We start from the raw sequence: 72,089 nt of genomic DNA, 5'->3' as shown, positions 1-72,089 counted from the left end.
AGAAGGATTGAGACACAAAAAAATTGTTGTAAATAATTTTAAAGATATTTAAGGACTTATACTGATGACGAATAGCGACACGTAACATGCAAACAACCATCCATCGACTTCCGCTTATCCTTTTCAGGGTCGCGGGGGGCGCTGTAGCCTATCCCAGTTGTCCTAGGGTACACCCAGAACTAACACATAGGCACAGACAACCACTCGCACTCACATTCACAGCTATGGGCAATTTATTGTTTCCAATTAACCTATCCCCACTAACTGCATGGCTTTGGACTGTGGGAGGAAGCCGGAGTACCCAGGGAGAACCCACGCAAACACGGGAAGAACATGATGGTGGAATTGAACTCACGACCTTCTTGCTATGAGGCAACAGTGCTATCCACTGTGCTCAAAGGAGTTTGCAAAGAAAGGCGTCTGGACTTCTTTAAGTTGCTTGAAGACGTTTCACCTCTCATCCGAGAAGAAGGTGAAACGTCTTCAAGCAACTTAAAGAAGTCCAGACGCCTTTCTTTGCAAACTCCTTTGACTACGATGACCTGGATGACTGAGAACCTTCACAGACATATCCACTGTGCTGTTAAAAAAAAATTGCAAACAGTGCCAAATCCTTAAAAAAAAAAAAATTAAGGATTTGGCAGAAATTCATCATTTTTTACTGTTAATTGGTTTTTTTTACTTTTAGAGTCAGGAAAACAAAAGGTAGCCTCTATAAAAAGATAATGCAGGTGTTTTAAAGTCCTTTAGCTCACATAAAGGTTCTCAAGAACCAGGAAACGGGCAGGGAAAATCATCACAGACCCCTCACACCCTGGACACAGACTTTTTGACCTGCTGCCCTCTGGCAGACGGTACAGAAGCCTGCAGACCAGGACCACCCGACACAGGAACAGTTTCTTTCCCCTCACCATCTCCCTCCTAAACAGTTGAACTGTCACACTGCTCCCACTGCCAGACTGCAACTGCACCTTATGTACATTCTGTAGTATTCATTCCACCTCATTTCATTTCTGTATTTTATGTATATAAGTTTAGATTAGTTATTTATAGTTGGTTTACACAGCTTTGTGTATGTATGTGTAATGTATATATAGACGTGTGTGTGTGTGTGTGTGTGTGTGTGTGTGTGTGTGTGTGTGTGTGTGTTTTACATTGCTGTGCTTGAGAGCCTCCATCTACCGGAACCAAATTCCTTGTATTTGTCTGCACATATACTTGGCCAATAAACACGATTCTGATTCTGATTCTGATTCTGAGTCTAATGGGTAACTACATTTGAACTATCACAGCGGGTTTGTTGGTCTTTATTTGGTTTGTTAACCACCATCCATTATGCCAATAGTACCTGTTATAAACTGTCCAGGAAGGTAGGAAGAGGCAGACGTGCGTATGGTGACATATCTGTGCTGCGGGTCCTGAGAGTGAGCACGGATGTGGCCGGGAATTATTTCCTGACAAGAGGCGTGGCTAGCACCACCGGAGAACGATGTGGTGGGCGGGGCCAGTAAGAATAAGACCGCACACACCCCCAAACAGTGTAGGGTGGACAGCATCCCTAAAGGTAAATACAGACCAAAGTTTATAAGGTTCAATCAATTCACCTGGTAGACTGCGAGATCATGGAAACAAGTTTTTTAATCATCAGTAACTGAGCTTGGATACTACTAAATAAAGTTGGAAAAATGCAACAAAAAGCCACCATACAGGGATAAAATAGGGTGTAAATGTAGCAAAAAACAATAAAGAGATAAAGTAAAAAGACAAGTAAAATGTGTATAAACCAATCAACCTATCCGGTCTTTAAGTGATGACGTGATGAATTCTGCTTCCGGGTCCGAACTACTTTGCGTTTAATAAGGCTGTTGTGTTTTTAACAAGTTTAAATGCTTTGTATCTTCTATTTCATCTCAACAAGCCCCTAAAAACAGTCAGTGATCACTGGCGGCCTCTATCGGTTTTTATTACCACTAATCATTTTAAAGCTCAGTTTTTAAAACCTTACGATGTAACTACAGCCCAGCCCATGCAGCAGTATATTAATGACTAACCTCATATTTTGGATGGATTATCTCAGTTGTTCTCTTTACTGAAGTTTGGTCAGTTTACAGCATCCTGCCATGTGATTACATTTGTCCCTAACCATCGGGAAAACCTCACGTAACTTTTATCAAGTGGAAAACAGTTCACTGTTTATATTATGCTAACATAGCTGTGTCGCTAGCAATCACGTAGCACATCATTATATACCAACTAGTCCAACTTCAGTAACCCTACAAACGTCACTGCTGTTTAGTTTTCTGTCTTCATTTATGTTGGAAGTGATAGCAGAGCTGTATGTTTTATTTTTTTCAGAAGTCTCTCAGTCAGAACATGCTATATCATGTTTAGATGGAAACTAGCGAGCTAACTTCCTACTAACTTCTAACTCAGTTAAATTTAATAAATTCTGTTTTCATGGATGCCTGGATGTTAAACTTAATTATTACACCTGGTAAGAGCAGCCACACTGATCTTTGCATTAAAGATAAAAGAATTTAGACAGTTTTTCAACTCTATGTGATGCCACAGTGATCATTTGACTTTGGGACCTGAAGCGGAGTTTGGACCCAGCCACGGCTAATGACGTCAGACTTAAAGACCGGATTATTACACATGAACAAGCATAAAGAGTTCTAAAATTACTGAACATGGCAAATGAGAAGCAAATAAACCAAATTAGAAGCAAAAGAGGCAAACAAAGAAAAAACTACAGAGATAAAAGCTATTGAAACACTTCAGAAACACACAACATGACATGACTTCACATGGAAAACACAAAAGATATAACGGTGAGGCACGAAACAACAACAACAAAAATCTAAAAAACAAAGCAGCCAATCAGAAACAAACCAAACACCACAAATGTAAACATCAAATGAGATACAAAAAAGAGGACAAAGACATGGAAAGTCAACAAAATTAGACACACCAGCTCCATTAAGAAAAGTAACACAACTGTAAAGAGGAGCTGACTACTTAGAGTCCCAGAATTCTTGAAATTAATGCAACCCCCCCCCAAAAAAAAAAATCAATGATGATGTGCAAAAACTTGACAAAGACATGTAAAGCATGAAAAAATATGGCTAATATACCCTTAGCTGTAGCCCTGCAACATACTGTCAGCCTTTCCAGGGTGTACCCTGCCTCTCGCCGTAAGACAACTGGGATAGGTTCCAGCTGTCCTTGAGCATCCTTACCTCAACAGAGCACTAACTTTCAGGATGCCTTTACAATCTCAGCAAGCTCCTGCTTCTTCCTCAGTTTGCACAGATCTTCTTGTCCTGTAAATTCACCTGTTATGGGAAAAGCATTTAAAATGCTTGAGCTCACAGCTGCAGGTTTAAAGTGTTCCTGGAGACTCTGAGGATGAAAGAGTGATCCGGGGCTCCAGGATGTGGAGGCAGAGGGAGGGAGGGGCGTAGATCCAGAACAAGTAGAGCTGCAAACGCTTTGGCTTAACAATCTTTGACGTTTAAATGCAAAAACAGTGCATATGTGAGGCTGTGTACAGTACAGTACATATACATAGTACAGTACTAACACATTTTTGATGATAACCTCAGAGGGGTGTGTGGTTACCTTAAAGCAGGTTTATCTGCATGAGGTGGACCCTGCAAGTGCACAGCATACTGTATATAAACCTTTAAGATATAAATAAGGAAACAAGATTGTCTGTTGTGCGAACAGCGATCACGAATCCAAACAAATTTACATCACTGTGCCGTGTGCAAAGGTCCAAGTACCGTCTGTTTTAAGGATTAATGCATTAATGTGACAATACGTGTACTCAAAAACACATGATCTTAATTTTTATTTATTAACCCTTTCACACATAGTGGTCACTACAGTGGACAGGCTGTTTTCTTGTATTGTGTCAGTGTTAATGCTATACTTGCACATCAACAACTACATTGGACACTGATGTGTCACTCCACTGCCACCCAGTCAAAATGTGTTGTCCACCTAGGTGGACATGTAAAAAACTCTTTGAAAAGTACATGTTTAAAAAATAGAGTTCAAAAATCTTTTTTCATGACTAAAGATGAATAAAAATACTTAAGAAAAAATCCTGATTGAGGTTATCATAATTTATGCATGAAAGGGTTAAAGCATTTATTTACCTTCATTTTAAACATCCACCATGAAATGGTGCAGGAGGAATGCAGACTCCCCTCATATATAATTTCCCACTCGGGGCCAGACCATAACTATTACTATTACTACTATTTTACTATTACACTGTTTCATCAATTATTAAAATGTTGATATATATGAAAGTAACAAACAGCCTGAAATACTTTATGAAAAATATGTCTCAGTTTTTCCACATTATAAAAAAAGAAAAATCAGCTAATTTAACAGAGTTCAGAGTGCAAAGTTCAAGATCATGGGAAAATGTTATTGTTTGAAGGAAGGCTGTAAGGCTGACAGTAATTCAGACAGAAATAAACAGTTCAGGCTCTCATGATGTGATCCATTCTTAAGGTCAAAATACAACAAAAAAATCCCAAATTTAAACCCTTCTACTCGGCAATACTCCACAGCCATCCCTCTGGCTGTATCGGACCCTTTGATGAGACAGTTCTGGACCCCGGGCCATATGTTTGGCAACAACTTTATGGTGGGTTTGAAACACTCGGTCAATGTTTTATGGATACATCAAAGGGGAACACTTAAAATAACGTCTCTCCGCACTTTAACGGCACAGAATTTGATCATTATTACTCTTATTACTCTGCTTTAAGATTTCTTTTCTAGTGGGGCCATTTCTATGGGATTAAGACTTCCCATCACCCCCAACCACACACTACCAGGATGTACACCAGCTGTGGCCGTCTCCTTCCAGGATCTCCCAGATTTCTCCACTGATCTCTTCCTCCTCATCCCTCTGTTCTCATTGTTCTTGTTTTGTTGTCTTTCTTCTGCTTAAACATCAGTGATGTTACTCTTCACTTTGACACATTATTCCGTAGTCACTCTCCACTATCATAACAACATATTATTGTATTATAAGAATAACATCAGCGTTTATTCACGAGTCATTAAACTCAAATTAGAATTTCAAGGTTAGATTTAACATCAGTCTGAAGAAGGAAGAAGTTTATATATAAAAGAAGATTCAACACAAAAACCTTTGGAAAGAAGTTAAAACATTTACGTCAACGTTAAAGCAGAAATAAAGTTGGTCCAACAGTATTCTGAAGGGAAGAAATTTCTAAACTGAGCATCAATGCTGGAGTTCACCGAGCGTTCATTTTCGTGGACAGAGTAAAATCTTGTCTTGCTATTTCTCTACTATTGTCTCTACTTTTTTCTAGTTTTTTTTCATTCCAATCCCTTCTTAGTTAAGTGTAAGTTTGCAAAAACACCAGGTGTGTGTCTTTGACATCTGTTTTCTTCCGAACCGTCACAGCTTCAGATCACACCAGGAGTGTTTCATAAGCATTCTGTCACGATTCGCTGAGGATGCACACGCAGGACTCTGGAGCTTGTGATGAACACAGTGGAATTTATTACATGTTTCACCGGGTGCATGTACAGAGGGTGCAGGAATTGTGCTATATACAGTGGTGACATGGGTATGGGCTCCAGGGGATCCAAGGTGGGGATGACAAGGGGGAAAACACTTGCTGTTTTTGGATCACTCACTGCTCACTGCCAACCACTCTCCAATCACTCACGACAAGGAATCCTCTTAGAGAACACAGGGACGGGTCCAGGGAATCTATATGCATAACATACACATTAGCACAAAGGCACAGAAGTAACAAGAGCTATACACTATACTTTAAGAGCTGGGCTACACTGACGCGAGTCACACAACGATCTAGCAATGAATACCTGCCATCCCCCGGCTTAAATGTTTCCTATTCATGGGTGCGTGGGCTGAGGGCGTGAACCCACAATGACTTCTGCCCCGGCAGTGAGAGACAATAATGCTACTGATCAGCTACCTGCTGATCCACCGGGCTGTGACGCATTCAGCATGCATGAGGTCTTTTGATTTGAAAACTGGCTCCATGGTGAGGAGAAAGGTTTCTGGGATGCTTCTGAAATGTGTCATGGTCTTGACTGGGTCTCTCTGTTATTTTGGCTTTTTAAATGTTCGTATTTTACTTTAGAGGGGACCTTTTTCAAAAATTCACATGTGATAGCACTTTTTGTTTTGTTGTTTTGTTTCACCCGAGCCTGATTCTTCCCACTTCTCTGTCTCATGGAGTCAGCAAATAAGGACTGCAGTCAAATAGTCACAAAACTTACTTTCTACCTCTCCTTTCAAATCACCTGTAGACCCAAAGGACCCAACACGACTCAGATTCTCGCGTTTTCCTTTTGTTTTATCCACAATGTTCTGTTTTGCTTTTCACTGTTGACCCTGCACTTCAGCACTTTGCAGGGCACAATGCTCCACGCTCTGCAGCCAGATCTGCTCCAGCAGCTCTCTCTCCTCTCCGGCCTGGCTGCTACTGAAATGGGAAGGCATGATTAGATGATGCTGCGAAAACTAGCCTTCCCTGACACCACAGCCTGAACCCGCTGCTCTACCTATCCCCTGCAGCCGAGCCGTCAACCACACCCTGCCACATCACCGCTTTAATCAAACTCTAGATCTTGTTTTAACATATGGCATAGAAACACTGTTAAACATTTAACAGTGTTTCCTGAAAACCCTCTCCTGTCTGATCATTTCCTGATAACATTTACATTTACAATAATTGATTACAAAGCAGTGGGGAGTAGACTTTATCAAAGTAGATGTCTTTCTGAAAGTGTAAGTTTTCCTATTCACTACATTTGACACTGGATACTGTAGCCCCTGTGAAAAATAAGGCCTCAAACCAGAAGTACTTGACTCCCTGGCATAATTCTCCAACTTGTAGCTTAAAGCAGTGTGATGGCAAAATTCTAGTTTATTCTCACATTAAGATTTAGGTAGTTAGAAATTCAGTGTAGAATTTTGCATAGCCTTTTTATTTCTTAGGTGAAGGACGTATGGGTCAATATGAACTGGTGTAGCCTGATTAACTATTTCATCTGCTGACTGTATGAAAATTCCCAGGGAGGGCGTGGGCTGTTGCTGGGCAAGCACCTGTTGTAACTGAAAGGATACAGAAAGTTGTGGGTATAAAAGAGGAGCTGAGACATCCCAAGGGGAGAGCACTCCTGACTTTATAACTGTAATGTTTGATGTCTGTTTGAATTTCTGCCTGCAGTAATTAAAAAGCTTGACCACAACGTGCTGCAGACTTTATTAACAGAAAATTCCACCACAGCAGATAACTCATAAGCTGGAGAGGAAATGGTATATCACAAAGTTAGTATATCATCCCTTAGCCTGGAGAAATAGTTTACTGGTGTATAACATAATTAACTTGAATAAAATTTTAACCATTACTCAAACAAATTACTCATCTAACCCCATCTCACAGGTAACACACACCAATTAGTTAAATTGCAGGAATGTCTTAAAGACATAAAGACCTGGATGACCTCTAACTTTCTGCTTCTTAATTCAGATAAAACTGAGGTTATTGTATTCGGCCCTGAAAATCTTAGAAATATGGTATCTAACCAGATTCTTACTCTGGATGGCATTACCTTGGCCTCCAGTAACACTGTTGTGTTGATAGGAGTTATGTGGGTTAGTTCAGCTTCACCACTAGGGGGCTGTCTAAACCAAATTGTGATATATACTGTGTCGTAGAAGCAGCGGCGGGTTATGTTTACGTGCATGGATGTGAGGCACGTTAAAAATAAAGAAGCTTGCTCACTACTACTGATGTTTTATTAAAAACATGACATGGTACCAGGAGTGAACCAGTAAAGCAGGTCATCATGGACAGTGTTAAGCCGCCAGATGCCGTCAACTGGAACGGAAATGTGGACTGTGAGTGGCGAACTTTTAAACAGCGGTTTATGCTATACCTGCAAGCTGTCGGCCTAGATAGTAAGCCTGATACACGGAAGATTGCACTGCTTCTTATCGTAGCAGGTCCACAAGCGGTGGAAGTATATAACACGTTTGTGTTCGCAACTGCACAAGACAAAGAAAAGTTTTACGAAGTAGTGAGAAAGTTTGATGAACACTGTTCGCCCAAAAAGAATGAAACATTTGAGAGGTACGTCTTTCGGTCACGTATACAACAACCTTCAGAGAGTTTTGAAACGTTTCTGACCGACCTCAAGTTAAAGGCAAGAACATGCAATTTTGAACAGCTGCAAGAATCTATGTTAAGAGATCAGAACGTATTTGGAGTAAAAGATAAAAAGATAAGAGAGAGGCTTCTGAGAGAGGCGGCTCTGACTCTAGCAAGTGCTGTGAAAGTATGTCATGCCAGCGAGCTCGCAATACAACATGCAAAAACCTTCGGCGGGTCGCCGAGGGAAACAAACACAGAAAGCACAGCTGTAGCTGCAGTTAATACATGGCAGGCAGGGCGCACGTACCAAAAAAGAACAGAAAGAATCAAAAGACACGTTCTTGTGCAAAAGATGTGGCACAAAACATGGAAGGAAACAATGCCCAACAATGGTAAAAATGCAAAAAATGCAATGGACAAAACCATTTTGCCAAGCAATGTTTTTCAAAGAATGAGCAAAAAGAAAGAGTACACACAGTAGAAGAAACTGCTCTCAGTGACACGTTTTTTGTGGGGATGGTAATGCAACACGATACACCCATGGACCAACCTGCAGTCAGTACAGTGAAGCAGGACAAATGGACAGAGACGTTACCAGTGAATGGAGCCCTGGTAACTTTCAAACTGGACACAGGAGCCAAGGCTAATCTGGTGAATGAGCTGGATGTGAAAGCAATGAAAACGAAACCACACATATTCCAAAATAACAGTTTACTCCAAGCATATAATGGAGAACCAATCAAAACCAAAGGTAAATGCAGGCTCAGGGTACAAGTAAAAGGAAAATATCACAATCTGATGTTTATCATTGTGCCGGAGGGACATGAATCTCTGTTGGGAGATAAAGCATGTGAGAGACTCGGCCTAGTCAGACGGGTATACAGTATAAACAGCTCTGAGCCCAAAAGTGTGAAAGAAATAGTGGATCTGTACCCAGACATATTCAAGGGGTTTGGAGTCTTACCCTTCACCTACAAGATAAAGCTGAAAGAAAGAGCTCAGCCTGTGGTTCATGCACCTCGACGTGTTCCAGCTGCTCTTAAAGACAAGCTTAAAGAGGAGCTAGAGCGGATGGAGGCACTGGAAGTTATAAGAAAAGCTGAAGAACCTACTGAATGGGTTAATTCCATGGTGTGCATTAAAAAAACCAACTGGTGCTCTTAGAGTTTGCATGGATCCGAAAGACTTAAATGCCAACATACAAAGAGAGCATTACCAGATACCTACAAGAGAAGAAATAACAAGTGAAATGGCTGGTGCAAAATTTTTTAGCAAACTAGATGCATCTCAAGGATTTTGGCAACTCAAGCTTCATGAGGACAATACAAAATACTGCACGTTCAACACGCCATTTGGGCGTTACTGCTTCCTTAGAATGCCTTTTGGAATTTCTTCAGCTCCTGAGATATTCCACAGGACCACGGAGCATATGATCGAATGAATCGAGTAAGAGTTTATATGGACGATATCATTTTGTGGGGATCCACACTACAGCAGCACAATGAGAGACTAGCAAAGGTTTTGGAAAGAGTGAAACGTTATGGACTTAAACTGAACAGGGCAAAATGTCAGTTTGGCGTGGGTGACATTACCTTTCTCGGTGACAAGCTGACAGCTGAAGGCATCGAGCCGGACAAGGAAAAACTACGAGCTATACTGGAAATGCCACGTCCTGAAGATAAAAAAGGTGTGTTGAAAATCCTAGGAATGGTTAACTTTATTGGAAAATTCATCCCAAGCCTGGCGGCCAAAACAGTGCACCTGAGACAGCTTCTACACAATAGCTGTGAGTTCAGATAGAATAAAGAACTGGAAAACAAGTGGCAACAACTGAAAAAGACACAACAGAGCCAGTTTTGGCGTATTTTGATCCAAAAAGAAAAACAAAAGTGTCAACAGATGCATCGAAGGCCGGGATCGGCGCGGTGTTGTTGCAGGCTTATGGAGACCACTGGAGGCCAGTGGCATATGCCTCAAGAGCAATGACAGAGACAGAATCTCGCTACGCCCAAATAGAAAAAGAGACATTGGGGCTTGTTTTTGGATTTGAAAAGTTCCACACCTATGTCTATGGTTTGCCAACATTTGTGGCAGAGACTGACCACAAGCCGTTGATAGCCATAATCAAGAAAAACGTAAGTGAAATGTCTCCACGCATTCAAAGATTGATGATGAAGCTACAGCGCTATGATTTCAAGTTGATCTACACACCAGGTAAACACATTGTGTTAGCAGATGCGCTCTCTAGGGCCACAACCCCAAACAAAGAGCAAAGCTCCACAGAGATGGATGTAAATATACATGTAAACCTGGTAGCAGAGTCACTTCCTATGTCAGACAGAAAATCACATCAGATCAAGGCTGAAACACAAAAGGACTCTAGTCTGCAAAGAGTTATAACACTGTTGAATGGGAAATGGCCAAGAGGTGAATGCAAACCATACGACCGTGGCTCAGGGGGTTGGGAAGCGCACCTGTAACTGGAAGGTCGCCGGTTCGATCCCCGGCCTTTCTGTCCTGGTCGTTGTGTCCTTGGGCAAGACACTTTTCCCTACTGGTGTTGGCCAGAGGGGCCGATGGCGCGATATAGCAGCCTCGCCTCTGTCAGTCTGCCCCAGGGCAGCTGTGGCTACAACCGTAGCTTGCCTCCACCAATGTATGAATGTGAGCGTGAATGAATAATGGCATTGTAAAGCGCTTTGGGTGCCTTGAAAAGTGCTATGTAAATCCAATCCATTACTATTATTATTATTACAACATAAGAGTAGAACTAAGTGTTGTGAATGGACTTCTGCTAAGACAAAACAGAGTAGTAATTCCACACTCACTGAGAGGAGACATCCTGAAAAGACTGCATGAGGGACATCTAGGCATAGAGAAATGCAAACGGAAAGCCAGAACAGCAGTCTATTGGCCAGGTATAAATGCAGACATGGGCTGTGTCCCAATTCAGGGTATGCACGCTTGAAGTACGCACACTACACGTACTACGTACGGTGCGTACTACAAGTACGGGAAGTGCGGAAGTGAGAGGCTTGTGAAATGGGACGGTCTAGCCTTCGTTGTGCTGCTCAGGTTGCCTAGCAACCATGATACTAACCGCGAGAAATGTTTCATACAGCTTTGCGTGACAGAAATGAAGGAGAAAGAATGTTTTGTTGTTCATTCATTGTTGTCATGACATCACTTTGATTAGTTGAGACCACAGGACTGTAAAACATGATAGTTGGGCTTCATTTCTGTACTGAACAGTCATTTCAAGATTAGTTAGTAAATAATAATTAGCTAATGTTGTTCATGAGACTAAAGTCATCTCACTGTGGTAATGTTAATATAATATGGACAATATTATATGTATTGTCAGATTATATATATATATATGAGCTTGAACTCTGGGTCAAAGATGCAAGTAGCAGTTATTTATATTTCCTATCACCTTAAATCTTCAGTCAAAGACAAGTATCTCTGACAGTGTATATACAGATGTATTATATATAAGAGACAAACATTGTTCTTTCAATATGTTGGCATTACTAAATTTGGCTCAATGCTTACATATATGTGCAAAAAGAAAATGTACGAGCTGTGATAACTGTTTCTGATAGAATGAAGATCAGACTGATATATGAAATATTCCTTTATTGGGTGAGAAAATCAGACCATGTCATAACTGCTTTAAGTCATACAGAATAGATATCAGAGCCTTAAACAGGCTGACTTCTGCTAAATGGGTCAAACTGGGCAGAAAGTATACAAACACATAACATCCTTATAGAATTAGAATTAGAATTAGAATTCAACTTTATTGTCATTGCACATGTCACAGGTACAGGGCAACGAAATGCAGTTTGCATCCATCCAGAAAGTGCTTTAGTCGTGATATAGATATATTACAATATAAATTAGCAATAATAGAGATGTGTAAGTATATTACAGAAATGGGTCTATTATGGTATGTTATAATGTACACAGTGTGAAGTATGTTATGAATGTTCTATAACTATAAGTATGTACAGGCTGTAGTGAGTACAAGCTATGTACAGGCTATGAACAGGATATAAATATGAAATAAAAACTATACAGAAATCTGAGATATACAGTTATACAGAATGTGAACTATGTAAGTTATAAACAGTTGTGGGATTAAAAATTATCGTATGTACAGAATGATTATCTACACAGAACTATACAGTAGTGGTAAAGTGCTAGTGGTTGTGGGTGTGTGTATGTTCAGTCCATGAGTTTAACGTGGGTCAGATGTCAGGAGGCAGAGTTCAGGAGTCTGACAGCTGTGGGGAAGAAGCTGTTCCGGTACCTGGTGGTCTTAGTCCGGAGGCTCCTGTAGCGCCTCCCAGAGGGCAGGAGGGTAAAGAGTCCATGTGATGGGTGACTGGGGTCTCTGATGATTTTCCCAGCCCTTTTCAGACACCGCTTCCTGTAGATGTCCTTTATGGCAGGAAGTGGTGCTCCGGTGATGCGCTGGGCAGTTTTCACGACCCTCTGCAACGCCTTCCGGTCCGAGGCGGAGCAGTTCCCGTACCAGACTGTTATACAGTTGGTCAGGATGCTCTCGATGGTGCAGCGATAGAAGTTCACCAGGATGTCTGAGGACAGGTGGTTCTTCCTCAGAGTCCTCAAGAAGAAGAGGCGCTGGTGAGCCTTCTTGACCAGCTTGGAGCAGTTGGTCGTCCAGGTGAGATCCTCGGAGATGTGGACTCCCAGGAACTTGAAGCTGCTCACACGCTCCACAGCCGTCCCCTTAATGTAGATGGGTGGATGTGGGTCAGCATTCCTCCTGTAGTCCACGATGAGCTCCTTAGTCTTCTCGGTGTTAAGCAGCAGGTTGTTTGTGTCGCACCACTCAGCCAGACGATCCACCTCCTCCCTGTAGGCGGCCTCGTCGTTGTCACTGATGAGGCCAATCACCGTGGTGTCATCTGCAAACTTAATGATGGTGTTGGAACCATCAGCAGGTCTGCAGTCGTGGGTGAAGAGGGAGTAGAGGAAAGGGCTCATCACACAGCCCTGTGGTACACCGGTGTTCATTGTGATTGTTGATGAGCAGCGGTTATCCAGTCGGACATGTTGGGGGCGGTTGGTCAGGAAGTCCAGTAACCATTTGCAGATGAGGGAACTGATGCCCAGGTCTGTCAGTTTCCTGATGAGTTGTGAGGGGTGGATTGTGTATAGAATATGATGTAACACTATAGATCAACTTACCTCAGAATATATAAAGCATATAAACAATTACAGCAACATGATGCAACAAACACAGCAGGACTACTAATCCAAAATACTCAAAGCTTCATAGAACTGAAACAAACATTTATTTTTAGCTCCATTCTGCTGCTGATACATACTTCAGGTTTCTGAACATTAAACTTGTTGCTGCCTTTCATAGTGTGTAACTTGAAGGCCCTGAGTACTTTCTCCCACACTGAAAACACTGGAATGACCAAATTATTTGAACATTACCTAATAAGACTGATTCAGGACAGACAATTAGTTATGTTAAACTTACCTAGCAGTCCTTCACAAACAGGGAACAGTCTGTCTATTCTCTCCATCTGTCAGCTGCTGCTGGCTCTTCCTCCTCCTCTTCCTCACACACTGCTGAGTTTGTCCTGGTGGATCATCAGGGGTGCAAAGCCTCACAGATGATGTACAGCAGTGGGTCCATCAGTCTGACCTCACTCTGGACACTTGCAGTTGTCACACATGGAAATCAAATGTGTGATAAGCTGCAGGATTCAAACACAAGTGTAACCTATAAATACATGTTCATACTTTTATTCCACAATCAGAGAGAAAGAAACAGAGAGAGAGTGCAGGACAGACAGACAGGTGACAGTCTCAGGTGTACACACTGCTACAAAACAGCACAAGAGAAGGAGGATTTAGTGTTTGTGTTATTACGAGTGCTAAACAAGAAGAGTTCCAGATGGTCCAGTGGACACATGTGTGACTCCTGTGATTAAAGCATCTTTCTTTCAGCTTAACGAGTGAACCGTCAGCTCGTTCAAACACACGTTAAAGTCCGTTTGGCTCGACACCACCGAACAGAGGCAGCAATATAACATAGCTAACATTAACAGTGCAGTGAATCCTGCTTGTGCCGTCATATTCAGGACTGCAAACCGAGCAGCATCACTGACTTTCAGCTTGTTGTGTTTGTGGATATATGACTGACTTTAATTATCCATAAAATCATCACATTCTCTGTAAGATTAAGGTCAACTATATATCTATTTAGAAGTAGAGGCTTTAAAACCAAGTAAACGCTGAAAGTACAAACATCACTAATGTCACATAACCTTGCCGACATGTGGCCAACAGTAATGTTTTAATGTTCTTAAACATTCGCACATAAATAAGTGACATAATATTCAGTACTTACTTTTGACAGTTCACTCTTCGGCCGCTCCCTTCTGCCGTATTTTGCGGCAAAATTATCCACACCCACCGCCGCGCTATGGATTGTGGGACATATGGGGCCATGAAGCGTGCACCGGACAGTGTTGCCAACTTAGCGACTTTGTCGCTATATTTAGCGAGTTTTCAGACCCCCTAGCGACTTTTTTTCTATAAAAAGTCGCTAAAAAAAGACGTGAAAGCGCGTATCGCTTTTACTCTCAACAAGCAGCGGGTGCTGTAACGCAGTCAGTTCTTCTTTTAATCTTTTACTCTTCTGCTGTTTTGTGGATCACAAGGTTTAAAACTACTTATAAACACACACACACAAAGTAACTCCACCAGAGTGCCTATTTCGGGTCACTTTTGCCGGTCCAAGCCCGGGTAAAGGAGCAGGGTTGGAATTGTGACATTAAAAAACAATAATTGCTAAAAGAAATTTAATTTGTAGTTCTAAATAAACTCTAAATGCATTTAGGACGTTTTTTACTCACTTTATGTCTCTTCCACGATGTTATTTCTCTCTCCAACAACATAGGTTACAATTATATTAGCGTGACCAATTATGCAAATTAGGTGATGACGTCATTTAGCGACTTCTAGCGACTTTTAGGACAGCCAATAGCGATTTTCCTTACTGAGGAGTTGGCAACACTGGCACCGGACCACGCTTGATATTTGGGGAAATCGACGGCGCATTTGGAGTATGCATTTGAAGTACACTTTGAATTGGGACAGCCGTCGTCGCGTGGCGGTGACGTAATCGCACTTGAAATGCGTACTTCAAGCGTGCAGACCCTGAATTGGGACACAGCCATTGAGAAAATGGTTTCAACTTGTGATACGTGTATCAAACACCAGGCCAAACAACCAAAAGAGCCTCTGACCATAACAGACATACCGGAGGAACCATGGCAGAAAGTTGGAACAGACATTTTCCACCTTGGAGGAAAAAACTACCTGCTGGTTATTGATTACTTGTCAAACTATCCAGAGATGGCATTATTGTCCAACATGTCAGCTACTTGTGTCATAACGCACATGAAATCAATATTTGCTAGACATGGGATACCACAGATTGTTCATAGTGACAATGGACCTTGCTATAGATGTAGACAATTCCAACTATTTGCTCAGGAATATGACTTTAAACATGTGACCTCAAGCCCCCTGCATCCACAGTCCAATGGGAAAGCAGAGAAAGGTGTGCACATTGTGAAACAGTTACTAAAGAAAGCACAAGATAGTAATGCAGATCCTTATTTGGCACTACTGAGCTACAGAGCATCACCACTGGAGCATGGCAAGTCACCAGCAGAAATATTAATGGGAAGAAAACTACGGACCACTCTTCCTTACACAGCAACCAGGAAACACTAACAAGTGAGAGACAAAATGAAACAGTTGCAGAAGAGACAAAAGGTCAACTTTGACAAGTCCTCAAAAAGTCTAAAACCACTCGCACCCAATGAAGCAGTCAGAGTGGAAGATGCAAACATCTGGACAAAGAGAGCAACTGTACTGGAGGAGGTAAACCCAAGATCATACAATGTGAAAACTGAAGATGGACTGATATTAAGGAGAAATCGGAGGAGTTTACTGTACACTCAAAAGACAATGGGACCATCGGAAGGACAGTGTGATGATATTAAAGCAGATATTACTGTGTCAAAGTTACTGAGACTGGAACACAGAAAAAGTAAGTAGATTTTATTCTCGCCTAATTTTTTTTTGTAATTTTTAGCATATAACCCTTTTAAAAATATGCCTCAGCTCACATTTGGTTCCAGAAATTCAGTAACCAACATATAAGCATCATCTGTGCAAAGATTTATGTTTCTAAAGTAAAACAGTGAAAAACTACAGTCCTGTCAATACATAAATATCCAGACGTTGTACAAAAATGTCCAATTTTGGCACACAATTGGACACCATGCCAGTTTATTTTTTTAGGTATTAAAGAGCAGAAAGTAATAAATTTTATTAACAAGCCTAAACATGCTTTTTTTTAAAATATATTTTGGAAGAATTAACCACACATTTACATGGTAATGGCCCTTTTCTGCAGTGCGCATAGAGCGCTTCATTGGGCTCTGGCCCTTTAAACTCCGAGGGGCTGTAACTTTAGTTTCTTTTGGTCAATTTGCATGATTGACACCTCTTTTTAATCGTTTTAGCCAATAGATTCAAAGTAACGATGCCACGTTCACATCACTTCAACCAATCAGACATTGTAATGCCAAAACCCACGTGTGTCCAAATTTATTGCATGTGGCGTCTGTCCAGTCACGTGTCTGTAGGTGGGTCTAAAATGGAGGTTGTTGACGGAAAACGGCTCTGATGGGGCTAGGTAGGCATGGTAACTATCGGCAATCACGTGGCTACTGGCTACCGGTGAAAATAACGGAGGAAATCGAGACGGTAAGCCAATTTCTGTCTTAGCGCATTTGCGCCGCTGTGTGTTTTTGTGGTCTTCTTTTGCGGCTAATTCAGTGAATTTTGGTCCGATCGTGGTGAAACTTCGTGTGTGGAGTCAGTAATAGCTCTGGAAGCTAACCAGCCTATCTTTAACCGGTTACATGAAGTCTGAAGAATTTCTGGTTCGGTTTTGTTTGTTTAGCGGGCTTCTGCGCATTTACGTAACTGCTCGTTTAATCGCGGCTTGTTTTCGGTGTGTTTGGTGGTTGTGGAAGTGGTTTATATGACATTTTAGCTGAGATCCTGAGGTTTCTGTGGATACCACACATGTCTGGACTTATATTTCTCAACCCGCGTTATAACCGATTAAACGTGATCTCCTCCTTTTTGCCTCCGGTACCGGGGGCGTGGGACTTAAGTGGTTTTAAGCCTGGGTGAATAGAAAGATTTGTAGTCTGCTTTGAATATCTCCACAGTTGTGAGTGAGCTCAGGGGTCCGCTCTTCGTACCTCGCTAAGTAAGTTAGCTGGATTTGATTGTTGACGATTTCGCGTGATCTTGGATCGTTCGGTTCTCCGAAGCTCATCCGGGACTTGCTGTCATAGCAACAGATCCGTAAGGGTAAACCTGCTCGGGAGCAGGCTTACTTTATGTAAACAGGATTAGATCGCGGCCACTCAGGTATGTCCGCTTCATTTATACGAAAGCAACAGCGACATTTCACCACTGTTTTTCCATAAATAAATATTATCAATGTAACTAAAGATAATGCAGTATTTGATTCTTTTATTGATGTCATACAGATACATACAGGTCATTTCCTAAAAAAAGGGAAATGTACTATTAATCATTCTATGTCATGTATTTGATTATTTCAAATGTAATTCATATTTTAGAGTAGTAATAGTAAATTACTTCGTGTAATCAAGATGAGAGACCACGGCTATAAAAGCGATAAATAATTAAATAATTTTAAAAAAGATATATATATATATATATATATATATATATATATATATATATATATCTCCCAACTTACTGTGCATGCTTCAGTCACCCCTTGCATGGGAACAGGTAAAAGTGATGGAGTGTTATGTGAAACTACACACAAAAAAACCCACAATGTCAATAAATGTCACAGTACAAAAAGCATTTTAATTAAGGCAACAACCAAATATTTTACATTGTACAAATAGAATTATGAGCTCATTTACCAGTTATGAAGGTGCTGCTACTGCACCCCGGCTGCTCGTCTAAGGACGAGCTGCCCCCAGGGATGCCCTCAACAATGGGTCTGGTGGCAACCCTAGGGCCAGCTCCTCTGCCGGGGTGTGACGAGGGGGTGCAGGACCACCACCTGTCTTTATTTGCTCTGCCCTTTTCTTGGTTGCTGTTATAAACAAACAAACAGATTATTTCAGGGTCTCTTTTCAAGAGACTAAAAGCAATATAAGTGATAAATATTACCATTCTGTAGAATATTCTTATATTTCACTTTTACTTGTTCCCATGTTCTAGTGGGTCCTGTTGTGGCTCTAATGTGGAAAAGGATATAATGTAATATAATATAATAAATTACTTACGAGTTTAATTTGTCAGCAACTTTCTGCCAGCCCTCTCTCCTTGCTTTTGCAGCCTTTGCAGTGTTCCCTTGCGTTTTAATTAAACTCTGAAACTCCCGATATCCCTCAATCAAGAGTTCTTGCTCTGCTGCCGAAAAATACTGAGCGCGCTCCTTCGACATCTTCGCCGACCAATCAAAGGGTTGCCGATCAATGTTTCTACTATCGATGCGTAGCCCCTTTTAAGCCACCCAGTTATCTCAGATTACTTCATCCAGCTATACTAATCGTCAACAACAGGTGTGTTCGGAGAACCGGAATAGCGAGCTCAAAGTTGGCGCGATGATTTGATCTTGGATGTAGTAAGCGAGGTACGAAGAACGGACCCCTGGTCATTAGGCAGCATAACAGAGGATCAAAGTCAATACAAGCCCTAAAACAGGAGAGAGATCCTTTGTATATCATTTGTGTGTTCTCAGCCTTTGTCACCACAATGAGACAAATATAAAGTTTTGCTTTCTGGTTATAATAAAAAGTTTTACAATTTTAACATTGACCAGGTCACCAGCAACCCATCTATATATGGTTATTTGCTTTGCTATCATCCATCCTTACACTGTCTTTTAATGATTTCTTTGAAATGTTCTTTATTCCAGCGTGGAGCAGCATACACCTTTAAAAACTTTACAAAGCAAACCCAGTTAGGATTTCTATCATTGTTGGGTCTTTATAAAGCGCCTTGGGTCAACTGTTGTTGTGATTTGGCGCAATATAAAAATCTGACGTGAACTGAATCGAACTTTGCCTTGATTTTGATGAAAGATGTAAAGGAAAGATGTGAAGGAGACTTTATAAGGACTACAAAAAGAGAAGAGTTGGTCTCATAGAATACAGTAAAAATAGACAGCTCCTTTCAGTTGCTCCTTTTTTTTGTAAGCGGTCGCTCCAACAAATGGAACCACGTATATAAGTTGGCATGAAACTGCTCATCAGATGACTGTCCAGGTAATTTTGAGCTTCTGAATTACAGACAGATATGTCTGTAATTCGTGAACAGTTAATGATCCTTAAAGGTGAAAGTTTTCAACTCAACATGTTGAATGTTGGATTTAAAATGCATTGTGGTGGTGTACAGGGGCAAAATAATGGTCTCATTAACCATATATCTGTTGAGCTGAAGTGAGCTGTGTGATCTCAGTTAGCAGGAAGTAACCACACCCATCAGCACTCAAATGTAAAAATGCCTGCTGCAGGTCCACTGTCCAACGAGATGAACATTTTTAGCTCAAGGGCTCAAAGCTGGAAGAACCAGGAAGTTGTGCTGTCAGTAAGGGGGCACCTGTAAGAGAGAGTGGAGCTTTGTTATTGGAAAATCTGTCTGTGCTCAGGTAGGTGAGCAACAAGATCTTACTTACGTATAAAGCTTTGCACATATTTTATACCAATTTATGTCACACCATCAGGCTGTTAAAGACAGAAAGCATATTTCAGCAAACTACAAAAAGAGAAGTGTGGTTCTCATAGAATACAGTAAAAATAGAAAGAAAGCTCCTTTCAGTTGCTCCTTTTTTTGTAAGCGGTCACTCCAACAAATGGAACCACGTATATAATTTGGCATGAAACTGCTCATCAGATGACTGTCCAGGTAATTTTGAGCCTCTGAAATTGGGGGACAAATATGTCTGTAATTCGCGAACAGCTAATAATCCTTAAAAGGGAAAAATTTTAACCATTAACCAAATATCTGTTGAGCTGATGTTATCTCAGGGAGCTGTGTGAGCTCAGTTGTCGAGAAGTAACCAAACCCATCATTACGCAGATGTAAAAATGCTAGCTGCATATCCACTGTCCAATGAGTTGAACATTTCAACATCGGTGTCACTTGAGCGTTGACTTGTTTTTTAGCTCAAGAGCTCAAAGCTGGAAGGACCAGGAAGTTGTGCTGTCAGTAAGGGGGCACCTGTAAGAGAGAGTGTCGCTTTGTTATTGGAAAATCTGTCTGTGCTCAGGTAGGTGAGCAACAAGATCTTACTTATGTATAAAACTTTGTACATATTTTATACCAATTTATGTCACACTATCAGGCTGTTAAAGACAGAAAGCATATTTCAGCAAACTACAAAAAGAGAAGTGTGGGTCTCATAGAATACAGTAAAAATAGAAAGAAAGCTCCTTTCAGTTGCTCCTTTTTTTGTAAGCGGTCGCTCCAACAAATGGAACCACGTATATAATTTGGCATGAAACTGCTCATCAGATGACTGTCCAGGTAATTTTGAGCCTCTGAAATTGGGGGACAAATATGTCTGTAATTCGCGAACAGCTAATAATCCTTAAAAGGGAAAAATTTTAACCGTTAACCAAATATCTGTTGAGCTGATGTTATCTCAGGGAGCTGTGTGAGCTCAGTTGTCGAGAAGTAACCACACCCATCATTACGCAGATGTAAAAATGCTAGCTGCAGATCCACTGTCCAATGAGTTGAACATTTCAACATCAGTGTCACTTGAGCGTTGACTTGTTTTTTTAGCTCAAGAGCTCAAAGCTGGAAGGACCAGGAAGTTGGTTGTGCTGTCAGTAAGGGGGCACCTGTAAGAGAGAGTGGAGCTTTGTTATTGGAAGATGTATCTGTGCTTATGTCACACCATCAGGCTGTTAAAGAAAGAAAGCATATTTCAGCAGTTATTGCTGTTGGTCAAGGATAATAAGCACATTTATTTAACTATAAAAACGTAATATAGAAAGAATATTTTCCTGCGTTGACAAAGAGAAACACCCTCTGTGACTGGTATATCCGAGGTTTGTGGCTTAAATCATTTTAACTACTTAATATAAACTTGTTCAGCGTTCTCACTGAACCCTTATCTATTTCATTTGATTACAGGAATGTTCACATTTTCATTTTTAAATGAAACAGTTCAAATTATTTCTGTGATCTGAAGCTGAAACTCAATGCTGAAAGGACAAAATGTGTTGGATTTCATTTATAATAAGTTACCATAAGATACCACCAATTAGACCACTTGGAAAATAAGGGAGCTGTTAAAAGTACCTCTCATTGATTACATAGATTATGTACAAATATTATTTATGATTTCATGTACAGTTCTGTGCAAAAAGGTCTTGAGCCACCTCTAATTTCTTTATGTTTTCCTTCCTAGTTGCAAGACTTTCTTCTAATTTGAAGGTGATTCCTTTCAAATATTTCAAAATATTTTTTTTCGTTTGCTTTTTTGGGTTTCATTTTCATTCATTATGTATCCAGTTCTTGTACCTGACCATTTTTACAGGAATGCTTGGGTTTGTTTTTAGACAATTAACGGTTCATTCAAGCATTACAAACATTTCACTCAAGTTGAAAGCAAGTGGTAAAGCCTTCAAGTCTTTTTGATCATTGCACAGTTTCACTTTGTACTGTAGTAAGAAAACTGGAGTACTATACTATATCAGTCCTCAAAAAGGGCAAACAGTAATCACTAAAAATATAATAACATATGAATAATTTCATACATAATAACATATAAATAATTCATTTGGCACCAATTTTTTCGCCCTTCCCAATCCACCCCGTGGGGATTTGTGCCTCCTCCCAGTCTGCAATTAGGAATGTGTGTTAGGTGACTATTAACCACTAAACTACCAAGTCACCAAAATCAATCAGTCAATTAAACTTTATTTAAATAGCCCTTTCGACACAACTTTGCAGCTCAAACTGTACAGAGCATACACAACAAAGCCCCAGCATAGTCACTGTAATTATAACCACTGCTAAGCCCACCAGGTAGGAAGCTCCTGAATGTTCCAACCACAGATTCAAAACCTGAAGTTGACTGACTGTCGTTCATTAACCTGCTCAAGGAAGTCAGTCTCACTCTGTCAGCATGTTTGGAAATGGGAAATGGATGCAGTGACTTACTGGAACATGTTGAAACGTGCATGGTAATACAATATAAGGCAAACAGAGAGTTTGTACAATTCTACCAAGCTTTAAAGTCAATATTTGGGCAGCCTTTGATTAACCCTTTGCTTTGCCTTATCACAATGGGTCACAACATGGTCAAAAGTCATTTATAAAAACATTCCAGTGTAGGTTTATACTGTATGTGTGTATATATTATCAAATCCGGTTCTTTTAAATTCTTTTACTGACAGAGAAAGACCCCGACTCAGTGTGGTCAAAAATAATTATTCTTTTATTCAAGCATTACTTTCCGGAAAGGGATGTGCACAGGCTAAATCCTGAGCAAATCTAAATTATTACAAGTCAAATGCGTATAATATAGTTCTGTTATATGTCACACATAGTCACACATAGTTTCGATCAAAACAACTCCTGCGCTGCACCCTGCCTAGTTTCACTTCCTGTACTCTGCAGGCCTGCACAAAGAGTGCAGAGTTTCCTGTCTTACACAGTACTCTGTGACCTTTAGCACACATTATAACTCAAAGTGGCGTTTTACTATACTGGCCTCTATAAAACAATATAAACAGAAAATAAGCACTAAGAATATATATTTATTAACAATATGATTATATGGTATTGTACTGATCCTTAAGGTGATTTTATTGGGAGGTGCTCACTATCTCTGTTACAGTGTTACTGTTTTTTAAGAGAGGTGTTTTGGTTGTGCTGCATGAAAAATGTTGAGTGTGTATTGGGTAGGCGGGGGTTAGTTACCAGAGCTGGCGAGTGAGTGAGGTGTTCGGGAGTGAGGTGTCCCTGGTATTAACTGCCCTGTTACTGTACCACCCTAATAAGCCATGGTGAGGGCAAAACGCCTCATGCTTAAGAGTCTGCGTGAAAGTTACAGTATTTATGTTCAGTGCAGATATATAGTGTATATATTAGTGCTGTCAGCGTTAATCTCGTTAAAATGATGTTAACACCATAGGGTTAGCGAGTTAGTGCGGATCGCCCCGTGCATGTGTAACCGGTTTCTGCTTCACCCCGCTGCAACAGTTCGGCCCAAACAGACTCCTCGACTCCGCGTTGTGTTGTGTGTTGGGTCTGTTCCCACAAACCCGCTAATTCTAGAGACTTATTCATCATGAAAGAAAACAAGACAGTCAGCGATCGATCGATTACTTGAGCAAGGGAGGCCTCATCTGTGTCCAGCACGAAAATGACCCCGACGATGGCCTCCTCCTGCTGCCTTTTATTGAGAGACAGTTCACACAGCAAAGCAATGCCCACATGGTTCTAAGACAAGGCTTTGTATGTATATGTGTGAACTTTTATATGTAAGTAGGAATGTGTGTGTGTGTGTGTGTGTGTGTGTGAGACCTCCTGCTGACCAAAGGGTCATAAAAGCAGGAAGCTTACAACACAAGAAACAGATCTTTCAGATAGGATGTATCTACAATAAAACCTCCCCCAACACAAAGTGGTTAGAGGTGCTCAGGATCAAAGGAATGGCTTTGATAATACTGCTTGAACTAAGACTGTACAAATTTAAGAAACACAATGGCAACATTCAACAATTAGACCTAACATTGTGTTTTTAAGAAGACAAGGAGTCTCTGATCGATCATTGCCACTTTATTTCCTGAATGGAAACAACGGTGTTGTATCAGTGCAAAGGGCTCGCCACACACCACTCCGCACAGCACACTACGGCAGAACATCCCATTAGCATTCCGTTTAGCTTACAGTTTTACATAATAATAAACAAATGAAAAGTACATGAAACTGGTGTTGGACATGTGTCCACTAAGCACTTATTACACTCGATCCCCATCAGTTGATCAAACATGTTTCATGTGTCTGTACTACTTAGCTACATTGTGTGTGGAACAATAAAACTCACCTCTCGTATAGCTACGGCAGACTGGCAGCGATTACTGCAGCCAGCCTCACCAAACCAGCCACACCGAGAGGGGGGGCGCTGTTTCCCCATTACACTGACATTTGTGGCAAGTGGAATAATACCAGATAAACACTGTTACACGTGGAGCTGCACGGTGTCAACGCGTTAGCGTGGTTTGCTATTTAATGCACTAACTCCCTAATGGATATCTGCCGCGTTAATGCGGTTATGGCGTTAATGTAATTTTAACGAGATTAACGCTGCCAGCAATAGTATATAGGTATACATGTCATCCACAAAAATAGTAGTGAATGTTGTATATTGTCATGGTCCTGGGACATTTGATGCAGCGTTTTCTGTTTATTATTATGATCTTGTATTCTAGTGTATTCTATGTATTTGGGTTTAGACTTTTTAGTTCTTAGGGTTTTGGCTCCGTGCTTCCTCTGTTTAGTGTCTGCCCGTGTGTTCCCCCCTGTTGCCATGTCTGATGTCTTGTGTTCAGCTAGTGTCTGTGCATAGCTGTGGCTGTAGCTCAGGTGGCAGAGCAGGTCAGCCACTAACCAGAAAGTCGGTGGTTCGATCTCAGGCTGCTCCAGTCTGCATGCCAAATATCCTTGGGCAAGATACTAACCCCACGTTGCTCTCCGATGCATCCATCGGAGTGTGACTGTGTATGAATGTTAGATACTTAAAGAAGTGATTGGGTGAATGAATTAGTTGTATAAAGTGCTTTGAGTGCTCAGATAGAGTAGAAAAGCGCTATATAAGAACAAGTCCATTTACCATAATTCAGTTTTATTTATATAGCGCCCAATCACAACGACAGTCGCCTCAAGGCGCTTTATATTGTATAGTAGATCGTACAATAATAGATACAGAGAAAAACCCAACAATCACATGACCCCCTATGAGCAAGCACTTTGGCGACAGTGGGAAGGAAAAACTCCCTTTTAACAGGAAGAAACCTCCGGCAGAACCAGGCTCAGGGAGGGGCGGGGCCATCTGCTGCGACCGGTTGGGGTGAGAGAAGGAAGACAGGATGAAGGACATGCTGTGGAAGAGAGACAGAGATTAATAACAGGTATGATTCAGTGCAGAGAGGTCTATTAACACATAGTGAGTGAGAAAGGTGACCGGAAAGGAAAAACTCAATGCATCATGGGAATCCCCGGCAGCCTACGTCTATTGCAGCATAACTAAGGGAGGATTCAGGGTCACCTGGTCCAGCCCTAACCATATGCTTTAGCAAAAAGGAAAGTTTTAAGCCTAATCTTGAAAGTAGAGATAGTGTCTGTCTCCCGAATCCAAACTGGAAGCTGGTTCCACAGAAGAGGGGCCTGAAAACTGAAGGCTCTCCCTCCCATTCTACTTTTAAATACCCTAGGAACAAGTAGGCCTGCAGAGCGAGAGCAAAGTGCTCTAATAGGGTGATATGGTACTACAAGGTCATTAAGATAAGATGGGGCCTGATTATTGAAGACCTTGTATGTGAGGAGCAGGATTTTGAATACAATTCTGGATTTAACAGGAAGCCAATGAAGGGAAGCCAAAACAGGAGAAATATGCTCTCTCTTTCTAGTCCCTGTCAGTACTCTTGCTACAGCGTTTTGGATTAACTGAAGGCTTTTCAGGGAGTTTTTCAAGACTTGGAAGAAAGCAGTCCTACATATTTGTTTAATATGTGCATTGAAGGACATATCCTGGTCAAAAATTACTCCAAGGTTCCTCACAGTGTTACTGGAGGCCAAGGTAATGCCATCCAAAGTAAGAATCTGGTTAGATACCATATATGTATTTTATATATATATATGTATATATATATATATATATATAAGATTTTCAGGGCCGAGCAGAATAACCTCAGTTTTATCTGAGTTAAGAAGCAGAAAGTTAGCGGCCATCCAGGTCTTTATGTCTTTAAGACATTCCTGCAGTTTAACTAATTGGTGTGTGTTACCTGGCTTCATAGATAGATAGAGCTGGGTGTCATCAGCATAGCAGTGAAAATGTATGCTATGTCTTCTAATGATACTGCCTAAGGCCGGGGTCGGCAACCTGTGGCTCCGGAGCCGCATGCGGCTCTGTAGTCCTTATACTGCGGCTCCGCCTGGTTTGGGCAAATAAATTAGAAGTATTTAGCTGAAGTGTATTTTATTTATGTTAGTTCTTTTTAACTCGTAGTTCTAAAATGGAAGATTATTGTGATATTGAAATATAAAAATAAAATTATATTCTATTATTTTTTCATCGCTCAAAATAAGAGTCACACTCGCGGAAGCCGGTATTCCCGCCGAAACGCCATGCATTTATCGAGACTTTCAACCCCAGGTAGGCCAATTATGGATCTTCGGATCCACATTATGTCAGCAGCTGTTCTCCACCATGAACTATGTTAAAGACAAACACCGTTCACGCCTGACAGATGACAGCTTACAGTCCTGCGTAAACTGACTTCATATAGCCCCGATTTGCGGACTCTGTGCGCAGAGGTTCAGGAGCAGAAGTCCCATTGTAAACATATCACGACAGACCCGACGATGTTTCCATGAACATGCTTTTGAGCATCTCTTTATTGAGCACTTTTCACACACGGTTGCTGTACGCATACAGCCGGCTGTAGCTTTTCAGCTCACAGCCCGACATACACCACCAACAACACAACAGCACAGATAGCGCAGCGAGGCGTGATTGCGGGTGTCGCTCAGGTGCGTCCGCCTCCCCTGCAGCGGCGCTGCAAACCACGCCCCGCCGCACGCATTAACCAGGTAAAATACATATTTAGGCAGAATTTTGCAAATATCCATTTTTCAGCAGCATAGTGCTTTTTTCCAATTATTTTTTAAGAGTCAGGTCAAGGCTCCAACAGCCCAAAGGTGATATAAGGGTGGCGGCTGACAACAGTTTTTGTTTGCTACATGGATCATTTTAGTTCAGGTTGGTGTCTTTCCTTTTGTTATATTTCTTTAAGAGTTCAAAATGTGTTGATTACATAAATATAATTAAATTTTCTCTGTTGCACTTCATGGATTTCATAAGCAGCACACCTTAGTTGTTCACACAAAGCATAAAGATAAAAAACAATATATACAGTGTTATCTTCATTTTAGATGTCAAAAAGTATTTGCGGCTCCCAGTGTTTTCTTTTGCGTGGAAACGAGGTCCAAATGGCTCTTTGGGTGTAAAAGGTTGCAGACCCCTGGCCTAAGGGAAGCATGTATAATGTAAACAGAATTGGTCCTAGCACTGAACCCTGTGGAATACCATAGGTGACCTTGTGTGTGAAGAGGACTCTCCATTTACATGCACAAATTGGAATCTATTAGATAGATATGATACAAACCACTGCAGCGCAGTACCTGTAATACCTACAGCTTGCTCTAATCCCACTAATAGAATATTATGGTGAACAGTATCGAACGCAGCACTGAGGTCTAGCAGGACAAGCACAGAGACGAGTCCACTGTCAGAGGCCATAAGAAGATCATTTGTAACCTTCACTTAAGCTGTTTCTGTGCTGTGATGAGCTCTGAAACCTGACTGAAACTCTTCAAATAAGCCATTCCTCTGCAGATGATCTGTTAGCTGTTTGACAACTACTCTTTCAAGGATTCAAGGATACCTGTATTTTCCGTTTTACTTTGATAGTCCCTGTCCTTTGTGTAGTGTGTCTGGTTTTGCTTCCCTTGTCTTGTCAGCTCTGATTTCTCCCAGCTGTTTTTCCCTCCTGTCTCCCATTCCCTGATTGCTCCTGTGTGTGTGTATATAAGCCATGTGTTTTCTTCTGCTAGTTGCTGGTCTGTCTGTGTTGTCTCCCTGAGTCTCCCTGTGCTCCTCCATGCTGTTCTCCCTATTTGTCATCCTTCGTGTTACCTCCACTCTCCGTTCCCTCGTATTCAGGTTTGTTGTTTAGTTCTTAGCTTTCCCACTGATGACAGCATTAACATGTTAACGTTGAGAGCCCTAAAACAAACACAAAAACTGAAGACATGATGATACAGACTTATAATTTGCACCAATGTGTTTCCTAAATTCTATCACACACATATACGCGAAAAGTGAGCGCGAGGGCCCTCGGTGCGCCTGCTTGCTGCTGCTGCTTTGCTGAAGTCTCACACACAATCTGTCGAAAGGGGAAGGGGGCGGGCTGCTTCCAAATAGTGCACATTTCATTCATAATGTTGTCAATCCAAGCCCATTATCTGTTAATTATTTTCCATGGGTTGTGTGAAATCCCAGAAAAAAACCCTATACAAGGTGTAGGTCTATTAGTCTATTGGTTTATGTTGTGGGGTTGGGTGTTGATACTAGAGATGGACCGATCCGATATTACGTATCGGTATTGGTCCGATACTGACCTAAATTACTGGATCGGATATCGGCGAGAAATAAAAAATGTAATCCGATCCATTAAATATCAAAAAAACACCTCACAAAACTTGCGACACGGCGTAACTCGGCTCATAACCGTAGCACGTCGGAGCAGTGTGCATCACGTGATTGAGCGGCTGTGTGTATTTGTAGCCTCGCTACCAAACCAGCATTTCATCTCCGAGGAAGTTATCCCAGAGAGAAGTAAAGCAAGTGTGTAAGTTCATCTCTGAATGTTTGTAAAGCATTCCCATGTTAAGCTTAACAACCGATACATGGAGCGACTGCCTCTCTGTCCCTCTCCTGCTGCTACTTCAATCGTAAAACTGCTTAACGATCAGCTGATCGGCTTTTCTGTCGCGAGTCCATCTCTCTTCTTTGTTTTTGGTCCACTTTGCACCAGAAAGAGGAAACCAGCGGCTGAACAACAGCAGCACATTTAAGCTTGATAAGCTGTTGTTAGAATTTATTTAATATTACTTTCTACACCAGGATCCTTTTCTACGTAGCTGACGGCTGGTAACCGTGCAGGGGCGGATCTAGCAAAGTTTAGCCAGGGGGGCCGATAGGGCATGAACAGGGAAAAGGGGGCACAAAGACATACTTTTCTTTCTTATTCTCATTTCAAATGTCTAGCTTTTAATAAATAATTATCTGAATCTTACACCCAAAGTTTTAATCTGATGTAAAATGTATAGAAGTCCATTACTGTATATAGTAACTGTTAAGTCTAATATACCCTAGTAAGCTATAGTACTTTTTCCTTTGGGAAGATAACATCTGTGCAGTCTGCAATTCTGTTGAAGAAAGATGTTGAGTCTATTTAATTATTCTTGAAAAATAATTTATTTCTGTGCATTTTTTTTCACACTGCATCAAATTAAAGTTGATTACATCGATTAAGCATCATGAGGTGGAGGGTGGCAGTGGTTCTCTATTTTTTTTTGCTGGGAGTTTGCAACCCTATTAGTTAGGTTGCTTAATATTTCTGCTAAGTACTCTTTAAAATATCAGAATAGGTAGGATGGAGGAGGTTTAAGTTTATTAGATTGATCAGTGTTGCTGAACTATGAAATATTTTGGGTGCAGTGTATTTTTTACATACAGGTATAACAGAATAGCCTTAGTGTTGTTGTTTACTTAAACTTGAGTATGAACTTATACAAAATGCAGCAAGATATTAAAAAAACAGTTTTATTGATTAAAAAACACACTATATCGGATTCATATCGGTATCGGCAGATATCCAAATTTATGATATCGGTATCGGTATCGGACATAAAAAAGTGGTATCGTGCCATCTCTAGTTGATACTGGAGTGCAAAATTACTGATAGACAAGAAAAGGCCAAAGCCATCAGGTCCTCAGTTTAGAAAAAAAAAGAGAAGAGGAGAAACAAGCAAAAGACACAGGTAAGATGAGATGATGATGAGACGGGATAGGCTTTATTTGTCAGTTGCAGTTGCCCACAACCGAGATGACAGACCTTGCAGACCATACATACAGTACACAAACAGGTCAGGCTAGGTAGCAAAGGAAAAAAAACATCGAAATTTGTAACACAAAAGGATAATCCAGGAATGCACAGATATCAACGCACCATAACACAATAAAACACAGACAAGCAACATGGGAGAATATTCCAGTGTGTACAGCTGGATCTGGGACTGCTGCAATCTTCGATCGCACCTCCAGCTGATCCGCTGTCCACATCGAATGGGAGGTTAGCATGGGAGGAGGCGTTGGATTCGGGGGAGGGAGAGTGATACTGAGGGCGTATCAGTATCAGTGTACATGTGTGCATGCATGTGTGTGTGTGTGTATCCCGTGTTCAGCTGAGAGAGGGTGTCACCACGCCCGGTTAAGCGAAGGTCGACAGTCTCCAGTGGACCCAGGTGACCTTGAAGGAGGGACAAAGAGTTCTGACAACAGTCTGTTATCATGGAAGAATTTTTGTTGTTTGACCCTGGCAGGCCTTCAGCTGTCATATTTTTCGGCTACGAGCACGACATGGAACCCGACGTATTAGCCAGAGGTCCCTTTACTACGGTTCGGAGCTGCCGACCTTCAGTAATAGTAATAAATCACATTCATGTAGTTGTAAATAGCATGATAATATATTAAGTAGTATTGAGAATACGTTACTCTCATTGAGTAACGTAACGGAATACGTTACAAAATCCATTTTGTGGCATGTATTCTGTAATCTGTAGTGGAATACATTTTAAAAGTAACCTTCCCAACACTGAGTGTCTGTACGTTTGCCACCTCTCCACACCACACTTGTAAGAGTTAAATGTAAGTCTGGGTGATCAGAAAGGTTTTGAGTTTGATTTTGAATATATGCAGTTTTGCAAGCAAGCACGGGTTAGAATGGAGCTTGTTCCAGGATCACAGTAACTGAAAGTACCAAACTTGAAGAGTGGCTCTTATTTGCAGTAAATACATAACTCTACAATAAATAAATAACTCTAATTTGCTGATAAACACGCTTCTCTCGTTACCTCAAGACACTACAATCAAGTCAAGCCAGCTTTATTTGTATAGCATGTTTAAAAGACATCAAGTGTCAGTCAAAGTGCTGAACAGAGGGACAATGTAATCTAAGTGAGTGAGACGATTTAAGAGTTTCGCTCTCTGGTTACAATGAAAGAAACTTTAAGGATTATCCAGGCCACCAACAACCCATCTATGTTTATATATAGTGATATGGTTGGTTATCATCCATCAGGGACTAGAAACAAAGCCCTTAAAATAAATTTCTTTTGGTTTTAAAGTTGTTAAAGAAGTACGCTGTACAATCATATGACCCTTAAAAAAAGTTCAAAGAATTTAATAAAAACCCTCAAAGTATTAAGCATTCATTTCCATGACAAACGTATGCAAATGTATATACACAACTGTAATACCTCGGCTATTAACTTGTGTTAATAATACACTTTCAAATTTATATAAGTGAATACATTATATTCACATATAAAATTGGATAATCCCCAACCGGTCATGTTAGCCTACGTGTTTATACATCACTCTACATTTAATCAGTAGTTAATCAATAGCGGCAAAAGCACTCGATCCCTGGCTGCTCCAGTTGCATGCCAAAGTATTCTTGGGGAAGATAATGAACCCCGAGTTGCTCTTATGCGTTCCTATGTGATCTCTCAGTTACTTCTCCTTTACTTTAGTCCTTTCACCACTGTGCTACTGGAAGTAACCACTCCCAAAATTTACATCAGCACATCCACTTTCCAACAACATGGACGTGTAAAGCGCTTGGTTTTTGGTTCAAAGACTCAAAAGGAGGTGCATGCTAGTAACGTGGCAGCTGCTGTGGATGATAGATGCCATAGGAATTCTATCTGAACTCAGGTGAGCAGTGAGGTCTTATTTATGTACAGATATAAAGCTTTGTATGTATTTTGATTTGATTTGATATACCTTTATTAGTCCCACAAGGGGAAATTTCATGTTAAGGCTGCCGACCTATTGCACGCAATGGCGGCGACATCTTACCCTTCGACCATACATACATTACACAAAAACATCACATGGGGAAGACAGGTCAGAGAGGTATATATGGAAAAGCACAACATGAGGAAAGATAAGGAGAAAAAAATAACTCCCCCCAGACTGAGCTCCAACAGGGAGATCAGTTTGAGAACAGAAAAAAACACCTCTGCACATAGCACATGAAAAAACTCTTAATACACCAAAGAAACACATGACAAGCAACAGGGGTGGGTAAAGGGTGAGAGACAGCCAGTGTAGACAGTACATCCGGGCCTGCAGCCTATGCGCTGGTCTCCATGATCCACCGTCAGCATCAGAAGGGAATAAGCGTCGAAGGCGTTTGGAGGGGAGGGGGATGAATGTATATCAGCATGTGTATATATGTCTGTGTGCGTATGTGTCCCGAGTTCAGCTGAGACAGTGTCCTTCGCCCTGCCAGGCTAAGTAAACAGTCTTCCAGCTAACCCAGGTGGTCTTGCATAGAATGGGAAGAACAGTCTCCACACAGTCGTTATCAGGGTGTTGTTGTTCAGCTCCAGCCTTGAGACCGCAGCTGGCGCCGAAGAGGTATCCGCGTGAAGTGATGGTGGTTTTAACTTTATTGCGAAAAACTCATATATGAATTTCAAAGCTGTTCTAACAGTCCGACACTGGTCTCTCAATCTCCCGTTGGAGAGCCGTGCGTTTCTCCATGATGTTAACAAACTTACGTTCCGTGATGTTGTCATTCTTGTGCTCAAAGAGCAGATTCTGAGAACTCACGACCGCAGTGCACTTCCCAAGATGTGATCCAATTTGCACTCAGAGGTGTTATTCTGAGCGAGCCCCTCCAGATGTAATCAGTTTGCACTCAGAGATCTTGTTCTGAGTATTCACGGCAGCCGTGCGGTTCTCCAAGATCTTATCCGTACTGCACTCAATGAACCCATTTGAGAAACTCACGCCTCGTCCCATCATATCAATCCCAGCGGGCAGCCTTGTGGGGGTTTGAACAGCCGGTTCCACTTTCTTTAATCTTCGATAAGCCAGGGCCAAGCCAGCTCCGATCAGCAAGAACCCTGTTATCATGGTTCCGAATAGGTAGATATCTTCAGCACTCAGGCTCACCCGAGCCCAGACTTCCCGTTCAGGAAAGGGTGTCAATTGCATTCAGGGACCAGTTGATCAAATCCATATCCATAATTCCTCTTTTAGGTTTTAGAGAACAGACTGTGAGAGAGTGTTCCAGGGAAAAGTGGGAAGCTAAGGGAGAGGAGAGGAGGAGGAAAAAAAGTACGACCGCCTTCGCCGAGAGCAAGAGAAGAAGACTTTTATTGACAAAAACTTATTTCACCAATATAATTGCAGTTATTGCTGTTGGTTGAGGAAAATAAGCATATTTATTTAAGTATAAAAAGTAATCTCCAAAGAACATTTTGTAGTTTATGTGCAAAGTATTTTACTGTTGGAGCTCCTTAGGTGATCTTAAAACTAATAGTTTTAAATACTATATAAAGTATTTAAAACTATTTAAATACTTTATATAGTAGGTCCTTGTTTTTAATAAGTGATCTACAGTAGTGGCTGAAGTCGCATGTGTTTATTTTCATTACATGAATGTTGTCTTTTTTTAAAAATTGAAACAGCATGAATTATTACTGTGATCTGAAGCTGAAACTCAACACCGATTGGAGAACATGTGCTGGATTGTAAAACCTTATTGTACATTTTTAATGCAGATGAAAAAGAGGAGTATAAAGTACATCATGTGCTTTGATATAGGAAAACAAAAGCACGAAAGGTTCGACAGTAGTGATGTATCGGTTGCGAATGAAACGGCTCTTAGAGCTGACTCTTTGAAGCAGGGCTGGACTGGGACAAAAAAATCCGCCCGGGCATTTTGACTAGAGACCGGCCCACCAGGTATTATAGGAAAAGCCATAAAGCCTTTGAATGGAAACAGACGCTGTTGTGACAGTGATGTACACTGTCTTGTTGATATATTTATGATTTCTATACATTTTACATCAGATAAAAACTTTGGTTGTAAGATTCAGATAATTATTTAATTAAAAAAAGACATTTTAAATGAGAATAAGAAAGAAAAGTATTTCTTTGTGCCCCCCTCTCCCTGTTAATGCCCTACCTGGCCCCCTGGCAAAACTTTGCTAGATCCGCCCCTGCATAGTTACCAGTTGTCAGCCACTTAGAAAAGGATCCTGGTGTTATTTCTCAGAAACAGTTCATAACTTCCCTTCAACTCATTCATGTCACCTAAAAGGTAAACCTGTTTCTCCATCACCTGTTCAGCTCTGATGATTCAGTAAGGACATCTCCTGGTTTCATCTTCATGTTTCCCTCTCACCACATATCCAAACCGACATCATGACCAGCAGCTTTACAGCTGTGGCTCCAGCAAACATCAGCTGATACTAGAAAGTAACATTAAATAAATTCTAACAACAGCTGATCAAGCTTAAATGTGCTGCTGTTGTTTAGCGCAACATCCGCTGGTTTCCTCTTTCTGGTGCAAAGTGGGCGATAAACAAACAAGAGAGAAAAGGTGATCAGCTGATCATTGATCAGTTTCATGACTGAAGTAGCAACAGGAGAGGGAGGGGGAGAGAATGAGAGAAGAAGAGGCAGCTGTGCAGTGTAAAGACACAGAAAAACTCCAGCTTTGTGTCTTTTTCCCTTCTTGCTGCGTTCCTTCTCAGCTCAATACGAAACGCGTAATATTTTCTCTGAATGAGGGACCATTCCGTTTTTTAAGGGGCGGTTGGCAACTCTACTAACTAACCTTATGAATAAAATAAAGTTCACTATCAGTAACATCATAGCACCCAGCTGGGTGCTATGATGTTTGGAGTTTGTACGTGCTTTTTGGAGTTTGTACGTGCTTTGTCTCTAGGGGCCACCATATATATTTATATATAAACATATATAAATAAAACCACGTTTTGTATTTTTTACATTAGTAATTCCTTTTGTGCATAATTTTATATTGTTGTTAATAATAAATTAATTAAAGCAACAAAACAACCTGAAGAGCCAGTTGGGAGCCGAAAGACCCGGCTCTTTTCAGTGAGCCGAGCCCAAAGAGCTGGTTCTCTAAAAAGAGCCGGAATTCCCATCACTATTCGACAGTTAGGCTGCAGGCATTTGGCATCAACTGGTTGTGTATTTAGCCTGCCAGGATTCAGACAGCCACACCTTAAAATATATGCAAAGCTCGATTAGTCCAAAATGAAAGCCGGAAAGCTTCGGGAGTTAGGCTGCTGCCATTTGGCATCAACTGGTTCTGTATTTAGCCTGCCAGGATTCAAAGAGCCACACCCTAAAGTATATGCAAAGCTCAATTAGTCCAGAGATCCTATCTTTTAAATGACTCCTTTTTGTACTTTTGTGAGCACTTTCATAAACTTGCTCTCCTTTTTTTTTCACAGTAACCTACAGTACAGACACCTCCAAAAGTTGATTCTGTTCATCTGGACGTAGCGTTTTCAGTGGGAGAAACCTAAGTACAGACAGGTAAACCCTAATTCACCTTGTTGTGATTACCTTGTACTTCAATATTTACTGTTTTTTTAACCTTTATGGTGGTTTAGTAAGTGCCTTCAGATGCGGCAAGAGCTGTTTTGTGAATTTGCATATTCTTGGTGGTGGCATAGATGTTATCAGGAACCTCGAGTTTTCTGGCTTGCTTAAAAAAAATGTAGTTACATTGACATGTGTCATGGTTCCTGGGTTAGGTTTTGTTTTGTTTTTTAGTTTTATGGGTTCATTATTTGTCATTTGATTTCAGTGTAATTACTCTGAACTGAAATAGACTGAACACTACATTGTTCAGTCACTCGCCCTCCATTGTGTGCTTTGTGTTTACTTTGCATCCCTCCATCTAAATGACCTTTTTCAGAGGACTTTTTTATTTGTTTGTTAAGCAGTGTTGGTCAAGTTACTTGAAAAAAAACTAATTAGTTACTAATTATTGATTACTTCTCCAAAAAAATAATCCTGTTATTTTACTGATTACTTATCTTCAATAGTAATTAGTTAGTTATTACTTACTTTTAAAAAAACAATACACAACCGGAATGCGTAATAAAGTAATAGACCTTTCAGCCGAATTAAATTTTTTCTACATAATACATCATATAAAATTAAACCAAATTGAAAAGTCTTTTTTAAAACTCGTTTTATTAGTTTTTGTCACGGCTCCGTGTGCGGGCGGGTGGAGATGTGGATCCAAGTGCAGGACTCAGAGACGGAAATGTAACTGAAAACCACAGCTTTATTGCTGGCACCAAAAAAAACCGAAACCAAACATGAAACACGGACTGGAACACACAGGCATGGGCTGACGGTACGACGCGACACCGGGTACGGGAAAACACAGGGCTTAAATACACGGGGTAGTAATGAGGGAATGGGCAACAGAAGGCAGACACAGCTGGGAGAGATCAGGGCTGACGAGACAGGGGGAGCAAAGCTGCACACACTAACATGAGGCACACTCCTTCAAAACAAAACAGGAAACCATAAACCACTAAACAAGGACGCAGACTGAGAGGCAGAATATAACACATGGAACACTAAATAATCATCATCATCATCATCACAAGAGAATAAGAAAACAATCCATAATACAAAATTAAACCAAAATAAAAGAAACACAGATTCCCGACAAAGCACCAGAGAACCAAAGAATAATCCATCATCCAAAAATAAACCAAAACATAACGACTCAAAATACTGGGTCCAACGGACCCAGAACCGTGACAGTTTTAATCTTTTATGCATATTGCATATTATCTATTGTTGATCTACATACTTGTTCCTGCCACAGACGTCACACGCGCTTGCATCATTGTCATGAGCAATGTTGGTCAAGTTACTTAAAAATAAAAGTAATTAGTTACTAACAGTGATGGGAATAATGGCGTTACAAGTAACGGCGTTACTAACAGCATTAGTTTTTTCAGTAACGAGTAATCTAAGTAGTTACTATTCCTATCGTTACAACAGCGTTACCGTTGTGTAGTTAGTGTGTACTGTTGTGGATAGTTTTGTGTTGTGTGTCAGGACAATGAGGTGACTGCTGTCTCCAGGTAGAGAACAGGCATGATACACCTCCTGCTGTCAGACCTGCAGGTATCAGGCTGTGATGTTCTCCTTTATAGTGGACAGAAATTCTTTTTTTGGAGTGGCACAAATAATTTGTGTGGCATCTTATTGAATGCAGAACACCTGATAGTTATGTAAATAGTTTGAAGTGGTTATTTTAAAAAGGGTAAAAGGTAAATGGCTGCAAATAACTTTGTTGATTGCAAAACTTGTGCATAGGATTTTAAAACTGACAATTTATATTTGCATTTAAAGTTATGAAATCTGATTAAGTAAACATGTTTGTAAATGGCCTGTATTTGTATAGCGCTTTACTAGTCCCTAAGGACCACAAAGTGCTTTACACATTCAGTCATCCACCCACTGGTGATGGCAAGCTACATTGTAGCCACAGCCACCCTGGGGCGCACTGACAGAGGTGAGGCTGCCGGACACTGGCGCCACCAGGCCCTCTGACCACCACCAGTAGGGAGCGGGTGAAGTGTCTTGCCCAAGGACACAACGACCAAGACTGTCCGAGCCAGGGCTCGACAAAAGACTGTCCTCCAGTCTTTAGTCCTGACTGTGGAGAAGACAAACACCATAAACTAAGCCGGAAGCTGCGCTTAGCAGTTTCTCTCCGTGGCAGGGAAATGGGGAATTCAACAAAGGTCACGACAATTGCAACAGACAGTGCACGAACAATGGTGGCTGCAGCAAGAAACCTCCCATTCCAACACACGACTCCTGTTGCTCACATCTTTCAAAGAACAGCCTTACTGACGTGCAAATAAACATTTGCCAAAGGAAGCCACATACGTTCGTTTGGAGCACTGACTATTCTGGAAACAGAGTACCTTTCTGCTATTGTATTAGCAGAACATTCTCTTTACAGTGACCTGTGCAACAAGACCACATGGTGAACTATAGGGAGTACTGAGCCGAAGACGAGCAGAGGAATTGCATTATACCTACCTACATTGGCAGACAATCTCACAAGACTCATTAAGATAAGTAGCAAGAACTTTCGACAAGGATGGGATTCGAACCCACGCGTGCAGAGAACAATGGATTAGCAGTCCATCGCCTTAACCTTTCGGCCACCTCAACTCTCTGACGCTGCTGTTTGCCAGTAGAATTGGGAATTTTTTCTCTGAACACGTGGTCTAGATGGACAAAACGCGAGCTGATCGCTAGAGTATTGACGCAGGGAAATCTTCTCCAGATCCCTGACGAGGGGCTACGTAACACTTGACAAAGGAGAATGCGTAGTCACACCAACCCTCTTCATGTCCTCCTCCACTAGATCCATGAACTTTCTCTTCCGTCTTTTTCTTTTCCTCCTGCCTAGCAGCTCCATATTTAACACCCTTTTCCCAGTATATCTTATATTCCTCCTCTGCACACTTCCAAACCACCGCAGCCTTACCGGTCTAACTTTGTCTCCAAACTGCTCAACCCCAGCTGTCCCTCGGACAAAATGAATTATTTACATACAGGGCTCGCAAAATTTCAAAATCCCTGGTAGCCCTTTGGGCAGGCACTCTTCAGTTTTTGGTAGCCCAAAATAAATTTAAGTAGCCCGAATAAAAAAGAGAGCAATTTTTTAATGTTTTGTTTCCTTTACAATATTATACATTAAAGTATAATATTGTAACGGAAACAAAAATTAATCAGAAAGTTGTTAAAATACAAATCACAACAACTGTATAAAAATTACAATCATCAACTCAAATACTTGTTTCTAATTGAACAGAAATTTCTATGAACTTGTAAGAACTGTGTAGAACATGAATTAGTCTGTATCAGATCCTGAATCTGAAATTTCCACTGAAGTCAAGGGTAAGGGGTGAGTGGATCCAAGATCGAGGCCATTTGCTTTTTGAAGTTTGCAAAAACTGCTAAATTTGGCCAATGGTGGTTCACTCTTTGCAACATAGTACGCTTTTGAAAGATTTTTCAGGACTTCTTCTTGTGCTTGGTTTATTTTTAGTATGTTTTTTGCAATTGCTGTTTGTTCTGGGAAAGATATTGCAGACTGAGCAATAATGTATTTCTTGCATTTCTCATGGGTTCTGATGGGGTCTTTCTTAAAATTACTGGTCCGAGTAACAAAGGCGCTTGTCGACTCAAATGAAATGAAACTCACGACACACCTGGCAGAACATGATGTTATTTAGCTCGTCATATTCCAGCCACATAAATTCTTTTGTCCATGAAACCAAAAAAGCTGAGCTTTCTTTTTGCCTCATAGTCTGATTTGTCATAACTTTTCCGTTTTGTGGTAGGCTTTTATTTGGCTGCCCCTTCTTCACCTTGACCTGTCTTATTTGGCTCAGCAGAACTAAAATACCAGCGTAAATCCTGCTGCTTTTACACACACTCACATAACGGTCAGCGATTCTCTGCGCAATCAACCTCTCACATGTTTAAGCTTGCTGTGGGAGATTTCACTTGTCACGTTTGAATAGTAGCTAATGAGTGATAAGACGATGTCAGAGGAATTGGTGCGCAATTAATCGTCACTCACCAATCAGTGCTGCCACTCTCTACACAGCGTTCGCACGATCGCAAAGTGAAAATGAAAGCAACAAACAAGCGCAAATTCAAACGCAATTTCAATATGCCGTATATTACCGAGAATGTAGTGGTTTAATCTTCAGATATCTGGTCAGTTTGTCAAGATGGAGCCTATTTGCAAAAGAGCTTTGATGATTTCGGAGATGTCTGCCCAGCCCAGTCTCACAAGTGCTCGAGCTGTTATACTGCCGACAAAGCTCAGGTCCCGGTACACAACTGTCATAGCCCCAACTGACTTCATTTACTGAGGTTAAATCTATCGGGTCTTTATTTCCTGATGTTCATATGTGTCATAATTGTTTCAGTTGCCAATTGTGAATTAAAACTAACATGTTTAAGGAGGAGAGAGAGCAAATAAATCAGATTAACATCTTTGTGGGTTTTTTTCAATAAGCAGCGTGACCTGTGTATACACGCATGAACTTTATTAAAATAGATACAGTGGCTTGCAAAATTATTCGCCCCCCTTGAACTTTTCCACATTTTGTCACATTACAGCCACAAACATGAATCAATTTTATTGGAATTCCACGTGAAAGACCAATACAAAGTGGTGTACACTTGAGACGTGGAATGAAAATCATACATGATTCCAAACATTTTTTACAAATAAAGTGGTCCCAAACCAGCTGAAAGATATAATCTTTCTAGCATGGCCCTCCCCGTAGGACATGCCTGGTACACCTCATCCAGGAGGCATCCTTATCAGATGCCTAATCCACCTCAGCTGCCTCCTTTCAATGTGGAGGAGAAGCAGCTCTATTCTGCAAGCTGTGTAAAGGTGCCCCTGAGACAATCCAGTACATAACAGCAGGGTGCAAGATGCTAGCAGGCAAGGCATACATGGAACGCCACAACCAAGTGGCCGGCGTAGTATACAGAAACATCTGTGCCGAGTATACCCTGGAAGTCCCAAGGTCAAAATGGGAGACACCCCCTAGGGTGGTGGAGAATGACCGAGGATCTGGAAGATACAGACGGACAAAATGGTGATGGCTAACCAACCGGACGTAGTGGTGGTTGACAAACTGAAGAAGACATCTGTAGTGATCGACATAGTGATACCAAATGACAACAACATCATGAATATATTAGTGCTGTCAAAATTAACGCATTAATTGTTGAGATCAATGCAAAATGTTTAACGCGTAAAAAAAAAAATTTTAACGCTGATTTTTTTTTTTTTTTTTTTTTTTTTTACACTTTCCTGTAATCTAAGACTCATGATCACCTCTGGAGGAGGGGCAACAGTGTGCTATGCTGGCGTTTGGCCTGACAGAAATGATTAGAAGAAGAAGTGACACCATGCTACTATCTAGCTAACACTAGCAAACACGCAAGCATGGAGGAGGGTGGACTTTTGGGTGGAAAGTTTCTCTTTAAGAAGTTGCCTGATGGCTTGTTGGACAAAACGAGTGTAAGGTGCACAATTTGCAAAGCTGAATTCAGGTACCACAGAAGCAGTTCATCACTGGCGTATCACATGAGAGCAAAACACCCAACTGAATCCACCTCTATGGGACCTCGCCAGTCTACGCTTCAGGAGTATGGTGCTCATGGACGAATAACAAAAAATGTGAGAGAAAAATTAACCAATTCCACAGTTGTTTGGATAGCTAAAAACTGCTGACCAGTTAGCATAGTAGAAGATGATGGACTGAGAGAAGTCATTTACGCTGCATCAGGAGATGTGTGTTACAATCTGCTCCCGAGAGGAACCATTGTGTCGAGACTGCACACTTTGTATGAGGACCAGAGGGCTCAGCAGTCCAGCAAGCTTGTACAAGTAAGGAACGTCGCTCTCGCCGGAGACCACTGGACTTCGGTGAACAACGATAATTACTTGGGGGTCACGGCGCATTTTATTGATAGTGCAAACGATTGCATGGTCCAGTCACTAACAGTGAGTAAAACCGAAGAGAGACACTATGCTGAGGCGTGTGCTGACCATTTGAGTGTTGCAAACGAATGGAAAATCAAGGACAAGCTAACCACGCTTGGCACCGACAGTGCTTGTAACATGGTTGCAGCCTCCAGACTACTTCCATTTGAACACATGCCCTGCATGGCCCACATTCTGCAAAGAACAATCACGGTTTCTCTTAATGACAGCGCATTTGAAAGGGCTCTGGCCAAATGTCGCAAGATTGTTGGACATTTTAAGCATAGTCCAGCAAACGCTCAGGAATTAAAGGCACAGCAAGCTGCACATGGACATCAAACAGAACCGCTTGTTCAGGACGTTCCAACAAGATGGAACTCTACCCTAGAGATGATCAAGCGGATCCAGAGAAACAAATCTGGGCTGACCACCATCCTGACTCAGCAAAATAGCAAGGTGACCATGTTGACTGACCAGGAGCTTGACAGACTGCAAAAGCTGGAGGAACTACTTGAACCTTGCAGGTAAATCATTTTGTTTCTCATGATTGTGTGTCTCTTTGTGTTCTAGTTTTGTCTTCAAGTATGTTCTCCACCTCTCTGTATTTTCATATGTGGTATTTATGTTTGTGTGATTAATAGAAAAATACAGACTTGATCTTTCTATTGCAGATATGTGACCGAACTGCTGGGGGGGAGAGCGGTATGTCTCCTGTTCCATGGTGTTGCCAGCCTTGTGTCATTTGTTCAGGATTATGGAGCCCTCACATGATGAACCAGTCTGTTTTGAGGTTTAAGAAGGTTTTTACGACAGACCTAGCTCAGCGGAGGGACAGCAGCAATCTCACATGGCTGAAGATCGCTACAGTCCTTGATCCCAGGTTTAAGGACCTTAAGTGCCTTTCCAAAGATGAAAGAGAGGTGTGGGCTTCAGTACATGACCTTCTGATGGCAGAGACGGATGCACACCAACCATCTGCTCATACAAAAGAGGAACCATCACCAAAGAAGAGCAAGATGTCCATCTGCTTGCTGGGTTCTTCTGATTCAGATACATAGGAAGAGGAAGACTCTATAGATCGCTGTCTGAATCTGTACAAAGCACAGCCCAAAATTGACATAGGAGAGTGTCCACTACAGTGGTGGTTAAAGAGAGAAGGAGCACATGCCAGGCTGGCACCTATTGCACACAAGTACCTGTCAACCCCTGCAACCACAGTGCCTTGTGTGTCATGTTTCGGCTGTGTAAAGGCAGGAGAAGGACCCAAACGCAAAACTCACCACGCAGGAATTAAACTCAAAAAAGGCTGCTTTATTGCAGAATGGCATGAAAACCATAACAAAACTAAACTGAGACGTGGATAAACTGACACATAGGAAAACACAGCCATGAGGGAGACTACGACACTGACAAAGAGAAAACACAGGGCTTAAATACACAGAGGGATAACGAGGGAATTAGACACAGAAGGAGAGCACAGCTGGGGGTAATCAGGCTGGAAGAGACAAGGGAAGCAAAACTAGAATCACTCACATGAGACACGGACCTTCAAAGTAAAACAGGAAACACTGACTGAACTCTAGACATGCAAACTTATCAGCAACCGAGGAGACAGAACATAGGGACCTGAAACATGGGACAGAAAGGCACAGTAGACACAACATGGACATAACGCCACAGGGAAAGAGTAAAACAAAACAGAACCTCTTAGAAAATAAAATAGGAAACATAATGAAACGCAGACATGACTACATGAACCTGACAACAAAACAGACATGAAACACATGAAGGGCAAGGGAGAATAAACGGGTTGGAAGACAAGGGGAATCTAATAACAAAGAACTATAACAATGAACTGAAAACCTAGAGGGCTTAAACATGAACATAACCTAAAACTCCAAGACGCTGGGTCAAAAGACCCAGGATCGTGACAGAGGGCCCCCCCCCCTCAAGGGCGGATTCCAGACGCCCTAAACCAGGAAAAACAAAATGAAAAACAACACACCCGGGTGGGCGGTGGGGGTCCAGGACGGAGGGCCTGAGACCGACCAAAGCCAGAGCAAAAGTTAAAAAAAAAACAACAACAAAATCCCCGAAAACCCGGAGCTCACGAAATAGTGCAAAACAAAAGTCTATGAAAAGCACTGAAGCTCAGGAAACAGTCCAAAAGCACCACTCAGGAGGACGACCCAGAGGGTGACGGCATAACAGTCCATGGCTTATTAGTTCAGGAGGCCGACCCGGAGGACGACTGCACAGGAGATTATACAGTTCAGGGGGTCGACCAGGGGGCCGATGGCTCAACAGTCCATGACTGAACAGCTCAGGGGGCCGACAGCGGAGCCAGCGGTGGCGACGTGGACAGGCATGAAGACCGTCAGGCAAGTCGCCTGACGGCTGGCGGCCGACGGCGGCGTGGAAGCAGTTCCGGCGGCAGACCTCGAAGCCAGCGGTGGCAATGAAGCAGGTTAGGAGGCCGGCCGCGCCGGCGAAGAAGTCCAGTCAGCGGCCTGGAAGGTGGCTGCTGACGCCAAACCAGGCATGGACGATGTTTAGCAGGCTGAGCCGGACGTGGACGACGCGGCGGCTTGGCAACCGCAGGACCGGGCGGCGGCGGCGGCGTGGCTGAAGCTGGACCGGGCGGCGTGGCTGAAGCTGGACCGGGCGGCGTGGCTGAAGCTGGACCGGGCGGCGTGGCTGAAGCTGGACCGGGCGGCGGCGGCGGCGTGGCTGAAGCTGGACCGGGCGGCGGCGGCGGCGTGGCTGAAGCTGGACCGGGCGGCGGCGGCGGCGTGGCTGAAGCTGGACCGGGCGGCGGCGGCGGCGTGGCTGAAGCTGGACCGGGCGGCGGCGGCGGCGTGGCTGAAGCTGGACCGGGCGGCGGCGGCGGCGTGGCTGAAGCTGGACCGGGCGGCGGCGGCGGCGTGGCTGAAGCTGGACCGGGCGGCGGCGGCGGCGTGGCTGAAGCTGGACCGGGCGGCGGCGGCGGCGTGGCTGAAGCTGGACCGGGCGGCGGCGGCGTGGCTGAAGCTGGACCGGGCGGCGGCGGCGTGGCAGCCGCAGGTGGTGGCTGGACGGGCTCCTCTGGGCCTCCAGCAGGAACAGGCGGCGGCGTGGGAGCCGCGGAGTGCTGAGCAGACTGTTGAGCGGTTGGTTGTGCAGATGATTGGGCTAATGAAAGCCTGACCTGGAGACAAAACTGAAGCCTGACCTGGAGACAAAACTGATGATGGAACACATGACTAAGCTAATAACTGAGCAACAGACTGAACTATGGAAAAAATGAGAGGTTGTAGGGATTGTGGTAGTGGTTGCTGACCTGACTCTGACCTAACTCTGAGCCTACAGAACACAAGGATAGGCTCGCCTGAGCCTTCAGCGGACACAGGAATGGGTGCAGGCACCCACCGGACATGAGCCGCTCCCACCCGAGGAGTAGGTACGGGTGCGGAGGTAGGCTGTGGCCTGGCTGGCCTCACCCTGGGAGCCGGGACAGGTGGTAGAGAGCGGAGCTCAGGAGTAGTCACAGGAGTAGGTAGATTTGCAAAGGCAGTTTCAGAATAAGCTGACTGGTGAGCAGCAAAGTCCAGGGGTGAAGCCACACCCAAAACACTCACTTGAGGTGCAGGTTGAACTTGGTCTGACTCTAAAACATGGTGAGTGTGTTTGAACATGGCTGGCTGTGGAACACAAAATTCAACTTGATTCATTAGCTCAGTGGCATCAAGTCCAAGTCTTTTAGCCAGTTTAACTATGGTAGGAGGCACTCTGTTACTATTTACACCTCCCAGCTGAGGCACAGAAAAAAAAAAAAATAACTGACTGAGATACTGGCAGAGCATCACGTAGAGTCTCAGATACAGGATCGGAATCATGAAGGTTCGGAGGAGCTGGTTGAAAAACTAAAGCGTTCATAGGAGCAGCATGACTAACCGTGGATGAAATGGCAGAAGGTTTTGAATCAGAATGTGGCAGTCACTTTTACTCACAAAAGTGGTCTGCTCAGCTGCTGTGGAGCGATGGCGGCGTGAATGCCGCTTTCTCCTGGAAGAGGGAGGAGACGAGTCGGCCCGCAAATCCTCCAGCGGACTCGGCTGAAAATCCTCCGGCTCTTCACACAGGAGTGGCTGCTCAGGGTGGACACGCACAGTAGAAACAAGGAAGTCCTGGATTAAAGGGTGGAGCATGCCAAATAACCAGGGGAGTCCAGAGATCATCCATTGTAAGCGGAGAGCTAGCTCCTCCTGGTATTCCTTAAATGGCAGCACAAACCACTCCTGGCAGAGAAATTCTACCGTGTAGATCATGTCCTCCTGGAGCTCAGCGGAGGGATTGTGAGCTGCTGGGTCCATTGTCTGGTCGTAGTCTTCTGTCATGTTTCGGCTGTGTAAAGGCAGGAGAAGGACCCAAACGCAAAACTCACCACGCAGGAATTAAACTCAAAAGGCTGCTTTATTACAGAATGGCATGAAAACCATAACTAAACTAAACTAAACTAAACTAAACTAAACTAAACTAAACTAAACTGGGACATGGCTAAACTGACACATAGGAAAACACAGCCATGAGGGAGACTACGACACTGACAAAGAGAAAAACACAGGGCTTAAATACACAGAGGGATAACGAGGGAATTAGACACAGAAGGAGAGCACAGCTGGGGGGTAATCAGGCTGGAAGAGACAAGGGAAGCAAAACTAGAATCACTCACATGAGACACGGACCTTCAAAGTAAAACAGGAAACACTGACTGAGCTCTAGACATGCAAACTTAACAGCAACCGAGGAGACAGAACATAGGGACCTGAAACATGGGACAGAAAGGCACAGTAGACACAACATGGACATAACAACGCCACAGGGAAAGAGTAAAACAAAACAGAACCTCTTAGAAAATAAAATAGGAAACATAATGAAACGCAGACATGACTACATGAACCTGACAACAAAACAGACATGAAACACATGAAGGGCAAGGGAGAATAAACAGGGGTTGGAAGACACAAGGGGAATCTAATAACAAAGAACTATAACAACCTAGGCATGATGAAAAATGAACTGAAAACCTAGAGGGCTTAAACATAAACATGAACATGACCTAAAACTCCAAGACGCTGGGTCAAAAGACCCAGGATCGTGACATTGTGAGAGATTATTGTCACTCTCAGGTCACATCATTCAAAAGAAGCGTGCTTCTTTGTCATCAGACAATGTAAACAGTCTGCCTCAGTAACTGGCTGAGTGCAAAGAAGGACTAAGCCAGATTGCTCCTTTGAAGTGAAAAATGTTCAACATTCTGGGTCTTTTTGTGTTTTAAATACTGAGTATTGTGCACCCTTTATTGTTATGGTATTCACTTTAACCTTTAGGCCTGGGTTCGGTCACTTTTGATGGCCTTAAAGGTTTTTTTGTGAGTTTTCACTGTGTTAAAGATTGATGAAAACTATTAAAATTCTCTTTGAATTTCAGCATACATTCTTTGTGTTTATTCTGCATTTACTTCATTGTATTGCATAAATGTCTGTTACAATCTTAAAATATAAAGTTGAAAAAATGTAATTGGAGCCAGTCTATTGATCAACTAATTGCGATTAATCGTGATTAATAACAGAAAATTGTGAGATTAATTAGCTATTTTTTTTAATCTATTGACAGCACTAGAATATATATATACACTATGACAATGTGAAAATGACAAAGTTTTACAGTTTAGAGTAAAATGTCAATCATATATTTCACTTCATATTTATATTTGTATATATTAGAGCCACTTCATATATTTGTAACTTTATAATATATTATATTATTAATTTAGTCCTATCCGTTACTTTCCTTATTGTCTTGGAGCGACCGTAACCATATAGTAAAACATAGTATTCTTATTTTGATTCTGATTAAAACTAAACATTTGTCTCTTTTATGTTTGTCTCTCAGTATTCTTCTGTCCTGCCCCCCCCCGTTTTCTTTACTAATAGAGTCAATATAAAAGTTGTCCTAAATTTGTTTGTATTTGTCATACAGATCCATGATGGTGTACGTGCTGCCTCGTCTGCTCCCAGTTGTCCTCCTGATTACATTGCCCCCCTCAGTGTCCTCCTCAGGTGGAAATATAATGACTTGCACTCACATTAAAATGCAGAAATATCACACATGTGTGTTTTAATAGGTGTGTATTTCCCTATAATGTCAGCAGGGACAGGTTCTTTGCTTCCGTGTCATCCTCGGTGGTTTCTGTTTGGGCAGAGATGTTTATCATTCTACCCGGTGTGGAGCTCCTGGAGAGATGCCATTGTAAATAAGTTGCCAAACAGACCATGACATCATGGGATCATGTGTCATTTAAAGAACAACATCATACATCAGACATGACTTCTGCATATGTTTATTTGCCTTTTTAAAATAAATTTGTTTAAAATTTACATTCTAAACAAATTGTAACGTATGTGTCTGGGTCTTTCAGTTTCTATGCTCTCAGTCTGGGGGTGACCTTGTATCCATCCACACGCCAGAGGATCTGCAGTTTGTTGCCCAGGTAGCAAACACAAGCACTCCTGTGTGGCTGGGCGGTTCCCAGGAGCAACAGGTTAGCGATGGTCATCTCTCCCACATGCTGTTTGGGTCATTTATTTCAAACATCTCCTCCATTTGCCTCTCTCTTTTCTTTTTAAAGAATGGCTCCTGGTTCTGGACTGATGACACACCCTTCAGGATCAGCAGCTGGATCAGTGGCCCGAAAACAGCAGGAGTGGTTGGGGCTTGTTTGGAAATGACACCTAATGGTAGTTAACCAGAACATGGATTCATTACAGAGATGAATTGTTGTATGTTGCAGGCGGGAAAAAAACCCCCCCAAAAAACACAGACACTCCTTTTTTTTTTAACAGAAGGAACGAAGAGAGCTAACTGATCAAACACCAGCTCTGTTTGGTGTTGCCGCCACAGCTAAACAGAAAATTAATACTGTCAATGTGATTTAGTGCGTGTGGAAACCCTGAGGAAAAGAACTGCTTGGAAATAAGTTACAGTAATTTCTATTGTGAGCTCCAGAACAATTACTTTCTTTGTTTGTTCCTGTGCTGCTAATCCTAAATTAAAATTAATGGCTATTATGCCGTTACACTGACCATGAGAACCATAGCCACGGGCACCACAGTCAGTGTTGGGAAGGTTACTTTTAAAATGTATTCCATTACAGAATACTGAATACATGCCCCAAAATGTATTCTGTAACGTATTCCGTTACGTTACTCAATGAGAGTAACGTATTCTGAATACTTTGGATTACTTAATATATTATCGTGCTGTTTACAACTACGTGAATGTCCTATTGCTGTGATTTATTACTGATACTGAAGGTCCGCGGCTCCGAACCGTAGTAAAGGGACCTGTGGCTAATACGGTGGGTTCCGTGTCGGGCTGGTAGCCGAAAACTAGCTTTACTTTGTTGTCTGGGTCAACTTTGCTTGCCAGAGACAGAGAGAGGCGTTGAAAGGCTGCTCCAACGGAACTTATTTTTTCCGGAGGAAAACACGAACACAGTGTACAGTTGAGTCTTAATAGCTTACTTACAACTGGGCTCGTCAGGCACTCTTCTTGGCTGCAGTGGTTATTATTATATTTACATGCTTCCAGCTCCCGTTTTTGCTCCGTGACAGCTCGGACTTTTCCTTTCTCTCCCTCCCTCGCTCACAGACACATAACGTGTATGGTAGTCCATTCTCCCTGCAGCACGGACTACACTGCCCATGAGGCTACATTCTTTAGGGCCATGCCTGTAGCATTCTGCCTTTTAGCTTAGCACAACAACAACAACAAAAAAGCGCTCTCTCACCCAGGAAACAAGCAGATAGAGAGCGCGTCACCCTGTAACCATGGCAACCGTAACGCTGCCGCCTGGAACAACAGAACGTAGCTGTCAAACAAACCCAAACAGTCCTGACCCGCGACAATATGAAACAGGGAAGTACCGCCGTGTATTCCATTTATTTCAACAAAGTAACTGTATTCTGAATACCACCTTTTTAAACGGTAACTGTAACGGAATACAGTTACTCATATTTTGTATTCTAAATACGTAACGGCGGTACATGTATTCCGTTACTCCCCAACACTGACCACAGTGCAGTAATCTTCCCCACCATGCTGCAGCCTAACCAGCCTAACCAGTTTAACCAGCTCTTTAACTGAGTAGTATGTTCACAAAAGTTGATTCTGTTCATCTGGACGTTGCGATTTCAGTGGAAGAAACGTTTCGTCACTCATTCAAGTGACTTCTTCAGTCTCAGCTGACTGCAGGTTTAACCAACCTTATAAACAGTACATCAAGGTTCTTTATTTGTCACATGCATAGTTATACAAGTATAACACACAGTGAAATGTATCCTGACACGCTCCTCGACATGTGCAAAAAAAGGGGGGGGGAATAACATTATAAATATAGATATATATATATAGTATATACATTGGGTGGATGTGCAGCTAGCACCACTGAAGCAACAGTGGGCTGGGAGGTCAGTTCCTTCATCATAATTATGGAAATTTCATGACCATTGTTCAACACCCACGATCCTCAACCCGCTGGTGGGCAGCTATGAACACCACATCCAAAACACTTTGGACTTTGTTGAAAAGGTGAGAGATGTCATTATGGAGGCAGATGAAACCATGGTCTCGTACGATGTTACATCGCTCTTCACTTGCATCCCAGTCACGGAAGCGTTGGAGGTAGTTCGTAAGAGACTACAGGATGACTCCAACCTCAGCAACAGGACCACTCTCAGCTTTTGGAACTGTGTCTTAATTCCACCTATTTCACATACAAGGGTCAGTTCTACAGGCAGAAACATGGGTGTGCCATGGGTTCCCCAGTTTCACCCATCGTGGCCAATTTGTATATAGAAGAAGTGGAAAAGAGGGATTTGCTATCCTACCCTGGAACACCACCAAGTCATTGGTTCAGGTATGTGGATGACACCTGGGTGAAAATCAAATCTCAGGACGTACCACAATTCACGGATCACATTAACTCGGTGGACCGACACATCAAATTCACCAGCCAAGTTTTGGCATCCCCCACAAACCCCAGAATGTTGCTGCTTCTGAAATGGTTGCTGGGTCATTTATTGTGTTTTTTGAGAAAGTTAAAGTGAAAAAAATTAAAAAGTTTCTTGTGTTGCTTCTGGTTCAGGTGGAGAACTGCACAGCTCCCCATGTGAAGAGCTCAAGTTCTACATATGCTCCATGAAAGCCAGGTAGGCAAGAATCAGGTTTCTAAAACTATTCACATTAAAATTCTGTGTTTAACACCTTTAAAACCAAATGTATTAAATTAACTGTTAACATAATGTGAAGAGACACCAACAGGAGTTGAAGTAGGGCAGTGCTCTACTTTTTGTGTAATTACAAAAAGTACCTTTAAATTGACCTTCCACTGGACCTCAGTGGCATTAAAGTCCACAAAACACAGGAAATAAAAGCTGTGATCTTTAAGTACAGAGACAAGAACAGGTGTCACTTGTATGAAATAGAAACAACGAAAGAACAAAAGAGTGAAACTCAAAAATAATGCAGAGTGCCAGAGAGCTGTACTGAAATATGTGCCACTTTGTTTCAAATTGTCACCTAAATGTACACTTACCATCATAGAAAGAAACTCATAAGAGCAAAAAATGTAAAACAATGAATAAAATCACACCAAAAAATGATAACAATCACATAAACAATCATGAAGAGGTATTTAAAACTGAATTCTGCAAAAACACTGTCAAATAAATCAAACAAAACTACAAAGTTAAGGAGATGCAAAATGACCAGAAGTGACAAAAAAAGCACCAAATAGAGGTGGAACACTCTAAAAAGAACTAAAGTCAATCAAAACATCCTAAACCATGTGCACAAAACAACCACTATAAGAGACAATGCATGATGTAAAATAACCGCAATGACACAGAAAACAACTAAAAGTAGATATGACATTATAAAAAGGTGAAACGGAGCTACAAAGTTACCAAAAGAAGATGTGAAATGATCAAAAGTGACAGAAAACCATCAAAAAGTGACAGAAATAAGTTAAAGGGATACAAAAGGCACCAAAAGTGACCGCAGTGAGACACAAATGATTGTAAGGAGATGAGAAACAACCAAAATAAGACAGAAAACAATCATGAAGTGATATAAAATCATCAAAAAGATGTAAAATTGATTGACAGAGTGGTGACCTGTCTCTCCCTGTGGATGCTGGGATGGGCTCCTTTTTGTTTTTTGTTTAATGAGACTGTTATAAATTTGCTTCACGGTGATCTCCTGTTTATCTTCAGCTCTGATGTCATCGAGAGCACCGAGGAGCAGCCTGAACCAGGTGAGACTTTAACAACACTACTGAGCTCATTCATACACACCTGTGTGTTCATGGCCCTTAGAGGAACTGCAGCTTTAGAGGTATGTTCACTAGTGTCCCGCCCACACACTCAGGTATTGTCCCCGGCGTGGATTTGTTTGATGTCCTTTGGAGCAAAAGTGATGCACTAGCAGAGGAGATCCTCCACTCGTCCTCCTTCCTCAGAGAGCTGCGGTCTGGTCATGTGACAGAACAGTGCTACTCCAGCTTCATGCAGCAGGAGGCGCTGTATTTGACCCGAGTCAGAAGCACTCTGGAGGTACGAGGTCATCACGCTTATCCCAATTCTCACAACCTTTTTCCAGACCAGCTCTTTTCATAGACTTTTAGACTTTGGCTCCTTTCTTGGTTTTTCTTGCAGGTCCTGATTTGTAATCTAGAGGAGACTGACGACATAAGGCCACTGCTGCTGGACACACTTAAACTCTACAGCAGCACAAAGCAGGTGAAACCATTTTCCTGCAGCAGTCAAAACAAAAACATGTATCTGGAACAAAACAGTTTAATGAAATTAAAAGTGTGATTCACTTTGTCCTGTCCTTCAGAGACTCCTGGCTTCACGTCCTCCACAGGTGCTCCATTATGCTCTCCAGCTGTACCACTCTGTGGTTTTGGAGGAGCCAGTTTATTGGTTAGTGGCTCTGTCGGCCCGGCCATGTCTACGTTACTTCCTGGCTCAAGAACTGCTTGAAGAGCCGCTGATGTCCAGGTCCATGACTAACAGCTTCTACCAGGAGTGGAGCAAAGACAGTCTGAATGAGGTCACCTGGATAAACAGGTAGATCATCACTATTTCCACACAAATGATCAGAAGGACACGAAACGAAACAACAACCAACATAAGACAGAAAAAGAGACCAACAAAGATATGAAATAAATGGGGGTGGAAAATAAGAAAAAAAGGAATCACAAAGCAACTCAACTGATCATAAAACAATACCACTCTCCTACACCGAAGACCAAGGGCTGTACTAAACTTTGATGTTTTTAACACAATGTGCTGACATCACATTGTGTCATCATTATTAAAATGGGAATTTTGTTATCTTCAGCCATCTTTCGCTTCTATAAAATGTAAAAACTTGAGCTTTTAATATATATATTCGATGTTTTCTTTTGTTAGTGTACCATCTCTGCTCTTCAACTTTTCAGCTTTTGTGTTTTGCTTTTCTTCTTGTGATGACAAGAAAAAGCCATTGTTTTGCTCTGTCTCTCTCTCTCTCTCTGTGACACAGGTACAAAAAGGTGATAAAGGAGAATCAGGATCATATGGATGTATTTAAAGCCATCAATATCTTCAGAGAGCACATGATGGCCCAGAAGGCTTTCTACAAGGCTCTGTAAGAACATATCAGTGTGCGTCTCTTGGTTTTCTGTTGCCTGGAGTTCAGTTTTTAATGTGTGTGTCTCTGCTGCAGGGTCTGTTCATCTGAAGAAGGCAAACAATGAAGGAGTAAAGCAAGGTGGGTCAGCTTCACTGTAGAGTCTGCAAACTGTAAAATGAATTACTATGATTGTTCTTGTTTGGTTTCGAAACTCAGCTCAGTCTTTCTGTTTTCAGCAGTTTTACAGACAAGTGCATGTTTTGGTTTTTTTTGGTTTTTTGCCTGCAGACAAACATCATTTCTGGGATGAAGGAAACAACTTTAACTCTCTTCAATCAAGAAAGCTTGATAAAACAATCGCTGTGTTCTGAGGAGCTTGGAAAGAAAAGCAACTGGACTTCTTTGTTTCACGTTTCATCTCTGAGGTGACGTTCAAGAAACTCAAAGAAGTCCAGTCAGTATTCTTTCCAAGCTGTTTGGATTACTGTTGTGGATTTATTATGACATATTTATGACATCATATATACAATATATATACCTATACTGGACTATTTTATATAATGGAATAACTGTGTTAAGCATCTAACCTACATGTTCAAATCACAAGACCCACATATTTAGGTCCAATATTATCTTCAGTTATATTAACGAGGTTTGTGCCACTTGTTTTATGAGCACGTGTTGATCAGTACTGTTTGAAATATAGTAATTAGGGTCAATAAGTAACCTTTGATCGTGTTATGGCCAAGGGTGACAAGACCAAACAGGGTTAATTCAACTTGGCACTGCTAAGTGTGCCCAGGACCCTCTTTTTCTGCTCATCTTCATTGTCCCACGTTGTGAACAGCCCTTCTATAGCACATATGGTAAAAAAAAAAAAAGCCTGGCGCCACTGAGGATGCACCTGGCATTCTGTTTTCTAGCCTCAGGTGCCCAATGTCGAGAAAAACCTTTCCTTATCAAATGTAGTCGCCTACTGCTGGCAACAAAACCTGACAGAAGTGTCAGGATGATTAACTGTTAACTTCTGGACTTACTTTGGCCATAAAACTGACAAAGGAACGCAATTATAAATGATGGATGCTGGGAATAGTGCTCAGAAAGTTGTGCAACACATATGTTGGAGATTAAAAAAGGAACAAAGTGCAAGTAGGAATGACAACTTATTGGGAAAAATATTGCCAACACATTACATCGATAACTGGGATAATATTGATTTAAGAAAATACTTATTAGTTTAAAATTAATACGGTCCAAGTAAAAAGCAAGGAATGAAAAGTTACACAGCAACTGGAGGAGGGGTTGTGGACTCCTATGAAAGGAGGGTCAGATATGCCCCGACCAGTTTTTTTTCCTGTCTGTCATTTTGTGTGTCTCTGCTGTTTGTGCTTAAAGGCTCTGTACTCTGGGGTTCACTGTACTTGCTGGCTATGTGTGTCTTGCTGTATTATACTGTTTCTGGCATGCATATGACACTATTTAATAAACTCTGTTTGAAGAATTCTACCCAGATAGCAAGGAAACATTGAAACAATGTTGAGTCAATATCAGGCGACGTCATTGAAGCAACGTTGAAGTGTGACGTTGACCCAACGTCACTCTTGCACCCATTTTTAACGTTGAAACAACGTCAGGTTTTGATGTTGAATCAATGTTGAAACCTGACATTGATTCGACGTTATATTTTCGAATACTGTTGACATTGAAACAATGTCAGATTCTGATATTGAAACACTGTTGAGCTATGGTGTTAATTTTCCACCTCTTTTGCACAGTTGCTTTTTATTGAAAAACAAACAAAAAAAAAACAAACAAAAAAGGTCAATAGACATGTATCATTTGCAAAATACTTTATTAAAAGACAAAGTTTCCTATTTACATTTCTATGTTTCACGTCACTTTTTATTATTTACTCCGGGATGGGGATGGATGATGCGCGCCACCCGTACGATCTGGAGCATATCTGAGCCATTTCTGGACTGCTTAAGCAAAGACCAACTCAGACATAGAGTTCGCCCCTACCTGCTGCGCCAGGCCATCTAGGACAAAAATAGACACACACACACAAAAAAAAAACAAAGACAAAAAAAAGGGAATTAGAGCACATGAATAAGCTCTTGTTAATTGTCTTCAGCAGGGAGAAAGTATGTAAACTCCTAGGCTGATAAACATGAAAGTCACCAGGCGGAAATCAGCAAACTGCTGCATTTGATTCCCAAAGAGCTATAAGCTGAAAATGTGATATGTCTTAGCATGGTGTGCCATGTATCCTTTAAAAAAAAAGAAAAGAAAAAAGAAAACATGGGGTCCTCGGGCTGTACAAAGTGTACAACCCGAGGACAAAACAAGCCGAAGACCAAAGACTCCATCTCCAGATTAACCGGACATGAAAGTCTTGTTATTAAGAAAGACAAAGTAATATAGCAAAAAAAAAAAAACATAGGAAATGTGAAACGCACCCAGCACATCAATTGATCCCTTTATTGTTCACTTTAGGCTCATAAAACTACAATAAACAGTAAAACTTACCAAATATGCATCTGCACAGCGCTGTCTCTTTAAATGCCCTTTTTTGCTTTGTCTGGTCCTTGGTTTTTTTTCCCTGCCCAGTTGAGTACAGAGGCCAGCTCCTTTGTAATGGCATAAACCATTACACGGCGGACTCGCACCTCCAGTGTGGTCCAGCAGCACCAATCAACACAAAGCGTCTCACCTATAGACACATTTTAAGAGATGGAATTAGCGTGTCTCATGTCTTAAATGTGTATGCAAGTGCTTGTGTGTTTACTTCATGTAATTGATGATAGAAACATGTCATTTAGTTTTCCCTAAAGCCTGATTTTCAAGTCATACAAAGAATAAACCAAAGTATTGGCAGTACAATGTATTTCTATTCCCTTTTGTTGGATATTCATTTGTTAGTTCTTGTAACTGCTAAAAGTGTTTACTAGTTTTTGCCTGTCACATATATTTGTTATACCATGTAAACTGTGAAATTCCAAGATTTTCAAACTTGCCTTGTAATAGTGGCCTCACAGAGTCTCTGGAATCTACAGAAAAAAAAAAAAAAAAAAGAAAAAAAAATATCACAACAAGATGACATCCAGGAGTATAAATTGGGGTTTTTTTTTTTTTTTTTTAGATAAGAGTACAATGACATTGTGATGCAGCTTTAAAACTTTTTTAAAAGCATACCATCTATAGGGAAGACATCAGACTGCATGCTGGCGAGATCGCAAAGCTGTGTCAGCTTGTGCCGGAGTGGCGAAAGGTGCCGGAAGCTGGGTGGGGCATTATGATGGTTGCTATCAGTGGGCTGGGGGGCAGACTGGAGTGATGAGGGCTGTTTAGAAAAAGATAATTTTTTAAGTATTTAAGAATACAGACAATTTGTCAAAAAAAGTTTCCTTGTGTCAGACACAGATATGTACACAGACACTAGACAGTATTATATTACCTGGTATTTTCACTCGAGGGGCCTGGGGAAACCGTTTTTTTGTAGGTTGCTCATCCTCTGAGTCCGTATATGTGTACAGGGGATTTGGTCTAAAGAAAAGAAATTAAAAACGGTCTTAAGTAATTGTAAATATGCTTTTGGCATATTGTTTCCTAAAGTTAGTTTGATTTCTAACAACACACACAGGAAACAGAGACGTGCAAGAAGGTACAGTATACAATGAATTTTTGAAGTGCACAAGTGTACACGACTTTGCATTTTTAAAAAGTTTACAAACTTCCACTTTTTGGACTATATTATGTGGTGATATTGCAGTATGCAAGCACCACAGATATGTATAAAAGACAAGATCATAAATTCTTAATCAAAGATATGTTTGTGAATAAAAGGGTTTTACTTGTGCTTTCTTTTAAGACTGGTCTGGGTTTCTTTTTCGGACTGAAGGTCAGACGTATCACAGCGTTCACGTGGATATCTCTGACGACTGCGTTCTGCTTCGTGAAATGTGCCTGGAAATACAAACACAATGTACGGCCAGACATAAATTACGTGTGGACAAAAGGTGCAAACGCATAGAAAAATCAGCGGTTTCAAAAATACGCTGGTACGTGTGGACGTAGCCTTATTCATTATTCAAGGCACAAACGGAAAGTCATGTACGCGTGCAACGTAAAGTTAGGTCAGCGTGCAACGTACAGTCACGTGGGCATTCAAACTGAGTCTAAAGTTTTCGTGTGCGAATTGAAACGAGTGCTCTCCAATCATCAAAAGTAACAAAGTCATTGAACACGTTTATACAGTTAACTTTACGTTTATCAATCATATATCACAGATTTAGAATTTTTTGTAGTACTAAGCAACTACAGAGCGAAAGTCTGGGTCAAGCGCCGAGGCCACGGCAAGAACAAAGGAAAACTCGAAGCGTTAAAGCTAGCTTTGTAAGGGAATATAACGAAGAAATTATGAAACGAAAATGTTTTCTTTGTTGATATACTTTGTTCGCAGTGCAGTTTATTTGTTGCCGGATTGTAAGAAGTAGACACAATTTCGGGCTCGTAAATAACAGTAAAAAACTCGTTAATGTACAACATTAACGAGTTTTTTTTTACTGTTATTCAAATGCAAACATGGAAATAACGAGTAGGAAAAAAAAAAATCATTCATTCTTACCTTATACTAATCGTGGTGCAGGCCAGTGCAGTGCATGACCTGATGCCTCCTCCGGTCAATTTCGCTGAGAGTAAATCAAATGTCCCGCTCTACTGTAGAAGACAATGAATACCTGGGGGGATGTACCAATGTGAGAGGGGTGCTGCGGAATAGTCCAAGTGATCGCTGCTTTAATTTCCCGGTCAACTATACATAAATTGCACGTAGACATGATTTTTTTAAAGCTGGCGAACTAGACCAAGTCATTGATAACAAATGAACAATAAATCTACTTTCTCTGGTACTTTATACCCGATCAGTTGCAGTGCAATTTAATGCTCAACTACAAATCGATGGTTTTTGATGGTGACCGGAGCCGAATGATCGTCAACTATAAATAGACGTTTTCTCGACGTTGTTGTTGTCACCTGGTCGACTACAAATAGATCAAATATCAATGACAAAAAAACAACGGTGAATCAACATCGTTACAACGTCTCTATAGTAAGACCGTCGGTTTACCACAGTATTTCAATGTTGTTACAACATTGGCATTTCAACCCCGACCATATACGACGGTTCGGATGAAAAATCAACATAGATTCAATGTCGTCTTGCTATCTGGGTACTCTTTTCCAGAGGATCTTTTTTTTTGGGTGATTTGACTTTAAATGTATCTGAAAAGCTGGACCTCCACATCGTTGGCATGATAAGGTTATCATATTGGCTTCAAAATTTGCTACCCAACATTACCATGACCTGGATGACTGAGAACCGACACAGACAAGAACTACATTTTCAATTCAATAAAATTCTATTCTATTGAATCGCACAGAATCACAACAACAGTCCCCTTATTTCGTAAGGCAGACTCTATCTCACACAGGTTTGTGCTTTTTCTGCATCTTGTCACGACCCTGGGTTGTTTGACCCAGCATTTTGAGTTTTCATATATTTTGATGGTTTATGTTTAAGTTCATTTAGTTATCTTAAGCTCCTAGATTGCCCAGTTATGGTTCATTGTTTGTTAGATTCCCCTTGCATCTTCACCCCCTGTCATGGGCTGGGTCTCTGACCCAGCACTTTGAGTTCATTATGTATTGTGTATTTCTGATATTAGTCTTGAAGAAATGTCAAGTTCTTGTTATTGCAATTATTCGTTGGGACTTGAGAGTCCTTACATTTTGTTTATGTTAAGCTCATCTAGTTTTTTTAAGCTCCTAAGTTGTTCAGCCTTTAGGTCTATGTTTATTAGGTCTTTTCATGTCTTCACCCCTTGTGTTTTAGTCTTCCTTGCCCTTCATGTGTTTTCTGGTGCTAAGTTCGGGTCATGTCCGCATCTTAGCCTGTCCCAGTGTTCCCAGTTTAGGATTTAGTTTAGTGTTTGCCACTGACCATGTTGCCTTGTTTTGCTTCTTATAATCAGCCATAATAAAGGCTCATTTTCTGTTCAACACTCAAGTCAAGTCCCATGTCCTTATGTGTCTTCTCTTGGGTCCATTAAACTAACACGCCAGTGTACCCCGCCATGACACCCCTGTGTTTAAGTCTCCCTTGCCCTTCAGGTGTTTTAGTAATGTCTTTGTCTCCCATCTCCTCCTCTTGGTTACATGTTTCCCCCTTGTGACCTGTTCCATCTGTCACGTGTGTTTCCCGCCATTATGTTCTGTTTGTGCTTAGTTATGTCCATGTCTCATCTCCAGTCCCTTTTTCCCTCTGTGTGTAGTTATAGTGTGTGTGTTCCTCATTGATTCGTCATGTTAAGAACACGTGTCGTAGTCTGTCATGTGTTGTCATGTCTGCATCCCATTATGTTTCCTGTTTTATTTTGAAGAGTCTGGTGTTTCCATGTTCAGCGTGTTTAGTTTTTCCTCCCCCCGTGGCCTCATTATGTTCATTCATATCAGCTGTTTCCCCATGTGTTTCCGCTTCCCCTGATCATGTCCTGTGTGTATTTAGCCTCTAAATTTTCATTCATTCCTTGTCCGATTGTCTGCTATTTTGCCATGCTCATGCAATGTTTTCGAGATCTTCATGTACTCATGCCAAGTCTTCATGTTCCAGATTTTTTATGTTTAGCTTTAATTCTCCAAGTTTGGGTTATTGTTTAGTTTCACCTTTGCCCTTTTGTTTTGTACTGTTAACCAGCCTTAAATAAAAGGTTTACTTTTGTTTAAGATTAAATTTCTTTCCTGCATGTCAGCACTTGGGTCCTCCTGCTCACTCCACACAGTCTGTGTGACACATCTGTTTACATCCTGGGTCCTTTTTCAGTATTTATCCTCTTTTGTTTTGTGAAATTCATAAATAAAGGCCACAAAATAATCAGAAAGACATATAAAATTACAGATTGAGCTTGATGGTTTTGATATTATCCTACTGACAGACAGTCCTTGTCATGGTCCTGGGTCATTTGACCCAGCATTTTGTGGTTATTATTATTATGATCTTGTGTTGTAGTTTATTCTGATTATGTATTTGGGTTTAGACTTTTTAGTTCTTAGGGTTTTGGATCTGTCCTCCCTCTGTTCTCTCTCTGTACCGTGTCTCTGAGTCCAGTCTGTACTTTGAAGGTCTGTGTCTGATGTCAGTGTGTTCAGTTTTGTGCTCTCCCTGTTTCGTCATGTTGATTAGGTTCAGCCGTGTCTCCCTCCTGTATGCCATTTCCGTATTACCTCATGTGTATGTTTAGTGTGTGGTTACCTCTGTTCTTCGTGGGATCATCTGTGTATCATGCCTGTTAGTCATGCCCTGTGTTTCGTCTGCCACATTCCCGGTTTTCAGGTTTTGTTCCCTGAGTTATTGTTTCTAGCTTCGTCCAGTTTAGATTTGGTTTACTTCTGTCTGTTTCCCTGTGCTTTTGTTCCTGTGGGATTTCATCAGCCAAAATAAAGGCTCGTTCTCTGTTAATCCTTGTCCTGCATCGGAGTCTGCGTTTTGGGTCCTCACACACCCAAACACAGTCTGTCCCCGCAAACTGTGACAGTCCTGGTAGACGTTACCAAACTCGGTACCCTATCTCACAGATTTGATCTGGAAAATATTTCTTCAAAGTTTAAAGTGTAATTTGTCCACCTTTTGAACCAAATCTTCTGTGTTTCATATACTTTGGCTAGGTTGTTTTTGCTAATGGGCAAACAGATATGTAAAGACAGGTACTGGTACATTACAGTCATGCACCAAAGCCAGAATTATAGTGAAACCTAAAACAGACTGGCTTTTTTGTTTGTGTTCCTTTTCTCCCCTTTTCTCTGAAGTATTTTTGCCAACTGATATTGGCACACGTCAACTCAAGCACTGGGTTTATGATACAGTAACAACTTTGGCATTTTTTAAAGACAAGAAGTTAAAACACAGCAATTTAGGCTCAAAAAATGTGAAGCATGAGAAAAGATAAATGTGTTATAAAATCTGTTATGGATTAAAGCATGTAAACCTATTCTAGCAGAAACCCCAAATCCAAAGGGAGAAAAACCAGTGACACTTATTTATGTTTGTGTTGAAACATCAAGTAATAAACATATGCAAACCTCTGTATAATAATAACAGACAGTTTCAAACAGCTGTTTGTGTCTCCCCCTGCAGGCTCAATAGGATATTGCACACCTGTGCAAAGTAATCGAGTACTACTGCAGCATAATACACTTATCTAAGTTTACTACTACCTTACATTATTACCAACGCTACTAGTTAGTAATACTGCCACAGCTGTCATTCCTAATACTGCTACTGCTTCTACTCTACATTTACAAAAACGTTTGAGCAAACGCCTACAGACAGAAGAGGACAAGAAACGGAACAATTTTGAATGTCTTCAAGAGTATTCAAGACTGTTGAACTGGAGATTGTTATTCATGCATTCATTTCATCATGATTGGACTACTGTAATTCACTGTTTACATGTCTAAACAAAAACTCCCTGGAGCGTCTGCAGATTGTCCAAAATGCTGCAGCAAGGCTTCTGACAAAAACATCTAAGTACTCTCATGTAACACCGTTGCTTATTCAGCTGCACTGGCTCCCCGTTGAATTCAGAGTCCATTTTAAGATACTGGTTCTGACATTTACAGCTCTTCAAGGACAAGCACCAGCCTACATCATTGAACTTTTACAGCCCTATGTCCCTAGGAGGTCCCTGAGGTCATGTGATCAGGGCCTACTTGTTATTCAGCATACAAGGCTCAAAACCAAGGGAGATAGAGCTTTTGCCACTGTGGCCGCCAGACTGTGGAACTCTCTTCCTCAGAACTTAAGATCTGCGGACTCAGTGGTCACTTTTAAAAAACAACTAAAAGCACATCTTTTTAGAATTGCATTTTGTTAACTTTTGTCTGTTTTTGTTTTATACTTTGTGAAGCACTTTGTGATCTTTTTATCTAGAAATGTGCTATATAAATAAAATTTTACTTTTTACTTACTTACTTGATGCATGCTTTTAGTGTGAACTGCGACTTATGAATTAAATAATTGTCTTTTTTCTGATATCTATAAGTCAAAATTTCCACTTAACTCAAAATTTGGAGTTCGGTATCTCAAATTTTCAACTTAACTATAACTAAACAATAATTAAAGTTGAAAATAAGCTAAAATTTTATCGTAATGACATTCAATTTTGAGTTTGAGATATTTTAATTCAGCCTAGCTCTGCCTGACGTTTTTTTCCATAAATTCCATAAAATATGGAGAAAAACAGTGATAGCCAAAACATCTGTCTCATATATATACATATAGCTTCAGGGTCCTGTGCAGTATCTTTGCTGTTCCTGCACTCTTCTGGACCAGCCCTTTCTTACTCCTGAAGCGTAATATACTGACAATTTGTCAAGTCCCGAGACATTCCTGAGTAACACGAAAGGTGACCTTCCACGGAATTATGCTACAGGCTGGGTTATGGATGAAATCCAGTGGAATGACCCGCCCGTGGTAGTACACGTTCCAGCCATGTATTCCAGCCCTAAGCCTAACCTTATCCCAAACTCTAGCCATAATCTTTGCCCTAACCTTAACCAGCACTTTAATGACGTTAGATAGTGTTTTCCAAAGCAATTTAAGTAAAAGGAACATACATGTATAGATTCATTTCAAACGGTTCTCATTGTTACGAGTTCAGAATTGAGGGGAGATACAAAACCAGAACAGTCCAGAAGGGTTGGGTCAGAACAATGATTTTATTTAAGCACACGCGCGGGAAGATAGTTACTGCACACATCAGCAAGGATCTTCACCAAAGATACATTTCGATTTGCTTTTATAATGTCAGGGTATTATGACGCCCCCTCATGCGTTTACAAGCACATAATTTGCATCTTAAGAACATTGATCAATTTTAGAAATAATGCAGAAACAAAAGTTCCTCTTTCTGGTATCTTCTTCCAAATAAGGCGATGGTCTCAGGCCTCTGGGTCCCCATGGGCTGGTTCTCTCCTTCTCATCATCTGTTACTAGGCAGACTCAAATGGAACATGTTTGCTGAATACATTCAGGCCTCTATTCAGGTCTGTTTCTAGGTTATGTGATATATATGTGTTTTGTAAGCATGTGTGCGATCTTTCTTAAGCTCCCGGCATCTCCTCCAATGGATCGTCCAGACCTATCGCCGAACGAAGCTCGTGACCTTTAATTATCTGGGGGAGCTTCAGCTCTTTATAAGCACAAAACTGCAATATGTATATAAGGATATAACAATATAAAAATGGTTATCACTGCACCTGTGCTAAAGGTTAATATGGTGTCAGTGTGTTAAATGTCTCCCTGCCGTCTTAAAGCTATATGTGATACTCTTAATGCGATGCTAATGCTATGAGATATATTGTAGCAGTAAAACAATTTCTTTAATTCCACAATTCCTCCTTTTGACCTCTTGACCACAAGAGGTCACCATACCGTGTGCTGTGTCACTCCTCGGCTTCCTCAACTGATTCCATGTCCATCAATGGCATCATGGACACCGGGGTCACTCCCCCTGGATCCACTGCCCTCGTGATTACCTTTTCCAACAATCCTCTGGCACAAGGAATGAGACAGCACCCACAGGTGACCAAAATTCCTAGAAAAGCAGCGATAGAAAGCATTGCAGAAATCACAAACCCCTTCCACTGCCCGAACACGGATGTCATCCAGCCCTCTAAGGGATTCTCAATCCCAGAATCTTCATGCATGGTTTTGGACAGAGTTTTCAGGCCTTCCAGGGCTCGAGTTACTGAGCCGTCTGGGGCGGTGTTGTTGGGGATGAAGGTGCAGCACTGATCGCCGAACATGGCACAGACCCCTCCCCTCTCCGCCAACAACATGTCCAAAGCCATGCGATTTTGGACCCCCATCAATGAGGTCGGGCCCAATTGCTCCACCAATCCCTCCACGGCGTCCCTGGTTAGGTTTGAAAGTCTCAGCACATTATAATGAACATAGTTTATTCTGTCCACATTCTTGTTCGGGGTCACTGGAAAAAGAGCAGAGATTATTGGCAAGTTTTCAAAACCAGCAGCTATCGGATCCACTAATTTATATTCGCTTGGAACCCCCCTGGGCACTCCTATGGAGTCAATCCAGGTGGGTGAATCCATTCGGGGGTCGTATGCATGTGTCCCCTGAATCCCTCTCTTTCTCAATATGTGTCTCTTACGTCTAGCTGCCAATGTGCGTGTATTTCTTTGTGGTACGGCTTTTGCTTTGTTTCCTATTAGCATCAGTGGAGCTCCCAATCTCACCATAGCGCATGTTCCAACACTTCCCAGAGGTACACGAACCAAAATAGTTTTCTCCCCACAGTAGTAATACAACCCACTTCTTGCCCAGGTGCCAATTATCGTGCTCGAGTCATTTCTTATATTAGTGGTCCTCCCTGTGAGTGTCACAGAGCACCAGCTGGGGTCAATCTCTCCCAGCTTATATCTCATTTTATCTGTAGAGAACTTAAAGCACGTATAGTTATCTTTTTTACTTGCGAATGGTCCTACCTGTGTCTGCTTGTCAATTGGCGGGAAGAGGCTAGACAAGATTGAACAGTTACCAGCACTCACCGCTCCTCTAGTAAGTCGCAGCATGCAGTCGTACCCCCACTTGTCCTCTGGGTACAGTGGAGCGGGCTCTGTAAACAACTGCGGCCTAGCTGAAGCACAAGCAACACAGTTAGATACTTGTTGTTCTTTAGCATTTTGGGCCACCCAGTCCAGCCAGAGGTTACTGTCACTGAAAACGGTGGCACGCTCGATTAAATCCTGCGGCTTCAGCCTAGTGTAATCGACCGTCAACACTCGTCTACCTTTTGGTTCATGTTCCTCTGGTGTAGCGGTTGGCGACCCGTCCCCTCCTTTTCCTGTAATGTTCGTGACAAAATTTGTGACATTGTTAGTCATGGGATTCACTAAGTTTATTCTAATTACTCCTATTGGATCTGTACCTGACACGTCTACCCCAATTACCAGGTAGAACACGTTTCCTGGGCTATCTGACCTGGGCAGGGTGTTCCAGGGGCCCAGAGAGAGTGTGATAGGGTTTTGGGCAGCAGAGAAATCCCTCTGAATTGCTATTCCCTTCAATCCCTCAGGCACATGTGGCTGCCACCCTACTCCGGTCCAACTTACCATGTTCCCCCAGCCAGGGGCGCACCACTGTGCTGCTGTGTATGACGCCAGTACAGGGTGGATTCCCCGGCTGGAGTGAGGGTTCCCTCCCCGTGTGCAAACGTCAGGGTGGCTGCAAACCCACACATCATATCCCCTCCAGCTGCTGTTTGCTCCTTTACAATTAATCACTTCACATAGATCAAACGTGTATGAGCTTGTGGACCCTTTAACGTAGTCCAGTTCCATGCCATTATATGCGCTGAGACAACCATCCCTTTTACCTGACACCTCACGCTTGGGTCTTTTCAGCGGCCACATTTCGGTATTCGGTTTTTCAGTCAGTGTTGGGCTGGGCTGGCCTCCGTGCTCAGGTGGGTTGCGCTGGGCTACCTGCCAAAAATACACAAAAATACATATGACCAAAACTAATACTATCTTATATAGCAACCATGTGGTTGTGAGAAGCATTTTTACCAATTTCCTCTCTTCACGCTTCCTACTACGTGTCTGTAAGTCGAATGTGTGCATTGTGTTGTCTTAAATTTCTACTTCTAACATAAAATTTTATTCTTTTCTCCCCTTAATTTGTTACCACTCCTTTGTGTTGGCGCGGGGATCTCCTCCTTGGCTGTTCTTCTTGCTTCGGCCTCCCAGGTAGACTACTGTTCGGCCCGTTGCACAGGTGAGAGGATTTATTCTGCCTCTGCTCGTTGGCACCTGTGTCAGGTATAGTGGGGTTGTCCTGTACCAAGCTCTCGTCTGCTGCAGCACACTGCGTCCAGTGGAACCAGGTGTCGCCTTTCCCTTTCAGTCGGACCGCTGTGGTCGTCCGGGCGGTTACCTCGTACGGACCTGTCCAGCGAGGCTCTTTCCACTTCCGCTTAATGACTTTCAGCCACACTGCTTTTGCGTCTGGGACCTCCCCTCCTACTGTGGGTCTTCCAGAGGTAACCTGTTTTGTGAAACTGGACACAAGAGCTTTCAACTCATTAAAATATTCAGCATGAGACCTGTTACTTTTTCTGGGCTGCTCTACCGGGACCACTGTCCAGGGCGCCGGAAACTGCCGTCCTGTCAGCAGCTCGTAGGGCGTGAAACCTGTGGATTGGTTAACAGAGCATCTTATGGTCATCAAAGCAATTGGCAGGGCTGCAACCCAGTTTAACCCTGTCTGCGCGCAGATTTTAGCTAACTTATTCTTCAAATTTAGGTTCATTCTTTCTACTTTCCCCTGGGACTGCGGATGATACACTGTCCCAAACTTATGCTGGACTCCCAACATTTTCTCCACCTCTGCCAGATCTTGATTCCTGAAATGGGTTCCATTATCTGACCTAATTCTCTTGGGGAACCCATGCCTAGGTATGTAGTGGTTGATCAGACATTTGATGACGCTTTTCGCGTCCTCTCTTTTAGTCGCCCACGCCTCTGGCCATCCGGTCAGAGCGTCCACACACACCAACAAATACCTGACTCCTCCCGGTCCCGGATCGATCATGTCGGTGAAGTCAATCACGATTTCTTCTCCGGGTCTCTCTGGCATGAGGAACTTACCTGTTTCTGGCTTTACCGCTGGCTTTGGATTGTGTGCCCCGCAAATTAGACAGGTTCGGGCTCTCTCCTTTATCATGTTTCTCAGATCCGGGTGCCACCAGTGACACAAGTTTCTCTCCATCTGTGTCACTCCTACGTGGCCAAGTCCGTGCGCCTCACTTACTTTCTTTTCAGCCAGCTTAGCTGTCAGAACCGGTCGCCCGTGGGGTCCTCGCCACAGACCTCTTTCTTTCCGGGCTCCTCGGTTCTCCCACACCTCCTTTTCCTCTTGGGTGGCTTCTTCCTGAGCCTGTCTGGCTTCCTCTAACACATCGATGCTTGGTTCCTCCTCCGCAGTGACCTCCACCATTTGCCTTCGTCCTTTGTAGCCTGCAGCTTCTTTTGCGGCTTCATCTGCTTTCTGGTTCCCTTTGGCCACCATTGTGTTTTCCTGAGAGTGTCCTTTGCATTTTATGATACTTACCTCGTCTGGGTCATTCAGAGCTTCTTCCAGTTCCTCCATTTCCTTCTTATGGCATATTGGGGCATTAGTTGCTGTTCTGAAACCTGCTCTCTTCCATTGAGCCAGTTCCAGGTGAGCTGCTCCAAACGCATAAGCTGAATCAGTGTAAATGTTCACCTTCATGTCCTTGGCCAGTCTGAGGGCTCGAGTCAGAGCTATTACTTCAGCTCTCTGTGCTGACTGTTGACCCTCGATTCTTCCAGCTTCTTTTACCTCATAATGTTGTCCTCTTCTGCAAACCACAGCGTAGCCTGCCTTCAGTCCTTCTTCATCACGGTGACAGCAGCCATCTGTGAACCAGTCCTCAGCTCCGGGGATGGGCTCCGCTTTCAGGTCTTCTCTAACTTTCTCTTCAGCTTCAGCTTTTTTGGCACAGTCGTGTGGTTCCCCTGACCCCATTAGGTCTGCCATGTTGATCCCTTCATGTGTGAATGTCAAGTTTGGAGCGTCTAGGACTTTGCTCAACCTCTGTTGTGTCAGTGGTGTCATGGTGAAGGCTTGTGAGTTCACGTATGCTACTACACTATGTGTGGTGAGCACTTTAAGTTGATGTTCTCTCACTACATGTGCTGTTTTCTGGATGATTTTTGCTACCCCAGCTGCGTGTTGTGTGCATGTGGGATGCCTGGCCTCTGTTGGGTTTAATCTTATGCTAACATACATAAGCACATCTCTACCTCCTCCTTTTTTCTGAAACAACACCCCATTTACAACCCCACTTGTTTCAGAAACATCTAGGTAAAATGGTTCGTCATAGTTGGGCGTGGCAAGGTCTGTGGCCCTTGACAGATCTTGTTTCAGTGAAATGAACGCTGTTTCTGTTGCTGGCGTCCAGGGCAATTCAGCCTTAAGGTTTCGAACGCCCACCTTTTTTATCAGGTCCCTTAAAGGGGCCGTTTTGCCTGCATAGTTAGGAATGAACTGTCTGCTGTAACCTGTCAAACCAAGAAAAGAAAGGAGCTCCTTGACAGTTCTTGGTTTAGGGTGTGTCAGAATCTGGTCTCTGTGTGTGTTCATCAGGCCCACTGACCTGTGTGCGATTACGCGGCCCAGAAACGTTACTTCTGGTCGGACCAACTGCAGTTTTTCTTTACTTACTTTGAATCCACATTCTGCCAATCGGTTCAGTACCACGAGCGAGGCTGCCGTGCAGGCTGATGCTGACTTGGCTGCAATGAGAAGATCATCAACATACTGTATTAGTGTACAGCCTTCAGGCAGGTGGCATGGTGACAATGCATCCTTCAGCACATGGTTGAAGATGCCTGGGGACAGTGCAAAGCCTTGTGGCAGGCGTGTGTATCTGTATTTCTGGCCTCTGTATGTGAATGAAAAAATGTCCCTCAGTGACTCATGTAATGGGAGACACTTTTGGTCCCATGATATGGCTGTTAAAGCCGTGTATGGGTTTGGCACCGGCACAGTGTCAGTGCGCAGTATGGCATTAATGGCCCTCAGGTCATGTGCCATCCTGTATTTCCCTGTCCCGTGCTTCTCCACTGGCAAAATAGGTGTGTTCCAAAATGACTGTGAAGGCTCAAGCACACCTACTTTCAGTAGGCCTTCAATGGTTTCTGCAATTCCTTCCTCAGCTTCTGGTTTGTGTCTGTACTGTGGTCTATTAATTGGCGCCTCAGACTTCAGCTGAAACAAGACAGGTGAACAGGTAGCGAGGCCGACGTCAGTGGGCCCCGTCGACCACAGAGTGTCAGGCAGTTGTGAAAGCGCAGCGACTGCATCAGGATGGTCAGTTCTTTCCCTGCCATGTGTTCTTGAGATTTCCTGATGTTCCAGAACCACTGCATCATTAGACAGACAGGTGATTCGGTACGTTTTGCACTTTGGCGCATACCATACATTTGGAATCTGAGTGCTTTGCCACCAAGCGTTGTCCAGCGCCCGCCTGACCATCGGTCCCATTTCTCTAGCCTGATGACCTATGTGGACCGCCAATGTGACATGAGGAGCTGAATCTGATCCCATCTCGTACCAAGGCAGTTGTTCGTCCGTCAATTTCACAGCCGCTGCTACTCCTTCCGGGCCAACATAGATATTGTGGCTGTCAGGAATAGAAATATTGTCCTGCTATTAGTTGCTGCTATTTTTATAATCATCATTAACATTTCAGTGTTAATAGTGATGTTGCTTTCCTAGATGCATTCAGATGTTCAAACATATTGGTATTATATTAGCCTTTATTACAGGTCCAAAGAAGAACCATTTTAAATGGTTGAGTTGAATCTATAATTTAAATGTTATTAATGCTTTTATGATCTCTGTGTAGAGGGCAGAGACAGGAAAATACATTTTGTGCCAAAATGAGACAGGAAGTTATGTCTTTGAAGTTGCAGCTTTTGTAGAAGTGAAACCGAAAGCAGAGTGAGCGTAAGCTGAAAGAGTAGGGTGTTTATTCAGTAGATTACATATATAGTTCCAGTTAGGTTATTATATGTAAAGGGGAGCCTCTGGTCACGTGAAGGTCAGAAGTGTAACGGGTGAGATGTGAGAGCATTTAAGGGCGAGACATATACATACAGACACCAATAGTGAGAGGTCATGACACGTACGCAGTACACAGCATGCACGCGCCCCTGCACGTGCACACACACACAGATATAAACTCTTACCTACTAAATGAGTTTTAGACTGCAAAGTTGTGCCTGTATGAGTGACATTTTCTACAGGAAGTGCACCTGATGTTCCAGGGAGATAAGCGACAGCGAAGGCGGGCTGACAGGAAGCATCAGCCGTAGACACGAAGATGATGTTCTATGTTAAAAGTCATTGTGGTTTTGGTGTGACGTAAATCTGCCTAGTAACAGAAAAGGGGGCTGTACAATTCTTAACCCCATAAAACAGTTGTCTGAATATGAGAAAGACAGTTCAACACTGATTGGGTTGTTGAACTCACACATGTGTTTATTAAAATGCCGTCTAAATTGCACACGCCTGGATCTGTGGTTATTTATGGATTCCTCTCTCAACATTGAACCCTAACATGGCTACGCACGTTCCAAATTTGACCTTCAAGGTCAGATTGAAAGCTTTCTCGGTACGTGTCGTCGTCGTCCCTATCATAAAAAAGAGTGACGTGGTATGGATCGCGCGGCGGGGTGTAGACGGCCAGGCTCATTATCCAGGGTTTCCACAGCTGATATTGTCTGAGAATGCCGTCTTCAACTAGCCTTCCCCAGTATATATCGGCTGTAGCTTGTTCAGAGTCTCGGACCAGATATTGGTTCTTTGAAATTGTCCCCAGGCACGGGAACTCTTTTCCTCCTGGAAGACTGACAGTAAGTCCATCTGCAGAACACATGATGGTGGCTCCCAGTTTCACGAGCAGATCCCTGCCCATGAGATTTACAGGCACTTGTGGGGACACCACATATTGGTGCTTCAAAGTTTGTTTTCCCAGCTTTGTCAGGGCTGGATCAGTTAATGGCAGAGTCATCGGAACCCCGGAAAAACCCACTACTGTCACAGTGTGGTTGGAGAGTGTTGCACTGTTTGGTGTGGTTCTCAGTGTTGAGTAAGTTGCTCCAGTGTCCACCAGGAAGGTCAGTTGTGTTCCTTCCACGGTCATTGACAGCATGGGATCTGCCATCCCCACGCCGTCGGGTTTTTCAGGGCCCCGTCAGTATTGCTCATCCTCCCAGTTCCAGTCAGCCACTGGATACTGAGCGACTGGCACTGCCCCTGGGTTTGGTGCTTGGTGCCCCCCTCTGTATGCACCTCTTCCTCTGGGAGCTCCGCGTGCCTGGGTTTGGTAGCCTCGCCCTCGATAGTTTAGGGGCGGTTCCGGGCAGTCACGCACCCAATGTCCTTCTGCTCCGCATCTCAGACAGGCATTCCATGACGTGTTGCTGGGATTCCCCGTACCACGAGCCCTTTGTCCTCTCCCGGTGGATCCACCACGCCCTCTGAACGGTCTAACAGCTCCCCAATTCCCCGTAGGTTGTCGCTGCCTTGGTGCATTGACGGGCCAGCGGTCATCAGGGTAGACATTCGGGTCCAGATCTGGCCATTCGGGCACGGGATCAGGCTGGGGCCTTGCCACCATCATTTTCTTCGTGGCATCCTTGACCTCTTTCTTTTTCTCGCCCACTTTGGTCTTTGCCTCTGCCAGCTGCAGTTTTAACAGCAACGCCTGCGCTTCCTCCAACTCCCTCTTCTGTTTGTTCACCTCATCCTGCTCGAGCGTCAATCTGTGTGTCACGTGCCTCTCCCACTGTGTGGAATCTGCGACAGCAAAGTCTGGATTCTTCTCTAAATCAGTTCTCACTTGCTTAGGCAGCCCTGCCAGCACCGCAGCACGGAACCACGCCCTGCCTTCTCCTT

At 42.3% G+C, this 72,089-nt stretch overlaps 3 protein-coding genes, 1 long non-coding RNA gene and 1 other non-coding gene across 5 annotated transcripts in view; 1 reads left to right on the top strand and 4 right to left on the bottom strand.

Annotated features, from left to right (window-relative positions):
* reeld1 (reeler domain containing 1) overlaps window positions 1-3,333 on the bottom strand; it is a 7,184-nt gene extending 3,851 nt beyond the window's left edge. The window contains exons 1-2 of the mRNA XM_025904986.1: window positions 3,240-3,333; window positions 1,349-1,558 (exon numbers count right to left, since the gene is read on the bottom strand). Coding sequence (XP_025760771.1) covers window positions 1,349-1,556 — 208 coding nt within the window. The 5' untranslated portion in view covers window positions 1,557-1,558; window positions 3,240-3,333. The remainder of the gene's footprint in view (window positions 1-1,348; window positions 1,559-3,239) is intronic.
* Window positions 3,334-13,794: 10,461 nt separating this feature from the next.
* Window positions 13,795-14,620, bottom strand: LOC112843356 (uncharacterized). The gene is made up of 2 exons (XR_003215666.1): window positions 14,581-14,620; window positions 13,795-13,924 (listed from the first exon to the last, which is right to left on the bottom strand). It is a non-coding gene; the product is annotated as an uncharacterized LOC112843356 (long non-coding RNA).
* A 21,112-nt stretch (window positions 14,621-35,732) lies between these two features.
* LOC100706061 (uncharacterized) lies at window positions 35,733-55,028 on the top strand. The gene is made up of 13 exons (XM_019363322.2): window positions 35,733-35,769; window positions 47,825-47,904; window positions 47,994-48,094; window positions 48,264-48,386; window positions 48,474-48,582; window positions 50,991-51,054; window positions 52,120-52,160; window positions 52,274-52,458; window positions 52,561-52,644; window positions 52,745-52,977; window positions 53,435-53,539; window positions 53,618-53,662; window positions 53,813-55,028. Exons 2-12 carry the CDS (start codon window positions 47,829-47,831, stop codon window positions 53,646-53,648), a joined length of 1,152 nt encoding a protein of 383 aa, XP_019218867.1. The 5' UTR covers window positions 35,733-35,769; window positions 47,825-47,828; the 3' UTR covers window positions 53,649-53,662; window positions 53,813-55,028.
* trnas-gcu (transfer RNA serine (anticodon GCU)) lies at window positions 38,370-38,451 on the bottom strand. The gene has a single exon. It is a non-coding gene; the product is annotated as a tRNA-Ser (tRNA).
* Window positions 55,029-63,253: 8,225 nt separating the features above from the next.
* LOC112843171 (uncharacterized) lies at window positions 63,254-67,066 on the bottom strand. Its single transcript, XM_025901196.1, has 2 exons — window positions 66,288-67,066; window positions 63,254-66,085 (listed from the first exon to the last, which is right to left on the bottom strand). The coding sequence occupies exons 1-2, from the start codon at window positions 66,975-66,977 to the stop codon at window positions 64,025-64,027; spliced, it is 2,751 nt and encodes a 916-aa protein (XP_025756981.1). The 5' UTR covers window positions 66,978-67,066; the 3' UTR covers window positions 63,254-64,024.
* Window positions 67,067-72,089: the final 5,023 nt, after the last annotated feature.

The sequence above is a fragment of the Oreochromis niloticus genome, linkage group LG3 (genome assembly GCF_001858045.2).
Source record: "Oreochromis niloticus isolate F11D_XX linkage group LG3, O_niloticus_UMD_NMBU, whole genome shotgun sequence".
Lineage (NCBI taxonomy): Eukaryota > Metazoa > Chordata > Actinopteri > Cichliformes > Cichlidae > Oreochromis > Oreochromis niloticus.
Note: the sequence above shows the minus strand (reverse complement) of the source record. Positions and strands in the feature narration are given on the sequence as shown.

Bases quoted from the DNA above. Each gene is read 5' to 3' on its own strand.
- LOC100706061 (XM_019363322.2), top strand. From the start codon at position 47,829: ATGATGGTGTACGTGCTGCCTCGTCTGCTCCCAGTTGTCCTCCTGATT. The intron at 48,387-48,473 runs GTTAGCGATGGT...TTCTTTTTAAAG, and splicing joins GCGGTTCCCAGGAGCAACAG to AATGGCTCCTGGTTCTGGAC. The intron at 52,459-52,560 runs GTACGAGGTCAT...TTTTTCTTGCAG, and splicing joins GAGTCAGAAGCACTCTGGAG to GTCCTGATTTGTAATCTAGA.
- LOC112843171 (XM_025901196.1), bottom strand. From the start codon at position 66,977: ATGTTGGGAGTCCAGCATAAGTTTGGGACAGTGTATCATCCGCAGTCC. The intron at 66,086-66,287 runs GTAACAAATTAA...TATTTTTGGCAG, and splicing joins CGCGCCAACACAAAGGAGTG to GTAGCCCAGCGCAACCCACC.